This window comes from Ceratotherium simum, chromosome 8, assembly GCF_057802395.1.
Source record: "Ceratotherium simum simum isolate JZ-2026a chromosome 8, ASM5780239v1, whole genome shotgun sequence".
NCBI classification, from domain to species: Eukaryota; Metazoa; Chordata; class Mammalia; order Perissodactyla; family Rhinocerotidae; genus Ceratotherium; species Ceratotherium simum.
This window is the reverse complement of record NC_141907.1, coordinates 55,875,513-55,947,601: the sequence shown is the minus strand read 5'-3', so window position 1 is coordinate 55,947,601 and position 72,089 is coordinate 55,875,513. Positions and strand designations below refer to the sequence as shown.

The 72,089-nt window shown below is 35.8% G+C and overlaps 1 protein-coding gene and 1 pseudogene across 3 annotated transcripts; both read right to left on the bottom strand.

Moving 5' to 3' along the window:
* Window positions 1-12,478: 12,478 nt before the first annotated feature.
* On the bottom strand, window positions 12,479-43,967 carry LOC101406848 (UDP-glucuronosyltransferase 2C1-like). 3 transcript variants are annotated; one of them, XM_087434721.1, is made up of 7 exons: window positions 43,912-43,967; window positions 39,001-39,656; window positions 33,247-33,395; window positions 26,025-26,156; window positions 18,684-18,771; window positions 16,905-17,124; window positions 12,479-12,758 (listed from the first exon to the last, which is right to left on the bottom strand). In XM_087434721.1, exons 1-7 carry the CDS (start codon window positions 43,965-43,967, stop codon window positions 12,479-12,481), a joined length of 1,581 nt encoding a protein of 526 aa, XP_087290847.1. The 3 variants fall into 3 exon arrangements, with proteins under 3 accessions (XP_087290847.1, XP_087290848.1, XP_004419188.1); XM_087434722.1 differs by lacking the exon at window positions 26,025-26,156; XM_004419131.3 differs by lacking the exon at window positions 43,912-43,967 and having other exon boundaries at window positions 39,001-39,721.
* Window positions 43,968-58,644: 14,677 nt separating this feature from the next.
* LOC101406595 (UDP-glucuronosyltransferase 2B31-like) overlaps window positions 58,645-72,089 on the bottom strand; it is a 15,378-nt pseudogene continuing 1,933 nt past the window's right edge.

The following is a 72,089-nucleotide window of genomic DNA, read 5'->3' as shown; positions in this document are numbered from 1 at the left end:
TTCCTTGCCTTCAGGATTGGTTTCTGGGTGTCTTTTTCCTTCTGGTCTGGAGTATTAATAAATTTCTTTATACCATTTGATGGAGTGGATTTGTGCTGGTGCATAGCGATAGTTTCTGGATGCATGTTCCTTTTGCTGCCACTTGGGAGGGAAGCAGGAGCTGTGTAATCTGAGCCCACTGCCACAATCCCTGTCAGCTATGCCTGTCTAAGCCTGGATCACTACTTGGGATCGCAGTGGCCCTTTGGGGTTTCCCACCAAATGGGAATGCGGTCATGTGGGGGGATCAGGGCTACTGCTGCCTGCTCCTGGGGGTCGTGCTCCCTTCTTCTGGGCCACAGCAGTACTATGGGTGTTCACGGCAGCCAGGCACTTGTGTACCCAGATTGGGATCTCAGCCACCCTCCACTCCTAGGTCGCACCAGCCATTGTGCTTGGTGGTTGGGAGCTCCCCTCTGGGACTGACCTAGCCACTCCCTGGGACTGGGTAGGGTTGTGGATCCTTCCACCAGATGATAGAGTGATCACATGGGTGCTCAGGGTTACTGCCGCCAGCTCCCACGGTCCCATGGAGACATGCTTCCCCCTTTGGGGCTATAGTGGTACTATGTGTGTTTATCCCAGCCGGGAGCTTTTTTGACCAGACTGGGATCTCAGCTGCCCTCTGCTCCTAGGTCACACTAGCCATTGTGCTTGGTGGGAGGGACGTCCCCTCTGGGACCAAGCCAAAGCCACTCCCTAGGACCACGGTGGGGTTGTGGTTTCTCCCACCAGATGAAAGAGTGATCACAAGGGGACTCAGGGACAGTGCCACCCGCTCTCACAGTCCTGCCAAGATATGCTTTCCCCCTTTGGGGCCACAGCAGTACTATGAGTGTTCACAGCAGGCGGGAGCTTGTTCATCTGAGCGGCAGCTCAGCAGCCCTCTGTTCCTAGGTAGCACTGGCCTTTGTGCTTGGTGGGCAGGGCTTCCCCACTGGATCCAAGCCCGTGCTACTCTCTGTGGACTGTGTGGCTCTGAGGGCTCCCTACTAGATGGGGAAGTGCTCACACGGGGGGCTCAGGGCTTCCGTCACCTGTTTCCACAGTCGCACTGAGGCAATCTCCCACCCTTGGGGCCACAGCGGTGCTATGATCACTACCACTCTACGGAAAAGTAGTCACAGACATGTGCTAGGCTGCCTGGGGTCCAGAGTGTGCTCACTTATCTCCACCACCTCCTCGGGGTGGGTAGTCCATCCACCTTCAGATATACAGCTGCTCGGGTCTCTCAGGCACCATGATGTGCTGTGTGGGTATCCTCTGTTGATTGATGAATGTCCTTTTAGTTGTAGTTCGAAGTGGGAGAGACACAGGGAACAGCTCACTGCACTATGTTGCTGATGTCTCTACAACTTGAAATTTTTAATAAACATTGTAATATATTTATTCCTACATATTTTAAGTAAGAAATAGTTGTCCTACGAAAAGGCCCAATTCAATACAGTAGATACTATACCAAAGAAAAGTAGTGATGTTTTCCTATATCATCTTAGAAAAAATAATGAAGACAGAAGTGAGGAAGATAGTCTAATATAGGAGAGCATGGAGGTAAGAAGACTAATTAAGAAACTATTGGAAATTTGTAGATGAGGCATAATTAGCACCTGGTAAGTGTGGTGATTCATTTATCAGTTCTGAATAAGAGAAGACAGTAAAAAGAAAGACTTCATTGAATAACCTGTCACCATTGTGGCAACACAGGTTTAATTTTCCTAAATGAATGCTAAGAAGAGCACATAATCTATTCTATATGTCAAACAATACCAGGACCAGGAATTTTTTCCTAGTCCTGCAATTGATAATACTAGACCCAGCAAAAATACCTTAGTAATTTGTCCCAGGATGACAAGATGTGACCAACTATTTTGTAGTGTACTGATCAAAACACACAGCTTTCTCACTAAGACAAGATTCCAGACCATACCTGACTGTGTCCAGCAATCCAGAGTTATGTCATAAACTGTGCTCAGTTACAACCTGTTCTCTACTTTGCAAAGCTCTCCTTGATATCACCAATCCAGGCCCCAACACCTTAGAATTACCTTCCTCTTACTTCCCTTTTCTAGAACAGTAATAAAACACTGTCGAGGTGCTGTTCCTTCTTCCTGCAATAAGTCAAATAAACCTAGCTTTGTTTTAGCAACAGGTTTTTTTTCTTTTTTTGGTGTTCTTTTGAGAAATAAACAGAGGACTTAATTTAAAAGGGTCTAAACTCCTAACACAATTCCTTGAATAAAGTGAAAAGCTTTCTTGAATTTGAATATCACTCTATGACAATATATGTCTTACTGAATTGCTCTACTTTTCTTCTTGGCAGTTTTTCAGGAAGTCTCTTATGGCGTTTAGGCTTTCCTGATTATGAAGACTATACACAACATGACCTGATTATGAAGTTGCGTATAATTGCTTTTATAAAAGAAGGAAAGTGGTCCTGTTAAATCATCTATATGTACCTAAATAAGAACCCTCAATTTATTAGCCACAACTTTCCTGGTGTTTCAAATTCCTACTACCAAAAGGCTGACTAAATTAAACCTCAGATGAGACACTGATCTATTAACCATCTTTCTCATAATATTACATTAATTAACTGAAAGCAACAAAGAATTATGAATTTATGAAATAATTTTACTTTCCTTAAAGTCTCATATCCTTTTTCTTTCTGGCACATGCTCTGCTACTATTGGGTGTATTATACTAATCTCATCTCATATTAAGGAAACAGCTTTTCAAAACTTTCTGCAGTTTGTTTCTTCCTATTTCCATTCAAAGTCCCAATGAAAATGCAATGATATGTGTTAACATTATTTTTATAAAGAATGCTTCAATCTTGAGTGTAAATTTGATTCTATCTGATCCTGGCCCAGATATTTCAAGGGAACTAAAGCCATGGCTCATAATGAATGTGATAAATTTTGCATGTAAAATATTTATTTCAGGTGGAGTTGTTTACCCTTTGAGAATGTGATTTAATAAGTAAAACATCTAATCAGTGTGTATGAACTAATTGGAGACTACGACATAGTTATTGAAAACTTTCACTTATATTTCTAACTTTGTGATCTGTTGTGAAGGTTAATAGTTAACCAGGCATTTCCTCTCTGATATCTTACTTACTATATTTGTTTTCAAGCGAGCTAGTGAGATCAGGCAATTTGAAAGTTTGAAGTGGAATTATACCATATCTAATTTATACACTACTGAATGATTTTTAACATACCACTACAGCTAATTCCAGAGTGACCCTTATTTCTGACAACTGTGTTATCAGGCTACAATGATCTCTGCTCTGTTTTGTGCTGTGAAGTTTTTGATCTCATGTAAGATCAGATCAAATGCTAGAGTGCATTCAGAAATGTTTGTGGAAACAATATCAGGAGTTTACCAGTATACACTCAGATATATACACGTATAGAAGGAATCCCTCCAGTCTAGATACTGGTGAGACTGCTTCAAGTTTCAACTAGATTTTAACATTTTCATCTGCCTGCTTCGTCTTCCCAAATGAACTCCTTTTGTTAAAAGGGTCGCTGAAGCTGCCTGCAGTTTCTACACATTATGTAGAAAATCCATTGGAATTAAGCCTGGTTGATGAATGGATCTAGAAGTTCTTTTGTTCCTGGCCAAAATAATCCAAATCTCATCCTTAATTTATATTCATATAACTTTCTGAAAGCAACGCAAAATAAGATTTGCAGAATTTAAGTGGATGGGTAAAAATAATGAAAAGTTGAAAGAAGAAGATATTAGGATATACATGTATTTTGAAATTGTATCATCTCCTTTTGTTGAAAGTAACTTATAAATAGGATAAAGGGATTAAAGTTTATCTGACCGTCTGTGGGATCTGGGCAAGGGACACTGCGATCATGTTTGCATTTTCTTCTGAGAGATTTTTGATCTCTGATCCCAATGAAAACACCACAATAGTATATTCTCTAAAGCTCTGGACAAATTCTTCCATTTCCTGTATAGAAAGAATTTGCTCATCCATGAAAGAAATGCATTATAGGGATCTTTTTTAAATAAATGGTTACATACAGGTCTAAATAGAGATAGATTAATATACTGTTGCCTTCTAATATGCCAAACCATTAAATACCTTCAGTTGAAATGGCTGATATAAAATCTATACCTCTTAAACTCTAGATAAACAAGGCTAGTAGACATGTTATGGTAATGAACCATATTCAGCAGGAATTGATAAAGATGAGTTTTTTTCCTTCAAAGCAGGAGAAAGAGATTGTCCATAATCTGACCCTCAGGATCACGTGTATGCCCTTCTATATCTGATAAAATTGTTATTACACTGATTTATTTATCTTCTGGGTAGGCTTTCACCATTCCCTCTTAGTGAGTAGTTGTTACATATCTATCCAAATAACGAAACCGAGAGAATTGACTTCTCTTTTCTTTGTTTTAAGAAGAGAAGTAGCTTTGTTAAATCACTCTAATGTATATAAATAAAAACCCCATTCACAATGCTCTTCCTGATGTTTCAAATTTCCACATTGCTAGTGCATTAAACACCCTGAATTCTTGTCTATGTTAAGAGTTCAACTCACTAACTATTTTCCTATGATAATACATTAATTGCCCCAGGGAAATGTAATATTTTGACAATGATTTTTATGCAGGTAGAAGAGTTAAAAATGGGCCTGCCAGGGCCTGGCCCCATGGCCTAGTGGTTAAGTCCAGCACGCTCCACTTTGGTGGCCTAGGTTAGGTTCCCAGGCTTCGACCTACACCACACGTCAGCAGCCATGCTGTGGCAGTGGCCCACATACAAAAAATAGAGGAAGATTGGCACAGAGGTTAGCTCAGGGTGGATCTTTCTCAAGTAAAAAGAGAAAGATTGGCTACAGATGCTAGCTCAAGGAGAATCTTATTCAGCAAAAAAAAAAAAAAAAAGAAAAGAAAGAAAATGGGCCAGCTGTTTAATAACTGCTTCACACTTGACCAACATTTTTTAACAGCTCAGTAGTTTGTATCATCCAGATAACTAGAAAGATAATTTGGCCATTTATCTTATGGCTGACCTAATTATTTCATGAAACCCAAATGCTATGCTTTTGAATGATTGTGAAATTTTGTCCATACATCATCAGGATGGTGGATTTTAGTACTTTGGTAGGAATCATCTAGCCAACTTTATTTCTGTACTGATATGAGTTTACGTGACAAAGGTAAAGAAAACCTCACCTTATTTTTCACATAGGATCCACTTTTATAGGCATTTTTGTTAGTAATTAACTAGACATTTCCTCCACAAAGGCTATAAATATTATATGTTCCCCGTTTGGCATGTGAGATTGTGTATTTAAAAGATTAAAGTACTATGACGGGTTTTATAAAAGTAAACATGGTAATAATTTTTTAATGCATGAATTTTTCCTTTTTATATCTTTCTTAAGTTATAATTTACAAACAATAAAATGCACCCATTTTATGTGTACAGTTAATTGACTATTGACAAATGCATTCAGTGATCTTACCAACACCACAGATGTTCTAAGTACCTTAGTCTCCGGTAGTCAACTTTGAATGTGTGTTGGGGAGTGTGAGAAGCAGTTAAATCAGGACCAAAGGCACTCATCATTTTCCCAGAGAGCTATGCATTTGAGTTTATAAGTACAAACACAGCTAATGGTCTTTCTTTTTTATTTTAATATATTGTCTTGTTCATGTTGCCTTGATATTCCCTATTCTCACAAGGAGATATTTGTGGTTCATGGTAGGATTCGGGGCTTGTTGTATCCACTAGTCATAATTAAGTCCCATTGTCATTGAACAGACTCCTAGGCACATGATTATCTATAGTGGAGCCTTTAACTATAGATACACATTTTATGTAAAGGACACAACCCCACAAAATATTTTAATTGTCTTCTTCAGTATTTCCTTCTTTTCAGTAGTTTGATGGCAAATGTGTTTAATCAAAAATTTAAATATTTAATATGTAGCTATTTCTGGATGTGGGGTCAGAGTTTAGGGGAATCATTAAGAGATAATGCAGAATTTGGGGGCTAGCAACTGGGAGAGCTGATATCAACCCAAATCTAAAGTCAAGAAAACTTAATGGTTATTAGAACCGCATTCTTAGTGGTAGTGTCCGTATTGGGTGCTGCGGCATCCCGTTGTTAGGTACGATTGGGCATGGCAGTATTAAGAGACATCCCAGTGAATCTCCTGGATTCCCAAAACAGTGCTCTTTGTTCACTGCTTAGCAACATCCTAAATTCCTTTCTCTGTCTGTTGGCTCAGGCAGAGGTCAGAGTCCAGGTTCAGCTTCTAAAATCTCAGAACTGTTTCTTGATGAATACATTCCCTCTTCAAGCAATAGGACCTTCAAACCCACTGGGTCCTAATGTCATGGAGACTGGAACCAAAAATTGCTGAAAGATTTATTTCTTGTAATAAATAGGAGATACTTCCACCTCTTGGTCTCAAACTTATATTCTGGCTGTGGAGGCAATGGCATCCTGTACTGACCCCCACAGTAAGGTCTTCGCCACTTCCTGTATAACAGGCCTCCAGAAGCAGACATCTTTACACTTTTTTTTTTTTTTTTTTTTAGTGAGGAGGACTGTCCCTGAGCTAATATCTTTGCCAATCTTCCTCTATTTTGTTTGTGGGGTGCTGCTGCAGCATTATCTGAGCCGTTTGTAAGTCCACGCCTGGGATCCTATCCCACGAACCCCTGGCCACCAAAGCAGAGCACGAGAACTTAAACGTTATGCTGCCAGACCAGCCCTGATCTTTTCACTTTTAATTGACCAGTTTCCAATATATGGAGTTAATTGTTTTAAATGATTGGACATATTATGTTGAGCGTATTTCAAGATTTTGCAAAGGATGATTCATTCTGTTTACTTGTGTCATTTATTTATAATTGCCTTACATGGAATATTGCTTAGAAGTGAACTTAATTTAGCCCTAAGTTAATTTATTGATTTATATTACTCCAAGTGAATCTGACTATCCTGATAAATAAATGACCACCTCTCACTGGAAAGTTAAGAATATGGCAAGCACAGGTGTATTTAAGAATAATGATGCAACTCTAACAAAGTAACCCAACAAAAAAATTTTGAACCAAAAAATGTGAGATGTCAGAACAACATCCAGTGCCTAGCTAGTACAAAAGCCCAACCTGCGACAACATGATGAAGCTATTCTCTTTGAGGAATCCACATACTCAACTCTCTCTGCGTCTCTCTAAGAAACATCAGCAAGCAGAGGACACCTGCTCTCACCATGGCAGTGAGACCAATTAGGAGATTTGGGTCTTACATCCCAGTCCCCTCTTTTTTGTTTATTTAGCAACATAACATTCTAAGGAAATAAATTCTTAAACTGTAAGTAAGTGCTTACTATTTGGTTTCTGTGGTTTCTTAGATATACTGCTTTATGCTACATCTCAATTAATTGAGTTTTAATACAAGCCTAGTAAAACTAAAATCGAAAACTCAATGGAAAACAAATATTAAGACCAGTTAGTCTGTTTTCATGTTGCCTTTGTTGTAAAATGTGCTCCATTATCAGAGGTGATGTGTGGTACACCATCACAAGGGAAAAGGCAGTCACTAAATTCATGAACAGTGTTCCTGGAAGAAAAGCTGAAGGTAGGAAAGGACAAATATGTATCCTGAATATGTGTATTACCCTGTGAGGGCCAAAAATTGCCCCTTCCATGCTGGAAGGAGCCAAATGTATCATTTTAATACTCACTACATGGCTGGTCCCCTCAGGAAATGATGCTCAACATTGGGTGCTCAATATTGGCCTTAACTATTGTAATGGTAGACATATGCAATGGGAGCAGCTAGTTCAGTTCTAAAAAAGGGATGCACATGTTATTGTAGCCTAAGATCCCATGGCCATTTTGTAATTGGGCCTATTTGCAAGGAGCAAGGAGGCTGGAGAAAGAAGCTGACTGAAATCCCCAGGATAGGTCATCATGTCTGTCTAGTCACCATTTCTTTTGTAGTGAATGCCCTCTGATAAGAATTTACGTGGGTCACAAATATCTTCACTCTTTGAATACTGTATACTGGTGTATATTGCCACATTCAATCCAGACACTTATTATCTCAGTTGCTAGGGATAGGGGAGAAAAGCATTTTCCAGATTAATAGCTGAGTACCTGATGCCAGGGGCTGTGTTGATTTGCTTCAATAAAAATATCACATCTGAACTTGCACCTATGATTGGCATCACTAAGTAAACAGGTTTGTTATCAACTAGAGTCATTTCCACGTCCCATCTAACTTTTCATACTCCAAACAAGTGTGTTAAATGAGGTTGTGACAAGGATCATCACCTCTGTATCTTCCCTGTCTTTGACGGAAGCACGAATATCTGAAAACTCCCCAGAGTTATGGCAGTGCTTGTGATGTATTATCTTGATGGATGGTGAGGAGCAGGCAACTCCAGTGGCCTCCACATGGCCTTTCGTGACCATCTCTAGCTTAAGTAATTGGAAGGACTCACAGGACTCCACAGAGATTACTCATATAACGAATTGAATACAAGAAAATTAGAGCTCGTAGGGTTATAGTAGGAGAAAGAGAGTAGAGTGCTCCTAGTCCTTTTACCAAGCCAGCCTGACTCATGGGTTGCATCAGTTGCTGTAAGCCATCAATAAACAAAATGGCCTCAGGGGCTAATGGGAAAAAGAAGAGAAGACTTTCAAACTTAAACACCAAATCATAAATCATTAGTTAGTCATTCATCCTTATCTTGGCCCAAAGTTATTACTAGACTCTAGACCTCCATGAAGATAACCAGGGGACTGTCACCATCCAGGTGAGGTGACTCAAATGAAGAATCTGTCAGGTACCAAGTGTATCTACATTCTGAGATCAGAGAAATAACATAAGATGATTCCATGATACTACTGAATCCATTGTAAAAAGAAGTGCAGGCAAATCTTTACTTATCACTTGAACTTGATGAACTCTCAGTCTTCCTTTTTTACCATCGTGGTGTTTTGGGTCTCCAGAGATTACTGTCAATTCAAAGTGATTATCGAAAAACCTCTATGATCTAGATATTTCTCTTTCTCCAGAATGTAAGCACAATTGTAAATAGACTCTGTGCATTTTAATCTACTAAAGACATCTTATCTGGGATTATAATTGGAATCAACTTCTGATCTATGTTGAGATAAATTCTGCACCACAAAGCAGCTAAGCAATTAGAAGAAAGATGTCATGAAAAATGTTCAGAGGAATATCTTGGACATGTGGGTCATATTGCATTATATTTTCCAGTAAGAAGAAAAAAAATGAGTAATACCTCATAGCAATCTATTATGGACCCAAGAATGAGGGACAGGTCCATGATCAAGTCCACATTCACAATATTTCTGAGATGGGCATGATTGGGTAGTGGGACCATTGATCTGCAACAAACTGTAGCAGATAATGTACTCAACTTATGTCTTTGAGGCCTAAGAGTAGCAATTACTTGGGGACCAGCATCCTCATCATCTGTTCTTGTAAACATATAAAAGTAGTGGATGAATTCACATTTAAAATTTTAAGATTCTCCAGATGTTTGGCTGGGTTTTATGAACATCCAGAATGGAAATTCATGACTAACTGCAAAGGGATGGTGCAGGAGTAATACCAACAGAGGGGTTTCTTCTACTTCTCACACAAGTAATATGACACCATCATGACACCTGGAAAATGAATCCTTTGGTTCCTACTAGTTATTGATGAAATAGCCATTTTATATCAAGAAAGAAAGAAAGATCTAGTTTATTCCAAACTCTCTAGGAGTTTTAGGACCACCCACCCACTCCATCATTACGTGTGTGATGAGATCTTATGTCCATGTGTTCTGGGAAAAGAGGAACACAATGAGGCATGTTAATTAGCACAAAGGATCTATAGAACAGTGGCGTAGCTTTGCTTCATGGAATGATCGTGATTTTATAATCTGACAGTCACTTTAAGGGTGAAAGGTGCCTGCATTTCATGGTGTCATGTGGATTACTGATATCACATATGAGGGGATTTCATCTGAATGGATGAAAGGACCATCTCTGTGGGAAATTATTGGCAGGAACTGATAGTGAAAGATTAGGATCTCAGCCTCTTTGTTTAGGTTTGGATCCAAAATCCAGATCAATGGCAGAACTAAAGGGGGATTTAGAAGCCAAGAACCCAGGGAGAAAATGAAAGTGAGAAGTAGAAGGTAGGCAGTGATTTCCCTCATCACAAAAGGCAATGAAGTTCAAAAATCAAAACGTACAACATTATGAATCACTTTTTATTCATAACTTGTATAACATGACTTTTTGTTCACATGTATATGCACGTGAACGTGTACAAAATATTTGCATCTACCTATTAGATTTTCAATTAAGTTATGATACAGAAGAAACTTGAATAGAGTTTTATAATATAGTCACATATGAATTGTAAATAGTTCAAAAATAAAGTATTTTAAAATGTTATTTTAACTAACTAGGAATGCCAGAAGTCACTAAACGCCTAAAAAAACTGAAAAAAATGGAAAAAAAATATAACGTGTTACAAAGGTTTAGCCTCTGCATACCAAAAATTATTACCAGAATGATAATATATTTAACAAAATTATATAGAGATGATTTAAATAGTTAAATATTTGTTTTTAAGAAAAGCTTTTGTCTCTACAAGATAGAATATATTCATCTAATTGTCAGGGTAGTTCTTTTGAATAAACTCAGAAATTGCTAACAAAGTATCCAAATCTTGAGTTTCTTTTAATTCTTTTATGTTACATCATTTTATAGTAATGAAAATGTGAAGAGACGTCTAGACTTTGACATAGAATGCCTAAAGATTAAACGGTGATTTTAAAGACTAGTATATTAAAGAACATTATCTTATTGCCAGAATTAGTGATTCAGCACCACTGTAAATTATTGCTTTGATTATATTAAGGAGATATTAAACCAAATAACAATAGGGTTTAAACTTTTTAAACTCTATACTTGAAAACTTTATAATTATTTCAAAACCTCATAAAATTGAGAAAATATCTTTTTTCTTCTACATTTCTTTATAGTTAATTTCCCTCCTAAGAATAAATTATCTTTCTCTTATTTGTGTCACTATTTCTATAAAAAACAGATATTCCCCTAATGATTTATATTGTTCTGAGACAGAGCTTTAATTTTATGTCTATTAAGCTTGGGTTATAGATATCAAATCTGTGCTGAATCACTTACTGAACATGCTTCATAGACATTGTTATCACAGTTAGATTGAATGATTCTTTGACCCCAAGGACAAGGAATTGGCAAATATATTTGGAGAGACTTTTTACAAAGGAAAGGAAGAGAAAGCCTTACTTCTGGTAAAATTCAAATTATGTCTCCAACTTGACTTCAGATTTCTGGCTAATGCTAGTTAACAGGAAGCCTAAGTACTTGTGCCTGGTCTACTGGTCACAGTAGAGTTTATGAGAGGTGCAGGAGAAATGATGGGGGAAAGGAAGAGGAATAAATGTGTAAACTCACTGAGTTTCTGATTAGATGGAGAAATTATCGCCACAGCAAATAGCATTTCTGAGGAATGCATTTTACTCCCAAAGTTTCTGCAATGTAGCTAGGTAGTTTTGCCTTTTCTTCCAAAATATGATAAGTAAAATCAATGTAGGAAAGAATTTTTTTTAATTTTAAGTTACTCAAAAGGGTAGGTTTCGAATTCTAATCATTTATTTTTGCCTCACCATACCATCAATCATGCCATGTCATCAAAATCAACTAGTTCTCTGAAGCCACAAAGTGTTACAATATAAATCAAGTACTATCATTATTAGTTTCCAAATCAAAGGCAACCTTCAAATCAAAGACAAAAAATAGTGTTTTATATTACAAGGAGGACAAAGTCAGATGTGTCAGATGAAAGTAAATTGGTGGTGTAAAACGTGCTTCACAGCACGTAGAAATCCTGACAGTCTCCTGATATGTCTAATTGGAATGGAAGCCCTGGCTATCGCGTGCTCTTTCTTACTTCTTGTCTAGTTGATTTAGAGAATATGCGATAATTATAACATATGGGAAACAAAATGATGTTAAATATTTAGAAAATGTTCAATATGATTGATACTGAATATAAAATTTAACATTATGTTCCTAAGGCCTCAAACAGCATCTCAATTTGTTGAACTGAAACAAACGAATAAAGTAAAGCACTAAGATTTCAATGGTAGCAACTTCCAGGTGTTTACGCATTTATCTTCTCTCTTTAAAGACTAGATTACTTAAAACCTTAATTCTAAATCATGTGGCCAACTCCTTGGAAGAGTCTCTAATCTCTGACTGGATAAGCTGAGGAATGGACAAGAACTGGGAAGAGTAGGAGAGGAATCTGTTCAAACCAGTGTCTGAGTTAATTTGGATGGCCCTATCAAGATTTACAGCCAAACTTAAAGAAAACTACTCTCTCTTTCTCTTCTTTCCTGTCTTACCAAACTTCCAGCAACACAACAGGCAACATTTTGTGACCAGAAACATAATAGCTGCCACACATGCTAGCAGGAACCCAATCACATCCAAAGAATGGTACTGGTACCAGGTGAGATTGTGTGAGGCTGGCCGCAGGTGTTTGGCTCCTTTGTGGCGCATCACAAACTCAATCCAGAAGACTGCTCGGTCCAGGGGAGTCACAGGCTGATCGTGGTGAATTCTTGATAAACTCATAGCACTCTCTTTATAGCTAAAGATTGGATACACAGACAGTAACTTGAAAAGTTCATTAAGAATGTGTTCCTAAAATTATGTTATGTATTATTAAAAGTATATTACATAATTATGTAATAAATATTTCATAGATGATATCACCAAGAGCACAGAACGCCTATGACAGTTTATTTCCTCATAAGATATTTCCAGAGATGGTGGCCTATCAGCTGGAATTTGTTGGATATGTCTTAGTCTAAGTAATAATTGGAGGTGGGGACATATATTTTCTAATCAGAAACAACATTTAAAAAGTTCAGAAATAGAAATATAGATTACGTAGGTTGAGAATACAAATTTTTGATCCCATTTGCTAAGTGTGGTTTTAGGAAGAAGATAGTGACAGCAAGCCGCTTTGAGGAGCATGTCTATGATAAAGAAACCCCTCACTTTCCCCCAGATTTGGTCTGGAGTGTTCGAGTTCATAAGCTAGTCTTCAACAGTAGCAGGTAATGGTTTCTGTCTGTGGTCTTCATGGCTCTGACATTTCAAACCAAAACAAAAAGCTTAATGTGAGCCTAGAGGCAAAAAGTAGGGGCTGAGAAAGAGTAGATACTGGAATATTTGTTTCAAGCTACAGAGGGATGCAAGTGCCAGTGGTGAGAAGGGACAATGACAATAGCAAGATCCCTAACTCTTCTAACTTCATTCAAGGAACAAAAGCCCAGGCAGGGGTTTGGGTTTAAGGTTTTGCATGGCTGACCTAGAAGAAGGATTTCCTTGGATTTGGGAAGGAGGGAATTTTTTTCTTTTACACTAAAGTGCAATCATCACTTGAGGAGAATATAGAACATTAAATTGTAGACAATAGTGGAACAATCTATGGAAAGTTCTGAGGAAGAGAATTGTGTGTCAAAAAACATACAAATCGCTGTTGCCCTTTGCTTTTAAGAAAAAACAAGGCGGGCTTTACTTAACATGCAAGAATTTAAGGGATAAGTAGCTCTGGATATCTCAGGAAAACAAGGAAACAACAAAAACAAAAGCTCCAAGACACACAACAAAATATTTGTCAGAGAACAAATTAACAAAAACAAAATCCCTCAGGAATAGAAAGACTGAGGTAAAACACAAATGGCATCATTAAATCCGTATGAATACGGAACTAAGGTTAAACTGTACTGGAAATTGTGGTCATTGACAAGATGCGTATGTTATATGCCTTAACAATAATAATAATAATATGTCAAACAAAAATTAGATATGAGGTTTAAGAGACATGGATGGTAGTTTGAGAAATAACTTTATACTGAGAAGTCAATCTATATTGGCCAAAATTGTAAATGCTTAAGGAATAATTATTCTAATCTCTGTCAATATTTGTTCATGGATGTGTATGTAATTTTTGGTAAGTGATGTATCTATTAAAGAAATATGTATCCAAAGTCTGGCAATTCTTTTAATTCGACTATAGTTTCTTTCTTTCCCTGAATATGTTTATTTGATTGATTTGAAGTTAAATAACATAATTAAAGTTATCATTTATATTTCAGAATTTGTCATTTATTTATGATCAGTTATTTTTATTTGAAATGAAATAGTATTACCAAGTAACATCAAAATGAAAGAATTTTTTCCAGCTTTACTGAAATATAATTGAAATATAACACCGTGTATGTTTTAAGGTATACAATGTGTCGATTTGATACACATATGTATTGCAATGTGATTACCACTGTAACACTAGCTAATACTTCCAACATATCATGTAATTACCATTTCTTTCTTGTGGTGAGAACATTTAGGATCTACTCAATTAGCATCTTTCGAGTGTATAATAAAGCATTATTAACTATAATCACAATGCTGTACAAAGATCCCTAGAACTTACTTATCTTATACCTGTAAGTTTGCAGTCTTTGACCAATATCTCTCCATTCCCTGAACCCCTAGCTACTGGTAACCACCAGGGTCAACTTTCTGTTTCTGTGAGTTTGCCTTTTTAAATTACACATACAAGTGATATCATAAGGTATTTCTTTCTCTTTCTGACTTATTTCACTTAGCATAATGCCTTTAAGGTCATCCATGTTGTCTCAAATGCCAGGATTTCCTTTTTTCTCATGGTTGAATAATAATTCATTGCATACATACGCCGTATCTTCTTTATCCATTCATCCATTGATAGACACTTAGGTTGTATCCCTATCTTGGCTATTGTGAATAACGCTACAATGAACATGCAATTGCGGTTGTCTCTTCCATATCCTGTTTTCATTCTCTTTGGATATATACCCCAATGTGAGGTTGCTGAATCATATAAGTTTTATTTTTAATTTTTTTAGGAAACTCCTCAAATACGTTTTCCACAGTAATGTACCAATTTGCATTCTCAGCAAAGGTGAGAATGTGTTCCCGTTGTCAACATCCTCACCAGCACTTTTTACACCCTGTTTTTTCATGACAGCCTTTCTAACAGGTGAAAGTTGATATCTCATTGTGGTTTTGATTTGCATTTCCTGATAATTAGTGATGTTGAGGCCCCTTTCATGTACTTCTTGGCCATTTATATGTCTTCTTTCAAAAAATGTCTATTGAGTACTCCTGCTCATTTTTCTGTCTACTTGGTTTTTTGCTGATTTGCTTTGCTATTGAGTTATATGAATTATTGATATATTTGAATATTAACCCCTTATCAGATATATAATTTGCAAATATTTTCTCCCATTCCATAGGTTGCCTGTCATTTTGGTGATCATTTCTTTTGCTGTACAGAAGCCTTTATGTTTGATGTATTCCCACTTGTTGATTTTTGCTTTTGTTCCTTGTGCTGTTTGTGTCATATCCAAAACATCATTGCGAAGACTCATGTCACGGAGCTTTTCCTCTATATTTTCTTCTAGGCGTTTTATGGTTTTGGGTATTACATTTAAGTCTTTAATTCATTCTAATCAATGATTGTGAGTGTTGTAAGATAGGGGTACAGTTTCATTCTCCTGCATGTGATATCCAGTTTTCCAGCACCATTTAGTGAGGAGACTATTCTTCTGCCGTTGAATATTCTTGACTAGCTTGTAAAAATTAGTTGGCTGTTGTATACAAGGGTTTATTTCTGGGATCTCAATTCTGTTCATTGGTCTATGTGTCTTTTTTTGTCTTTACTATTACTTTTTTTATTACTATAATGTTGTAGTATAGTTTGAAGTCAGGAACTGTGATACCTCTAGCTTTGTTCTTTCTTGGAACTTTTTGGCTATTTGGGTCTTTTGTGGCTTCATAAATGTAAGATTGTTTTTTTCTGTTTCTGTGCACTAAAACGTTTGAGAAGCTGGTCACTCAATCTGCTCTTCCTTTCCTGATGAGGAACTCTTTCTAGCTGGGACCATCCCTCTTGGCACCAAACAATGCTGGCTTGAGGGTGGAAGGACTCAGGCGAAATGAAGCTGTCTTCCTTCTCAGGAGATTGCTCTCAGTTTTTCTTGTTTCACTGTGTTGCTAGAATTTCCTGAGTGGACTCTAGAGCTGTCCCGGAGCTGATTTTGTTCATGGATAGCTCTATAATTATTGATCTTTGTCGGGGGACAGAGAGGCTGGGACTTTTATATCACCATTTGGACCTCTCAATTTTACTTTTTTTTCTTTCTCTTGTTTTAAATTAAAATATATAGCAATATAGAATCTTTTTTTATTAAAAAGTAGCATGATCCAATTTTTATAAAATTATCTTTTTCTTTATTTATTTATAAAATAGCAAAAGGAAATATCTGAAGTAGTGTTTCTCTATTGGTAAATGGTTATAGCTGCATGAGGAGAGTTAAGTGATTTTTCATTTTTGTTTCTCTATTTTTTTGTTATATTGCCTAAATTCTTTATAATGGTAACATCTGCAAATTTTAAGAAATAAATAATTATTTTTAATAAAAGTTAAAGATTTGTGTCTCCTTAACAATAGCTTATTTTCTTTAAATAAATTTAGTGTTTCTATTGGGTTGTAATCTATTGCCAACTAACAGTAGGTGAATTAAAATGCTTCCATAGAATTAGAGAATTAAAAGAAAATTGTATTTGATATTAGTTACGTGTTGGTGATTATTTAAATGTAATCAATTTAGAATTTAATGAAACAATCTATTTCTTTTAAAATACTAGTTGTTTCTCAGTAAAGAATATATTCTATACTCACGAAGGGTTGTTTATAATCACCTTCAAAGCATCAAGCAGATCGGAACTCGTCATTGTACGCAAGTCTACTTCAACAGCTACCCCTTTGGCCTTCATACGAGCAATATTATCAGTCTGATCACCAAACATAGGAATTCCCACCATAGGGACCCCATGGTAAATAGCTTCATAGATCCCATTGGTTCCACAGTGAGTAATAAAAGCTCTGGTTTTGGGATGACCTAACAGGAAAAAAATATATGATTATTCGAAGTTGTGAGAGTTTCAGAAACAGAAAAGCATGACACCTCTACAAATCATTGATTCAATTAGGCAGCATCTTCTATACAATTCTGTGCCATGAGGGAATATGTAAAGTCCTATAAACTCTCAAGAAAGCAGCAATTAACTTATTCCAGCAATTACATCATTCCACAAACTTCTGAGAAGGTTTGTGTGGAGTTGAAATGATGGAGGGTGGTTGCCAGGTGGACAAGTTGTTGGGGTAAGGAATACATTAATAAAAAAGAATGGAGGGATTGAAGAAACGAAACTCTTGTGTGGATGGGGAAGGGAAGGTAGGATGCTCAGGGTTTCAGTGGGAGAATGTTGGCATAACAGGATAAAAAGGTAATCTAGGGCAAGTTCAGGAAGTACTCTGTTTAAGAAAATGGGATTCTTCACTTGATTGTATTGTAATAAGGAGCCATTTATAATATTAGAAATGATGAATAGAATTATCATATTTTTATTTTCAAGTAGTTGTAGTGGTGAAGAGAGAAGAGTTGAGGGAGAAAACGGATACAGAGCCTCAGGAGATGCTGCAATATTCTATGCCACAGTTAATGAGAGCCTGATCAAAAGGTACATTGATTAAGATTCTGAGGAGAGAGAGACTGTACCATAAATTGGAGTTTTATGGATTCCATATTAATCTTAGAGCTTGACAAAGATCCTCTCCTTGATCAAATTCTAGTCAGACTCCTCTGAACTTTGTTCTCAACTAGGCTTTGATTTTTAGGCTTCTGTGTTTGTCTCTGCATCATCTAATTTTAGCAAGAATCCTACTAAGTCAGTTTAGCTGGACTCTCCTCCCCTCCATATCTGCTCACCCTTTATATCTGATCAGTTTCCTCATCCTTCACCATCCTCCAGGTGATGCCTGATCACCCTGGCCTGCCTTCAGCAAGAATCTGATTAGATCAGTTTACCCAGAGTCTCCTCTTGCCCCTCAGGTTTCCTGTTAATAATTTTCCATCCAGTGACCCTGCATCCTCTGCTACTTCACTATAAAATCCATACTTTTATTTTGGTGAGGAGGATTAGCCCCGAGCTAACATCTGTGCCAAACTTCCTCTATTTTGTAAGTGGAACACCACAACATCGTGGTTTAGTGAGTCGTATGTTGGTCCACGCCCAGGATCCGGACCCACGAACCCCGGGCCACCAAAGAGGAGTGCAAGAACTTAATCACTACGCAGCTAGGCTGGCCCCAGAAAAATCCCTGCTTTTGCTTGTTGTATTCAGAGCTGAGTCCAATTTCTCTGCCTTACTGCAAAAGTCCATTGCACTAGTACCTGTAATTATCATGATGGTCTTGAATATAATGTGCCTTTTAGTCCTTAATAAGTGTCATGAATAATATTTTCTTTAACAAGCTCCAGAAAAAATGTGAAGAAGACATTAAGGGATTTTTTTGGCTTGTTTGGAATACAAATTTGTTGCATTTACTTGTGATTGAGTAATCATTCAGATTATCCCTCATTCAACTTTGTTTAGTTTTGCTTCTCTTTGGCCTTACCAAGAAGATCATTCTGTGGAATCCATTCATATAGCCGTGTATTCGGTCCTAATGTCTCTGGTTTCTTTCCTGTGTATCTCCACAGAACCTGTTAAGATAAACGCCTTTAATTTATTAGAATCACATGAATCAGTTACTTAGAATTAATCTAGCTCAAAGTCTCCCCGTAACAGAGGAGCAAACTGAGGCCCTAAGTGGTTAGGTAATGCGTGTTTTTAAAGCATTGAATCTACAACTATGTTTTTAAATGCTTCCAATAATCATAACAGGCTGTCATCATCAGGATAATTCTCATTTAGTAGATTAAAAAAAAGACATTATATATCTGAAATAACTAAATATGGGTGTTATTAGGCCATTCTCGTAAAGGGAATTTTTAAATGTAGTTTTCAGAAGCAAAGGGGAGGGAGGTTGCTTATATTCACTTTAAGAATTTGTTAGTGTTTTGAACTTTTGTTACATATTTGGCAGTAATGTAGAAGCAAGCATTCTCTTTTTTTAGTTATGGTGATCTATACATAATGATATCTATTATTTTAATCTATTGTAAATAAACCATTCGGTGGCATTAAATATATCCACAATGTTGTGTAAGAATCACCACTATTTACACCTCAAATATTTCATCATCCCAAACATAAATCCTCTATCATTAAACAATAACTCCCTATTCCCCTACTCCCCAGTCCCTGGCAATCTCTATTCTACTTTCTGTCTCTATGAAATTGACTAATCTAGTACCTCATATAAGTGAAATCATATAGTGTTTGTCTTGTCCTGACTGGCTTATTTCACTTCGCGTTGTGTCCTCAAGGTTCATCATGTTGAACATATTAGATTTTCCTTCCTTTTTAAGGTTAAATAATATTCCATTGTGTGTACATATTGCATTTTGTGTATCCATTCATTTGGCTATTGTGAATGATGCTGATATGACCATTGTGTACATAATCTGTTTAAGTTCCTACATCAATTCTTTTTAATACATGGCTGAGATAGGTGTTATTGGGTCGTATGGTAGTTCTATGTTTAACTTTTTGAGGAACCACAAAACTGTTTCCACAGAGGCTACATCATTTAGCACTCCTACCAGCAATGCACAAAAGTTCCAATTTCTCCAAATCCTACCAACACTTGTTGTTTTCCATGTTTTGATCACAATCATCATAATGAGTGTGGAGTGGTATCTCATAGTGCTTTTGAGTTGCATTTCCCTAATGATTAATGATGTTGAGTATCTTTTTATGTTTTTATTGGCTATTTGTATATCTTCTTTGGAGAAGTGTCTATTCAAGTCATTTCCCATTTTTGAATTGGGTTTTTGTTTTCTTTTTTGAGTTATAGGAATTCTTTATATATTATGGATATTAATCCCTTATCAGATACATGACTTCCGAATGTCTTTCCCAATCTGTAGACATTGTATTTTGCTTTCTTAATATAGTATCTGTCAATGCACAAAAGGTCTTCATTTGATGAAGTCCAATTTATCTGTTTTTTTCTTTTGTTGCCTGTGCTTTTGGTGTCATTATCTATGAAATCATGGCCAAATCCAATGTGAGAAAGATTTGCTTCAGTATTTTCTTTGAAAGTTTTATACTTTTACCTCTAAAATTTAGGCTTTTGACCCATTTTTAGTTAATTTTTGTGTATAGCGTAAGATAAGGGTCCAACTACATTCTTTTCCATGTGGCTATCAAGATTTTACCAGCACAGTTTGTTGAATAAACTGTCCTTTCTCCATTGAATGGTCTTAAACTTTTGTTGAAAATCAATTGACCATAGATGTGAGGGTTAATTTCTGACTCCGTCTTCTATTCCCCTTGTTTTTATGTCTGTTCTTCTGCCAGTACCACGCAGTTTAGTTTACTGTGGCTTTACAGCAAATTTCAAAGTTGGAAAATGTGAGTCCTCTTACTTTATTCTTTTTCAAGATTGTTTTGTCTATTTGTGGTTCTTGCAGCTCCATATGAAGTTGAGAACTGGATTTTCTATTTTTACAAAAACGGCTGTTAGAATTTTGATAGGCATTGCATTGAGTCTGTAGATTCCTTTGGATATTGTTGATAAGTTAATCGCGTTAAGTCATCTTATCCATGAATGTGGAATGACTTTTATTTAGGTCTTCTTTAATTTCTTGCAGTTATAGCGTTTTGTAGTTTCAACACACAAATGTTTCACCTCTTTGGTTAGATTTATTCTTAAGCTTTAAATTCAATTAGTTGCTCTTGTAAGTGGAATGGCTTTCTTTTTTTTGCTGAGGAACAGTGATCCTGGGCTGACATCCATGCCCACCTGCCTCTACTTTATATGGGATGCCACCACAGCTTGGCTTGACAAGCAGTGCATCGGTCCACACCTGGAATCCATACCTGCGAACCTCGGGCTGCCAAAGGGGAGCACGCGAACTTAACCCCTATGCCACTGGGCTGGGCCGTGGAATTACTTTCTTAATTTCATGTTCAGATGTTCATTGATGGTGTATATAAACACAACTGATTTTTGTGTGTTGATCTCATATCCTGCAAATTTGTTGAATTTGCTTATTAGTTCTAGCAGCTTTTTGTAGATTCTTAGAGATTTTCTATATATAGGATGATGTCATCTGTGAATAGAAATAGTTTTACATTTTCCTTTCCAATTTGGATGTTTTTTTTTCTTTTTGTTGTGTAACATCCTAGGCTAGAACTTCTGGTACAAAGTTAAACAGCAGCAGTAAAAGCAGGCGTCCTTGTGTTGTTCCTTATGTTAGGGGGAAAGCTTTCAGTTTCCACCATTGAATAAGATGCTAGCTGTGGGTTTTACAAAAACATCTTTTATGATATCGAGGAATTTTCCCTCTATTCTTAGTTTTCTGAGAGTTTCTATACTGAAAGAAAATTGGATTTTGTCAAATTCCTTTTTTTGTGTAAGTTGAAATGATTGTGCGTTTTTTTTCCTGCATTCTATTAATTTAATATATGACATTGATTTCTTATGTTGACCCATAAGAATTCTCGAATTCCTGGAGTGAATTCCATTTCATCATGGTGAATACTCCTTTCAGTACTCTGTTGAATTTGATTTTCTAATATTTGATGAGGATTTTTACATCCATATTTACAAGGGGTCTTGGTCTGTAATTTTATTTTCTTGTGATGTCCTCATCTGGCTTCAGTATCAGGGTATATTTTTGGCCTCACAGAACCATTTAGGAAGTGTGCCTTCATCTTCAAGTTTTTGGAAGACTTTGAAAAGGATTTGTTTAATTCTTTAATTGTTCTTTAAATGTTTGATACAATTTACGAGTGACATTTCCTTTTGTGAGGTTTTTGATTACTAATTCAATCTCTTAATTTGTTATAGGTCTGTTGAAATGTTCTATTTCCTCTTTGGTCAGTTTAAACAACTTGTATGTCTCAAGAAACTTATCTCTTTCTTCTAAGTTTTGTCTAATTTGTTGGAGCACAGTTCTTAATATCCTCCTTATAGTCCTTTTTATCTCTGTAAAGTCAGTGGTGTTTTCCCCATGTTCATTCTAATTTTGGTTATTTGTATTTTTTTCTTTTTTTCTGTTTACCAGTATAGCTAAAGTTTTGATAATTTTGTTGATCTTTTCAAAGAATCAACTTTTGGATTCATTAATTTTCTCTATTGTTTTCTATTCTCTGTTTACTTTATCTTTGCTCTAGTCTTCATTATTTCCTTTCTTCTGCTCACTTTGGGTATAGTTTGCCTTCATTTTCTAATTCTTTAAGATATAAAATTAGGTTATTGATTTTATATCTTTTTTCTTTTCAATATAGACATTTATGGCAATAAGTTTCCTTCTGAGAACTGCTTTCACTATATCACTTAAGTTTTGGTTTGCTGTGTTTTCATTCATTTTAAAGTTTTTTTTAAATTATCCCTGTGATTTATTCTTTGACTCTTTGGTTATTAACATCAATAGCATACAAAAACTCTACTCCTTTATACTTCCAACCCCTTTTGGTTAATGATGTCACAAATTACATATTTATACATTGTATTCCTAATAACAAAGACTAATAATGGTTTTTTATGCATTTTTCTTTTCTATCACTGAGAAAGTTAAAGTGGAGTTACATCCAAAAGTTCAATAATACTAGCTTTTATAATTGCCTTTGTAATTGTCTTTACTGCAGATCTTTGGTTCTTTAGATGGTTTTGTGTTATTTTCTAGCAACCTTTCATTTCAGCCTGAAAGACTCCCTTTTGCATTTCTTGCAGAGTAGGTCTAGTGGTAATGATCTCCCCAAACTTTTGTTTATCAGGGAATGTCTTATTTCTGCTTCATTTTTGAAGAAAATTTTGTCTGATATAGAATTTTTGGTTGACTATTATTTCTTTCAGCATTTTGAGGATATCAACCCACAGCCTTCTGGGCTTTGAGATTTCTTATGAGTAATTGGCTGATCATCTTATTGAAGATCATCTATGTGATGAGTTGTTTCTCTCTTGCTGCTTTCAAGATTATCTCATTGTCTTTGCCTTTCAAGGGCTTGATTATAATGTGTCTTTGTGTGGCTCTCTGAGTTTATCCTACTTGAAGTTTGTTAGTCTTGGATTTCTAGATTCATGTCTTTCTATATATTTGGGACATTTTTAGCCATTATTATTTCAAATATTGTTTTTGCACATTTCTCTGTTTCTGGGACTTCCACAACATGTATGTTCATCCACTTGATGGTGTCTCAGAAGTACCTTAGGCTTTGTTCACTTTTCTTTCTTTATTTTTCTTTCTGTTCCTCTGACAATAATTTCAATCATCCTTTCTTCAAGTTTTCCAATTCTTTCTTCCACCTGCTCATATCTGCTTTTCAATTCCTGACATGAATTTTTCATTTTAGTTATTGTACTTTTCAGCTCCAGCATTTCTTCTTGGATCTTTATGTAATTTCTTTCTCTTTATTGATATTATCATTTTGTTCTTATATTGTGTCTTCTCTTTTCAGTGTCTTCCTTCAGTTCTTTGAGCATCTTTAAGACAGTTGTTTTAAGGTTTTCCCTAGTAATTACAAAATCTAACCTTCCTCAGGGATACTTTCTCTCAATTCAGTTTGGTCATTTGAGTGAGTCATACTTTCATATGTCTTTGTATGCCTTGTGACTTCTATTGAGACGTGGACATTTCATTCTTATAATGTTTTCATTCTGGAAATCAGATTCTCCCTTTTTCTTATGGTTTCATTTTTCTTTTTTTGTTTTTGGTTATTGAAGGGTATCTCTTTGCCAGGATTCAGCCTGAGGTGAAAGCTCTACACCATCTCTGATCTTTTCTGAGCCTGTGTCTCTCCCTGAACAGGCGCATGGCTTTCTGAATTCCACCGTAGGTGTAGTTGTTTTAGAATGGCCTAATTCTTTAATGTCTGGGTCCCAAATAGAGAAAAATGGAGAAAAGAAAAAAAATAGTGCTGCTTTTTTAAATGTCCTGAAACCTGCTTCACCTAGTGGGGGTTCAAACAACCGTGGCTTACTTCCATGCCTCTACCTCGTTGAATAAAAGCAGCAATTAACAATCAAAATACAGAACCCCAATATTTGCAGGATACGATCCTTATTACCAACCAGGCTGCACCAAATCATACCAGAAATACAGGCATTTCCCTGCCCTGGGGCTGGGTCATGGAGGATTTGAAGATACCGCTATGCTAAAGGCTGAAATTGACCAAGTTTAGTTAATCACTGTTTACCAGCCACATTTTCCCCGGAAGTTGCAAGTGCTCAGATAGACTTCAGTGCTCGATCTAGTTACTTCAAACAGTTTCTGCCCACATAATTGTTGTTTATGTTAAGAGACAGCTCCTTGGTGCTTCTTACTCTGCACTGATGTCACCTCTAAGCATTGTATTTTAATGCAATAGAAAATTCACTATTTTTATGAAGATCCTTTTTAGATTAAATATTTAAATGAGTACTGCTTCCAATAACAACTTTTGAAAGAAATTTGGTTATAAGAACGAGTATTGTTATGATCCTTTAGAACTTAAAGTGACATTTATTTGTCTATTTTAACTAAATCTAGAAAGGAAAATTATCCCTGGTAGTATAAGAACAACATTACTCAGTCATAATCTAGAATGACGTCAATGAAAAAAATCATATTGTGTGGGAACACCATAGAGTGAACTGCACAAATCTTTTAGTATACTACTAAAAATTTTTAACTGATTAAATAAAAGAATCATTATTTAGGAGTACTCCAAGGATCTAAACTCTCAGTTCCAGGCTCAACCAGGGCCTGGTCCAAAACCATTAATTATAAAGAAATATAGTTCCAAGGAACCTTGTGAATTGAGGCCACGGTTTTGAATACCTTTTCCTTTTTTTTCTTTTTTTTTAGAAATGTTTTCATTTTTTTTTTGTTAGGAAGATCAGCCCTGAGCTAACATCCATGCTAATCCTCCTCTTTTTGCTGAGGAAGACCGGCTCTGAGCTAACCTCTATTGTCAATCCTCCTCCTTTTTGTCCCCCAAAGCCCCAGTAGATAGTTGTATGTCATAGTTGCACATCCTTCTAGTTGCTGTATGTGAGATGCGACCTCAGCCTGGCCGGAGAAGCGGTGCGTCGGTGTGCGCCCGGGATCCGAACCCCGGCCGCCACTAGCGGAGCACGTGCACTTAACTGCTAAGTCACGGGGCCAGCCCTGAATATCTTTTCCTTTACTCTCTGTTATGTTAGTTGTACTTTGTACGTATATCTCAGATTTGAAAAACAAACATTGGGACCAGCCCGGTGCCTTAGTGGTTAAGTTTTCATGCTCTGCTTTGGTGGCCCAGGGTTCGCCATTTCGGATCCTGTGCACGGACCTATGCAGCGCTCCTCAAGCCATGTTGTCGTGATGTCCCACATACAAAATAGAGGAAGATGGGCACAGATGTTAGCTCAGGAACAATCTTCCTCAGCAAAAGTTGGAGGATTGGCAACAGATTAGGTCAGGGTCAATCTTCCGCACCAAAAAATAAATGAGTAACTAAATAAAAATAAAAAACAAACATGAACAACAAAACAAGATTAGATTACAAGATAGATTACCTGGAAACCTTAAAATCTAGCCATAAAGCTGACATATTTTTAAGACTAGTCAACAATTGAGTTTTAGTCTATTATTTAAAGAAAATACTGCAATGTGTTTTCGTAATGGTAACACCACTTTTAAAGCAAGAGAGGAGTCAAATGTTTTTAGCAACTCTCTTCTAACATTTAATACTTTTTCTTTAAGGCTCAGTCAAATTAACATTAACATTTCCAATATCTTTTCCTGCATTTGTGAAGTACACTTTTAGGGAGAACTTCATGGATTTTAAAATAGCTACCCCTCAAAAAATAAGATTATCTGACCTTCTGTGGAATCTGGGCAAGGGCTGATGCAATCATGTTAGACTTTTCTTCTGTGAGGTTTTGGACCATTGACCCCAGAGTAAATACCACAACTCCATCTTCTCCAGAGCTCTGGACAAACTCTTCTAACTCCTGTAAAGAAAACAGCCTTTGTAATATAAAAGTCTATAGTTAATGAGAATAAAATAGTCACACACTTTTCTAAACCTGTCTGAACTATAAAAACAGTTCTGCCTTTTCAGATATTAACTATTTTAGAGTAGGAAAGATGACCTGAATCACTGGTTATTAGGCAAATAGAAAATGATGTAAATTGAATGTTTCCATCCAGCATGTTCTAAACATTTTTGAGGTATGTGTGTTTGCATTTACAAATTGTTGACTACTTGTTATATTCTGCCATGAGTTGAGCTCTTTACATGTCTCATTTAACTTAAATATATGGTGATCTTAATAGATATGTATACATATGCAGATGAGAAAGCTTTCTCAGAGAGATTAAGTACTTTGTACAAGGTTACGCAACAGTAGGTGACAGAGCCAAATTTCTAAGATAAGCTTGTTGATTGTAAAGCCAATGACAACATTCAACTCTCTACTGCCTTCCAACTCTCTCTACAATACTCCAAATGAAGACGCCTACTATAAGATAAATAGCTCTGGTAGTTCGCTTCATATTTAGCCTTGGAAACTGAGAAGATAATCATTAACTTTATGCTGAATCAGTCAATATAATGACATGCTAAGGGTATGTTTACTTTTTTCTGCATTTTTTTTTTTTTTTTTGTGAGGATACCAGCCCTGTGCTAACATCTGCAATCCTCCTCTTTTTCTGCTGAGGAATACTGGCCCTGGGCTAACATCCGTGTCCATCTTCCTCCACTTTATATGGGATGCCGCCATAGCATGGCTTGCCAAGCAGTGCGTTGGTGTGCGCCCGGGATCCAAACCAGCGAATTCTGGGCTGCCACAGAGGAGAGCGTGCACTTAACCGCCAGCCCCCTACTTTTTTAATTTAAATTTTCTGTTAATTTGATTCCATTTGTACTTTATATAAGCTTCCATAAACACATTTAGGAATGAGGTAGCCATATAATTTACTGACCAAGTAAGTAATGCAGAAATACCTACAATGAAAACTCTAGAGAGAACAGTAATACTATGGAAATGTATGACTTTCCATTCAAAATGAAAATAGCATACTTAATCATATTGAAGTAAAAAGAAATCTTTTTACCCCATGTTTAAGTACTAACCAAACTAAGCCAACCAAATAAGACAAGAAAAAATGTGTGGGGATTGAAGGGAGAAGACATAATTTATGTACATGACAATATTAGGGAAATAAAAGTAAACACTATGCAAGCTATTATAAATAATAGTTGGTCAGATTTATAATCAGTACACAAAAATCTATAACATTTTTTCATAACAGCAATAACCAACCCGAAAGTTTAAAATGAGTCATCATTCACTTTAGTAATTAAAAATATAAACTAGTTAAGAGTACAGATGTATGCATTTTATTGAAAAAAGTTTCAAATTCTAGTAAATGACATAAAAGACCCAAATAGATAGAGAGATATATTGTGTGTATTAGTCAGTGTTCTTGAAAGAAATAGAACAAGTAGGATCTGTGTATATCTGTCTATATCTCTCTATCCCTGTCTGTCTATCTATCTATCTATCTATCTATCTATCTATCTATCTATCTATCATCTATCTATTTATAGAGAGACATTTATTTAAGGACTTGTGTCATGTGATTATGAAGCCAGGCAAATCCAAAATCTACAGGGTAGTTCATCGGGCTGGAGATCCAGAGGCGAGCCGATGTACTTCAAGTCTGAAGGCCATCTGCCGGCAGACTTTTCTTTTTGCCTGGGAGAGTTCAGTCTTTTGTTCCATTCAGCCCTTCAACTAATTGAGTGAGGCTCACTCAATGGAAAGCAATTTGCTTTACTCAAAGTCTACTATTTAAATGTTAATCTCATCCAAAAATACCCTTGCCGAAACATCCAGAAAATGTTTGACTAAATATCTGGGTGCCCCGGGCCAGGCAAGTTGACACATAAAATTAACCATCACACTGTGATTCTAGATGGATTGACTTAATATGTAAATCTATCAATATTTTAAAATTAATTTTCAGTTATGGTATAATTTTCTTGAGAAATTAGCAAATATTTTTAAATTTATATGGAATACCTTTTTATAAATAGTGAACTCTGAAAAAGAAAAGGAAATACTGAGAACTTCTTAAACCAGATAATGATACATAATACAAAATGAGTGCTACTAACCTCCTAACAGACAAAATGAACAATAGAATGAAGTGGTGAGACCAGAGAAAGTATGATGAGTATGTAAAAGCCTGCTATATAGAAAGGTGATATCACAAGTCACTGAGACAACCAGTAAGAAAAATTCACATGAAGTAGACTATTTACCATTAGGTGGCACTATAAAAATATATTTACTACTTTGGACAAAAAAGGGAGTTGAATCTTTACCTCACATTACACATTATTTTAAAATCTAATTGGATTAAATGAATCTATAGGAAAGTAAAATGTTATATTTTTAAAAATAAAATATAAGAGAATATAATCTTAGAAATGAGAAAAATATTTTAAATGAAAATTTGAAAACTAGAAACCATAAGGTAAAAAAGGATGGATTTGATTACATCAAATTTAGTACTTTATGTTTAAACAAGGAAATACAAGGTAACATTAACAGAAATATGAATTCATAGAGGAAGATACTTGCAATGACTGAAACAGGGAATAATACCTAGATATGCTAGATAATGGAAAGAATTTGTATCACTTGTCAAAAAAAAAAAAAAAGATATATTCTCCAAAAGAAAAATGTCCCAACGATGTGAGTTTAACAGAGAGAAAGTCAGAATAACTGGTAGACTTCTGAAAAGATGTTCAACTTTGTTATTAATTGAGATTACCAATAAAATTCAACAGTGTGAAACCACTTTGCCTCTATGTAACTGACAAAGTTAGAAAATAGAATACTATCAAGGGCTTGACATGATGTAGAGGATGGTACCACTCAAGCACTCCTGATGAAACTCTACATTTGTACAGATATTCAGTGAAATTAAATGAACAGTGAAATTAAATGTGCATGTATCCCATGACCCTACAATCCCACTATTGGGTATGTTTCTCAAATATGTGCACAGATCTATAAAGGAATATGTTTGAAATTTTTCTTCACAATAGTCTTTGTTGTAGAATAGAGATGGAGACACCTGATTGTCCTGTATGGGAAACAAATAAATAAAATGTGGTAAATGCTTGTACCAAAATTCTCTGCAACTGTCAGAATGAATGAAATTACATATATTTACAAATAGAAACTTGGATACATATTAAATAAAGCATAGAGTAATAAAAGAAAGAAAATATGAATTACAGCATAACACCATTTACATAATTAAACTCAAATCAATGCTGTATATTGTTCAAAGATCCACAGTTATCTGTGTAAATTGCAATGAGAGAATAAAGGTTACACGCACTTGACTAGGTGCCTACTGGTTGTAGGGTAATGGAAGAGAAGAGGAAAAAGAAAAAAATGTAAGAAAATAAATCAAAAGAGGTAGGTATCTGCTGTGGGCTGATTAGGGAATTGCATGAGTTGAGAGCATAATTAACACAATCTGTGGACCTGAGATGCAAACAAAGCAAACAAAAATAAAACATGAATTCCATAATTCCACCAACGTATGTTTTAGCATTCAAATTCAAATTGACATTTTTTTACCATGTTGTAGTGTGAGGGAAATTTTTCCCTCCTCTTCCCCACCTTTTCCTATGTCTTCCTTAGAAGGAAGAGATGAAAATCTGTTTGAGTCTTACTTTGGAACCCTTATTGGATCACATATACTAGGAGAATATTTTATTGAGTGTGATAAGAACACCTAGACATGGGTGAGTGGGGATCTTTCTCTATTTCCTCTGCAGATGGAGTCAAAAGTTTAAGAAAACAACCTGTTCCAAAGAAAGGCTTTGGATATTGTTTTCTTTTCGTTTTTAAACTGATCTCATTACTTAGGGATAGCTGCCTGATCATTGATAATGTTTTGACTCAAGCATGAAGAAGCTATGTACAGTTGAGTCTATCCAAATGATCCAGACTAATTTACTGCATAGAGATTAAGGCATGAATGTAGTCAACAGAAGAGCTTACACTTATTTATAATATGCCATTGTGTATATTGTTTCTGGAAAGATTCAAGTTTTACCAGGTTCTCCCATCATGCTTGTGTCTCTTAGATCCTCAAACTTCATGATTACTTTACTTTTCACCCTCACTATGGATTATTTTGCACATTCTCGTTGGCTCTTGTGTTTGTCTGTAACATGTAGACTTAGTGTCCTTAATCTGCTTTTATAATTGGGAATATTATTGAAAATCCTGAAATATTCTAATACCAAAATCTAAAATGAATTATTCAAAAAATAAAATGTTATGAAAATACCTGCTGTATTAAAGAACCTTACTGCTGTCATAGACTTAGGAATCAATTTTTTCATGAGCATGAGAACATGTGCATGTGAACATGTGCATTATTTGAATGCAGAGATTGTGATTGTTCTTTTGTAGTGTCCCCAGGGCCCTACTGTGCTCTGCTGGGAGGAGACAGGGGAAATAAGATTCCACTGGAAATACTGTAAACCTCTGTTCCTTTCTGGGTATTCTTAAAGGTCATAGAAAAAACATCAGGTAGATCCTTAGTGCCACACTGTTGGTAAAATGAATAAATACATAAATACACACAAACATATATTATATATATGTATGTATGGGTTATTAGATCAATAATAAGGCAATAGGAGGGTTCTGAATATGTTTGAATTATTAAGATACAGCATATATGCATATAAGTCAGTCTCACACTATCCCAACAGATGACTTCTATGCTTTTAGACTTGAACCTTTACAGTAGATCATCTTTTATCTAAAAGTATGAAATAATGTGAAGAAGGCTCAGAGTATTTAAGTGACTACTTTCTGATAAGAAGCACTGGTTTAGAACAATATAGAATGGATATCCAGGATTATTTAACTTGTCAACATCAAATTAATGTATTCATGTAACAAGATAAAATTTCTGTTACATGATTTAAAAATTCTCAAGTATTTTCATCCTCTTCAATGAACATTTCATATACTTCCTGGTCTCACCTTAGACTTAGGTCTTGCCCTACATCCTTTGAGTACACTCTACTTATTTTACCCTACCTGCATCAGGGTCCAGATGGAAGCTTGATCTGTGTCCTCCCCTCCTCTGACTGCATTTCCAACCATTTCCTTTTCTATGCTTTTAAAAATATCTTCATCCTTATGTGTTTCATCTGTACTAGCAACTACCCATGCTCACTATGCCAATTTTCACACTTTTAGGAACACCCATGTTCCCAGACGCCTTGTCATCTGGCTCATAGGCCTCTGCCCCACCTCAAGTTCTGTTTTTACCCAGGATGACTTAACAAATACAAAATCAAGTCTTTTTATTCCTTGACATTCTTAATTTAAAACCACTGCTTATGGAAAAGGCGCAACTATAGATGGAGTAAAAAATCAGTGAATTCCAGGTATTCAGGAGTGGGGAGGGATGAATAAATGGAGTGCAGGTGATTTTTACTGCAGTGAAACTATTCTGTATGATACTATCAGTATGGTTACATGTTATTTTACATTTATCAAAACCTATAGAATGTACAACACAAAGACTTAACCTTAATGTAAGCTACGGACTTTGTTTGATATTGATGTGTAAATGTTGCTCCATTGATTGTAACAAATGTGTCACACAGATGTGGGATATTGATGGTGGGGGAAGCTGTGTGTGGGAGGAGGACAGGAGATAGGTGGAACTCTCTACACTTTCAGTTCAATTTTACTGTGAATGTAAATGGATCTAGGAAAAAGTCTATTAAAAAATCACAAATGCCATATAGACCTGTCTTCTGAAATTAAGACACTGTATTCGGTATCTGCCTACTGAACATTGCATTGGCACCTCAAATTCAGCATGCCCAAAAATGAACACATCATTTTCCATCACAACTGTTCAACTTCAGTTCCACACCTTGCTAAATGCCAATATTCTCTACTAAATTGCCCATACAAAGAAATAAATAAAGGAAAGATATACAAAGAAACAAAAAACCAAGGCTTCATTCTTGAACCCTGTCCCTTAACCTCCACCTCCAGCCAATCACCAAATCCTATTGACTTTCTTTGTAAATACTTCTTAAATCTATCCGTTCTACATAAGATCACTATCATATTGGAGTTTTTATCTCTATAATCTCTTGCACGAACCGTAATCGTATCTTAGCTCATTTTCCTTCCTTAAATATTGTTCCATTCCAAAAAATTTAATAGCCAATATTATGAAAGCCTAAGCTGTATCACACTACTGCTTAATTATGCATTGATCCTTCAATGACCTTAAATTCGAAGCAAAGAGAATTGAGTATTGCTCATTTGTTTTGTCATAACCTATCCCCCAATTATTTCTCCAGTCTAATTTCTCTCTTCTATTCAAACCAAACAGTTCATCTTTACTGTGCTTCTGCCAGATTTTTGGATAGACCATCATATCTCTATTTGATCTGTTCTCAAATTATTATAATTTCCTCACATTGTCCATTTCTAAGACAAGGTGATGCTAAATAACATGCAACTACAAAATCTCAGTGGCTTAAAACAACAGTCTATTTCTTTCTCATGCCATGTGTCCATCTAATGAGCTGCAGTTGGTACGCATATTCTTTAATCCAGAACTCAGATTGACAGAGTAGCCAATATTTGGAACACAGTCTATTGGCATAACAAAGGAAAAGAGAATTCTGGAGTATCTGGACCTGATAATTAGGTGTTGGGCCTGGAAGTGATCCATGACAGTTTAGCTCATAGTCATTGCCCAGAGAGTACTTCATGGTTCCACTAAACCCAGGGCTAGGAATTGAATTCCTGTCTAGTATCTAACATACTTGATGAACATCACTAATGATTGCCATCATAATGTTATAAGATACCTATGGCAGTATAATAGTCTAAGAGGATATTATCCATTAATTCCCATGTCCATGTTTTCACTTTGGTGGTAAAGTATTATGAATAATAAATCGGAAATCATTCCAAAAGACGCATACTCAAACAAGCAAAAATAAGGACAATTAATTACCTTAGGTAGAGGCTTTGCTGGCTTGCAGTGTAGTCCTCCAACAAATTCAAAATTAGGTAAATAAGGGTAAGGAAATTCAAAATCCCAGGAAGTTCGAATCAACCACATTTCAGCTTTCCCCATAATCTCACATAATGTGGTAGGTTTTCCTGAATAAAAATGAAGGGTGATAGTGGAAAAACAAACTGATATGTTATATGGGAAATGCTTTACCATCAGCTTTTCTAAGAAAAATCCTTAAAGAAGCAACATTGGGCCTATGTAACCCGTGTGAAATCAATTAGTCTCTCCCCCATGAAGAGTATACCATAGTGAGATTCTGAATAACCAACCAAAGATAGAAGTCTAGAACAAGGCCAAAGCCCCGCTGAAAATAGACTCTTTCTACTTGAGCTAAGCGTGAGCCCTAGTCCATGCTCAGAATTGGCAAGTGCTCCCAGCAGGAAGAAGAAACTCAGGCAGTGATCCTCAGCTCACGATGGTAGAGTGTCTCCTCCTCTTCTGGAATTCCAATTTATCTCAACATTGTTGCTCCAAAAGCCTTCTGATGTTTTTGAGAAATGACTTTTGTAATTTATCCATCTTTTTCTAGTGTTTGTTAGTGTGCTGCCACAACTAATTATATCCTACCAGGAACGGAAACCTTTTAATACAGTTTTGAAAGTGATTATCTCCTTTGCTATACAAAATGAAAGTTCCTGTTTCACAAGACTTTGTCCTCTTTGGTGAAGACATAGTACTGCATAATACTCTAGTGGCAAAATATTTGCTATTCTGACATATTTAGTTGGCAAGCAGTACAAAAGAATACTTTTCAACTGAAATGGTAGCCATTAAACATTAACAGAATAAGAACTCAAGTTAGTGACTTTGAATTAAATCTTTTTCCTTGGTTTGGAGCCAGAGCTCCATTTCTAAATTCCATTCAGTTATTGTGGTATAAGAAAACTTACCCAGCAGTTTGGTGTCATTTTGAATATATATTCAGTATTACTAACGTGAGGAAATCATAATCACTATATGGTTTCCCATCATATGGCTTTTTGAATATTCTCCTTGATGTTCTAAGTGCACTAAAGTTTTGATCAGAAAATATGAGGGATTTTGAACAATTTATCTGTATAAGAGATCACATGCAAATATCAATACTTTCTGAATTTGAGTCTGGTAACAACAATGGTATTCAAAATCCAGTTTTATATTTAGTATTTATCCCATTTTGGTGCCTTATTGGTGTTGGCCATGGGCATAATCTTGTTCTCTTTTTGTGTAATCCTTCACCCCTCACCCTTTTTATGACAACTTTATTGAGACATTATTTATATACCATACAAGTCTTCCTTTTAAGTACACAATTGATACGTTTTCAGTATATTCATAAAGTTGTGCAACCATCACCACTATTTACTGTTAGAATATTTTCATTACCCCCAGAAGAAATCCCATATCCATTGGCAGTCATTCTCCATTTCCCCCTCTTCCCAGCCCCTGACAACCACTATCTACTTTCTGTTTCTGTTTGCCTATTCCAGAATAATCTTACTTTGTTTCATATAAATGAAATCATACACTATGTAGCCTTATGTGCTACTCTCTTTCACTTAGCATAATATTTTCAAAGTTCATTCATGTCCTAGTATCTACCAGTACTTCATTACTTTTTGTTACTGAATAATATTTATTTGTATGGATATACTTCATTTTGTTTATCCATTCATCAGTTGATGAACTTTTGGTTTTCCATTTTTGGCTACTACGAATACCGCTCCTATGAGAATTCATGTATATATTTGTGTGGGCATATGTTTTCAGTTAACTTGGATATATACCTAGGAGTAGAATTGCAGAGTCATATGTTTGATTTGCTCTCTTTCATAACAAGATAATATCTTTTTCCTGTTAAATATTACTCCTTAGTTAATAATCTAGTGTGCTTAATGCATCTTATTGAAAGGAAGACAATATAGCACAAGAGGAGTAAAAAATAATGGGTTTAGATAAAGAGACTATGAGAGAATGTTCCAAATTTGGAAATCAAAAGAAACTACAGCATTTCATTTTGATACTATGCTGGGGCATAGTTGAACAATGGATGAAGATTTATTGAATTCTTTAGGGGAATGTGTCTACGTTTTACTTTGTTATTTATTATTGGTTTTCAGTGGACTTTTGAGTCCAGATACAGTGACATTAAATGTTAACTTACATATTTTTATCTGGTAGAGAAGATCACACCCAAAATTATGATTTTACTGCTTACAGGACATTAACCAGTTTTTTGTCTAACCTAGTAGTATTATCTTAGCATTCCTTATTTTTCCCCCAAATGTTTATAAATAGTTACTCAAAATATTTTTTGAACCAGACTGCCATCTTATTGATTTCCTCCTTGATTATTTGAATATATCTATGGCATGATTCATTTAATAATTCTATAAGAGTTATGAGTTATATTTTTAAAACTTTGAAAAATATACTTAACAATACATATAAAACGAAGATCCTAAATTCTGAATAGCCAAATGACAATCTATAAATAACAGAATTTTAAATTTATGAGAGTTAAAAAAATATATTCTTTCTGTTTATCAAGACTTCATTCTTCTTTCTCATATTATTGATATAGTCCCAAAATGAATATTCTAGAGGACCAGGAGTTAGGAAAGAATCAGAGACAGAGTCATATCCTATCACTAATGCTTCACTGTGTAAGAGGTTCCAAAACTGAGTATCAAACTGCTGGAATCAGAAGTACATAAATAATTTAGATCCAGCAGCAGATTAGTCACTGTCTAATCCATGACTCAGAGAATGTCTCCAGGATGAGATTGTAAGTTATATTTTCTCAGTTTTGTCTTTTGCTGCTTGAACTCTGACCATGGATAAGTGATGGGTGCAGCAGCCTCTGCCCACAATGTTTTTAGGGTCAAGTCTAGAAGAAATAAGCACCTGCTTCTGTCACAGAATTCCCAGAAAAAGTCTCAATGCAATGTGTTGGCCTTGATTAGGTCACATGCCTCCCTGAACATATGGCATATGAATGGGAAGTGTATTTCATTAGACACATGTTCATCTCTTTTGTGAGGTGCAGAGGAAATAATTTCTCAGGGAAAATTTAAAACAGATAGCAGAAGAAAGGAAAAGCGGTGCTGCGTTATAAAGTAAGAGATAGCAAGTGTAAAGGAATATTTTACTTCTTTTTAGGAATAAACTTAAACTTTGGTAATGATAAGTAATTAGAAATATTTCTGTTAAAATTAATAACAAGGAAAACAATCCTAAAATTCATATGGAAACACACAAAAGGCACTGAATAGCCAAAGCAAGCCTGAGAAAAAAAACAAAGCTGGGGAAATCACACTTCCTGATTTCAAACTGTATTATAAAACTATAGTAATCAAAACCATGTGAACTGGCATAAAAATAGACACATAGACCAATGAACAGCATCAAGAGCCCCTAAATAAATCCACACATATACAGTAAACTAATAATTCACAGGGGAACCAAGAATACTCACTAGAAAAAACACAGTCTCTTCAGTAAACAGTGGTAGGAAAATTGGATATTCACATGCAAAAGAATGAAACTAGACCCCATTCTTACTCCATTCACAAAAATTAGCTCAAAATAGATTAAAGACTTAAATGTATGACCTGAAAGTGTAAAACTCCTAGAAGAAAACATAGGGAAAAACCTTCTTCACATTGTCTTGACAATAACTTTTGGGAAACGATGCCTAAAGCAGAAACAACAAAATTAAAAAAGAAACAAGTGGGACTACATCAAACTAAAAAGCTTCCGCATAGGAAAAGAAACGATCAAGAGGAAAAGACAACCGACAAAATGGGAGAAAATATTTGCAAACCATATATCCAATAAGGGGTTAATATCCAAAATACATGAGAAACTCATACAACTCAATAGCAAAAAAACAAATAATCCAATAAAAAATGAACAAAAGACCTGAATGGATATTTATCCAAAGAAGATATTCAAATGACCGACAAGTATAAGAAAAGATGCTCAACATTACTAATCATCAGGGAAAAGCAAATCAAAACCACAGTGAGATATTATCTCTCACCTGTTAGGCTGGCTATCATCAAAAAGACAAGAGATAAATGATGGCAAGAATGTGGAGAAAAAGGAACTCTTGTGCACTGTTGGTGGGAATGTAAGTTGGTGTGATCACTGCGGAAAACAGTATGGAGGTTCCTCAAAAAATTAAGAAAGAACTACCTTATCATGCAGCGTTTCCACTTCTGGGTATATATACGAAGAAAAGGAAATCACTATCCCGAAGCAATGTTGGCACTCCCATGCTCCTTACAGCATTATTTACAATAGGCAAGACAAGGAAACAACCTAAGTGTATATTGATGGATGAATGGATAAAGAAAATGTGGTTATATACACAATGGAATATTATTCAGCCATGAGAAAAAAGGAAACCCTGCCGTTTGCCTCAATAAGGATGAACTTAGAGGGAATTTTGATAAGTGCAGTAAGTCAGACAGAGAAAGACAAATACTGTCCACATATATGTGGAATCTAAAAATAAAAAACAAAAAAAAATCCTTATAGATGCAGAGTATAGATTGGTGGTTGCCAGACGACGGGGTTGGAGGGTGGACACAATAGGTTAAGGTGTTCAAAAGGCACAAACTTTCAGTTCTAAAATAAGTAAGTCCTGGGGATATAACATACAGCATAGTGACTATAGTTATTAACGCTATATTTTATATTTGAAAGTTGCTAAGAAAATCGATCTTAAAATTTCTCATCTCAAGAAAAAATAGTTTTTAACTATGTGTGGTGATGAATGTTAACTAGATTTATAGTGGTGATCATTTCACAATATATACAAATATCAAATTATTATGTTGTACACCTGAAATTAATATAATGTTATATGTCAATTATATCTCAAGAAAAATACCCTAAATAATGTAAGCAGGGAACCGATTCCTCAAAGATAACTAATATCTTATGCAAAATCATTATTAGGACAATTATAGGAACAGATTTTTAAATTAAAAAATCAGTTATGCAAAAGGGAAAACGAAGGAGTAAGTGGACTTGCTGAAATAGAGAGAAATGTGCTCAGGGTCAAAGCTCACTAAGTTGACGTCTAGTGCATTTTTGAATAGAACAAGAACAAAAAAATAGTGAGATAAGTTAAAGAATCTGAATATATGGTCCTTCAGAGAAAAATCTTCCAGTTGTTCCCCTATGAGAGACAAGAGCAGATGAAACCAAGATACATATATTTATTTTCTAGTTTTGTGCTCACCACGTGACAAGCCCTGCAACCAAGCAACTAAGCCTAGATGGGATGCAAACAAAAAATTTAAGAAATAGCAAGTTAATCACAAAGAAAACAGGATGTATAAAGGAAGAAGTAAACAAGAGAGAAAGAGTCCAAGGTGTTGAAATTCAAGCACGGTGTTAGATGCGGATTTTCCAGATAGTCAAAAACATTAGTAGCAAGTAGGATTTTTGTATAAAGCATATTCCTTCTCTGATATGTTGTAAGTACTCAATCGTCTAAAACAAACAAACATACAAAGGAATCTTTTTTTTCGTTTAAAACAGCTTAGCCACTGTTTAGCCAGAGTTTTTCTACTCTAAGAGCCTCAGGAGCTTGGGTCTTGACTTAAAAACACCTTTTTAAAGTTTTCATACAGTTAGATAAATATTTACATTTTGCATATGAAAGAAGAATCCTTATCACATGCAAATTTCTCTTACCTAAAACCTTGCTGTAATACTCATCCCATTCTGGAAGTATGAAATATAAATACATAACACCACTCATTGCATACAATAACCAATTTTCCAGCCTCTGTACAAAAGTCATGTGGTCTGTCAGTCCTGATGTGCTGCCAGGAACATAAGAAGAAGAGGTGGGAAGCCCACCACACACTCTTTCAATGAAACTCCCGTAAGAAAACCGTAAAGAGTATATAAATGGAATATTGAGAAGCTCAGCCAACAGCTCCCCACAAAAGCTTAAAGGATCAGCAACGCAGATGTCAAACTTAGCTGCCTGTAGCCTGCCGAGTAACTCCTTATTTGTGATAGCACTGTCACATACTCTTCTAAATGTCCTCAAAAACCTCTTGATTATTTTTGACAGTTTTACTTGCGTGTCCCACCATGAAAGACTTGGCACTTCAAAAGTACTTGTATAGAGAATTGTATTGAGCTCTTCCATGAGAGTTTCTTTAGTTTCTGAAAGTTGAAGGATCTCTACATTAAAGGGAATCTTGGTATGATCAATCATAAGGCTAGGTGAAGGTACCAGGATGGTTATTTCATGCCCACGAAGATGGAGTTCTTCCAGAATAACTTTTAAATTAATCCAATGACTAAAATCCGTGGGCCATACAAGTACTTTCCCAGCCCTTCCAGAGTCGAAGAAGCACAGATGCAACATGAAAAGGACGCAGAAGGTTTTCACAGTCTTCATGATCAGCTCCTGCTCGAACAAAACCTGGGCTTAAACTAAGGGCATGAAGTTCACGATCCACAGAACTCTTCTCTGACCCTCTCAGCCAATTTATAGTAGGTCGCGGTGAACTTTATATTATTGATTAAAATTAAATGCAACTGCTTTGATAAAACAAAGTCATGTCAATAACACGAGTAAGGAAGAAAATACTCATAATCAGAGTTTCAAAACTTTTAGAGGACATGAAAAAAACAAGGCTTAAAGTTAAACACAAATCTAAAATAATTTCTAAATAATGTTAAGAAAATCTACTACCATGTGATGCATATTCAATAAAGATTGGATTTTTTTGTATCTTTTTCTCTGGTTTCATTTGATGTACATTTGAACAGAATCACCTCTCTAGTATTTCTCTTAGTGATAACTCTGCTAGATATTCTAGACAGGAAGAAGTCTATCATCTAATGCCAGAAGGAGAGAATATGTGCACTGTAAGAGGCATTAATGCAGAGAGAAGACTTAAATCCAAATATTCTAATGCTAAATTTAGTGCTGTTTCTGCTAAATCATGTTGAACTTTAAGAGAAAAACAATAATTTTTTTTTTTACTGTTACTGCAGATGTGAGTTTAAGTTCTGATTCTAGGTTAGATTAATGTTATATTGAGAAGAGATATCTTGGAGTTGAAAAGGCAAATCATGAAGAGGAGAACAATAATCTTATCCCTCCTTCCACTTCCAGCACATTCATTCTATTTGCTTTTTCAATCTAAGAGACATTTTATAATGTAAAATTCCATTTTTTTGCTTGGATCCTCACACCTGGAAGCCACTACACCAAGTAGAAATTGGTCCAATGATATTTAGGACAATAACTTCATCTATAATTTTTTGCTTAAAAAGTTGATTTTTCCTCAAGCAATTAATCAATAGGAATATGTAATGATAATAACACTATCATTTTTATTATTATAAGAATAATTGGCTAATAAGAAATAAGATTCAGTAATTATTCAATTGATCATAATATCTATAAATTCTACCCCAAATTATATATCCTCTATTCTCCTTTATCAGTCTTCACTATCATCAATCTAATCCTGGCCGTTTTCATATCTAACCTAGACTAATGGCAATAGTTTTCTGATATTCTTGCTTTCACTTTTGCACACCTGAAACCCACTTTCTACCCTGAAACTTTTCTGATTTTCAAAAAATTCTGTTTCAGATAATGTCATTTTTGAGCAAAATATTTTAATAATTTTCTTTTTTGTATATGTTAAAATCTACATTGTCGGGCCGGACCCGTGGCTTAGCGGTTAAGTATGCGTGCTCCCCTGTTGGCAGCCCAGGTTCGGATCCCGGGCACGCACCAAAGCACTGCTTCTCCAGCCATGCTGAGGCCGCGTCCCACGTACAGCAACTAGAAGGATGTGCAGCTATGACATACAACTATCTACTGGGGCTTTGGAGGAAAAAAATTAAATTAAATTAAAAAAAAAACTACATTGTCTGAAATAACCCCCAAGATTCTGACTAGTTTTCTAATCAAATGTTGTTCCACTTTCCTCCTGTAAACCATATCAACTTCCTTTGAGCTTTTCGATTATAAGAAGTTCTTTTCTGGAGTGACATCAAAAGATTGGAGAATAGGAGTTCTCTACTGTCATCCCCACAACAGAAAAGTGATTTTGACAGCCACCCAGGGATGAGAGTACCCGTTGGAATCCAGGAGTCCAATGGGGAAGTTTCAACTCACCATGGAACAAAACATTCCAAGAATAGATGAAGATGGTAAAAAGAACAGTTGCACTTTGTCTGTATTCCTCCTCCCCAAAGGCAGCATGACTCAGTGCCAAGAGAGAACAGTGTGACCTTTGATTTCTACTACGGCAGAAAATGTGATCATGTGAGTGAGTACTTAGCTTCCCTAGTCATTCACGATGCTTTGCAAGAGCCCCACTTCTTTCTTGCCTTACTCAGATTACTGAGGAAATCTGCAAGGCTGAGGGGTTGAAAGAGGCTGGGATCAAAGCCAGAGCTCAGAACTCATCAAAGGGATGCTACAAACCACTTTGTGGTCCTTTCTACTAAAGAATTTGCTGACTCCATTAGAAAGTCTGCCCACAAGCCACTGGGGACACCTCACCTGCAGACCACCCCTAACTGGCCCCCCACATTCCATGCACTTCACTCCCATTACCCCGATGTCTCCAGGTGTGTGCATCCATTGATGGTGAGAGTGAGCCTTTGTAGACAGCTAGTAAGCAAGTGCAGAAGGCCAGCCCAAATATGTGAGCTGAGGAGTGTTCTCATAACCTTGAGTATATCAAGCTTCTGCCCTAGGGAAATCAAATGGGAGGCTCTCAAAACTTGTTCTGGCTCTGTGGGATCGAGAAAAGTCATATCATCTGAATAAATCACCCTCAGGTTAGAACAAGAAGTATAGAGCAAGGGTATCCATAGAAAAGTTCTGAGAACACCTCAGAATTTCTAGTCAGACTCATAGGGAAAGGCATCTCTCTCCTGAAGCCAGTCCATAAAGACTGGAGGAAGCAACTCCTTCATCAAATGTGAACACCAATGTAAGACTTCAAGAGACATGAAAAATCGAGGAAATATGACACCTCCAAAGGAACACAATAATTTCCCAGTGACATACAGCAAAAATATGAAAATCTATGAATTGCTTCAGATGAATTTAAATTAAATTGCTTAAGGAAGCTGAGTGAGCTATAAAAGAGCACAGAGAGACGACTCAATGAAATCAGGAAAACACTATACATACAAAATAGGAGGTTCAACACACACAGAAATCATAAAATGAATCAAACATAAAGCTGAAAAACATTAAAGAGATTATTTGTTTAGATGAGGACAAACAAAAAAACACAGACATCTTGGAGCTAAAGAGTACAATGAATGGAATAGAAAATGAATACAGATCATCAACAGCAGACTCAATCAAGCAGGAGAAAGAATCTGGGAACTCAAAGGATAGTCATTTGAAATTATCTTGTCAGTGGAGAAAAGAATACTTCAGACCAATACCCCTGATGTATTTAGAAGCAAAATTCTCAACAAAATATTAGCAAACCAAATTTAACAGCATATTAAAAGGATCATACACTATGATCAGGGAGATTTGTTCCTGGGATACAAAGATGGTTTAACATAAGCAAATCAATAAATTTGATACTCTACATTATTAGAATGAAAGTCAAGAATCGTATGATCATCTCTATACATGCAGAAAAAACAATTGAAAAATAAAACATCCTTTCATGATAAAAATGCTCAACAAACTGGGTATTAACAGAACATACTCAACATAATAAAGGTCATCTATGACAAGCCCACAGCTAACATCACACTCAATGGTGAAAAGCTGAAAGCTTTTTCTCTAAAATCAAGAACAAGTCTGCTGCCCACTCTTGCCACTTTATTCAACATAGTGTAGGAAGACCTAGTCAGGGCTAACAGGCAAGGGAAAGAAATAATAGACATCCAAATTGGAAAGGAAGAAGTAAAATTATTTTTGTTTGCAAATGATGTGTGTTACATTCAGAAAATCCTAAAGTCTCCACCAAAAAACTTGTTAGAACTAATCAGTGAATTCAGTAACTTTTCAAGATACAAAAATCAACATACAGAAATGAGTTGTGCTTCTGTACACTAAAAATGAAACATCTACAAAAGAAGTAAGGAAAACATTCCCATTCACAATAGCGTCAAAAACAATAAAATGCTTAGGGGTAAATTTGACAAGGGATATGAAATATCTGTATACAGTCATGCACCATATAACAACATTTTGATGGTACATCAATGATGGACCACATATACAACAATGATCCCATAAGATTAGTACCATATAGCCTAGGTGTGTAGTTCGCTATACCATCTAGGTTTGTGCAAGTACACTCTACGATGTTTGTACAATGACAAAATCATCCCATTATGCATTTCTCTGAACTAATCCCCATCCTTAAGCAATGCAAACTACACTGAAAAATAGAAAACTTTGATGAAAGAGATGGCAGAAGATACAAAAGATGAAATGATATTCTGTATACACGGATCAGTAGAATTAATATTGTTAGAATGTCCATGCTCCCCAAAGTCCTCTATATTAAATACAATCCCAATAAAAATTCCAAGGAGTTTTCATAGAAATAGAAAAAACAGTGCTGAAATTGTTATAGGGACAAAACACCTCCAATAGGCATAGAAATCCTGAGAAACAAGAACAAAGTTGAAAACATCACACTTCCTGATTTCAAACTATACTACAAAACTATAGTGATCAAAAAGTATGGAACTGGCATAAAAATATGCACATAAATCAATGGAACAGAACATAGAGCCCAGAAAAAAATCTTCGAAAGTACGATCAACTAATATTTGACAAGGGAACAAAGAATATTCAATCAGGATAGAATAGTATCTTTAATAAATGGGGTTGGAATACTGGATAACCACATGCTGAAGAAAGAAACTGGACCCTAAACTGCACCACTTGCAAAAATTAACACAAAATGAATAAAGACTTAAATGTAACATCAAAAACTGTAAACCTCCTAGAGAAAACATAGAAAAAAAGCTTTTTGACATTTATCTTGCCAATGATTTTTTGAATATGACACTAAAAGCACAAGCGACAGAAGCAAAAAGAAACAAGTGGAAATACATCAAACTAATAAGTTCTGCTCAGCAAAAGAAATAATCAACAAAATGAAAAGACAACCTATGGAGTGGAGGAAATTTTTGCAAATCATATATCTGATAAGGTATTAATACTCAAAATACATAAGAATCTCATACAACTCAATAGCAAAAATAAAAATCTGATTAAAAAATGGTCTGAGGAATTGAATAGACGTTTTTCAAAGAATATGTAAAAATGGCCAACAGATGCATGAAAAAGTGGTTGAAATCACTAATCACTGCAGAAATGTTAAGTCAAAATCACAATGATATGTTACCTCACACCTGTTAACATTGCTATCATCAGAAACAGGATATGACAAGTGTTAGTGTGGATGTGGAGAAAAGGGAACACTTATGAACTGTTGTTGGGAATATAAATTGGTTCAATATGGAGTTTCCTCAAAAAATTAGAAATAGAACGACTATCCAGCAATGCCATGTCTGAGTATTTATCCAAAGGAAATTAAAACAGGACATAGAAGAGATAACTGCACTCCCATGTTCACTGCAGTATTATTCTCTATGGCCAAGATACGGAACCAACATAAGTGTCCATCAACACATGAATGGGTAAAGTTGGTGTGGTATATGTGTACAATAGAATAGTAATCAGCGATGAGAAAGATGAAAATTTTGCCATTTGCCACAACATAGATGGACCTTGAGGGCATTATGGTAAGTGAAATAAATAAGAGAAAGAAAGACAAATACTGTATGATCTCACATATACGTGGAATTTAAAAAAGCCAAACTCATAGAAACAGAGAATACAGTAGTGGTTTCCAGTTACTGGGGTTTGGTGGAAATGAGATGTTGGTCAAAGGGTACAAACTTTCAGTTATAAAATGAATAAATTCTGGGGATCTAATGTACAGCATAATGATTATTGTTAACAATACTGTATTATACTTGAAAGTTGTTAAGTGAATAGATTTTAGATTTTCTTGCTTCTCTTTCTCAAAAAAGAAATGTTATTTATGTGACATAATAGAGATGTTAACTAATGATAAGGTGGTAATGATTTGCAATATATAAGTGTATCAAATAACCTCAAAATAAAAAACAATGCTATTTGTAATTATATTTCAATAAAGCTGGAAAAAATTTGAGATTTTAAAATAATGCTAGATTATATAAAAAATTCCCCAAATCAAGCATTTTTCTGAATTATATTTGTTATACACCACAGAAGGGCTAAAGACTTTTGACCCACAACAGTGAATTCATCCATTGTCAGTATTACTCTTTCTTTTACTGGTTATATTCTGGCCTGGGTGTTAACCATTGGTTCTTTATCAGAAAAAAAAAAGAGTGCTTATTTTTGTTCTCATAATTTTAGCAAGTCTGGAAATATAAGAGGATTTACAGTCTCTTAGATATGAGTTTAATAGTCACTACAGGTCTACCTTATGAAAATTCCTTTCTTTTTACAAAGCTTCTTCAGTTTCTGCTTTTCTTTTTTTTTTGATGAAGATTCACCCTGAGCTAACATCTGTCGCCAATCTTCCTCTTTTTTCACTTGAGGAAGACAAGCCCAGAGGAAATATCTGTGCCAAACTTCCCCTATTTTGTATGTTGGTCGCTGCCACAGCATGGCTGATGAGTGGTGTATTACCATGTCTGGGATCTGAACCTGTGAACCTGGGCTGCCAAAGCGGAGCGCACGGAACTTAACGACTATGCCGTCAGGCCGGCCCCAGGTTCCTCTTTAATTTGTCTACTCAAAGAATGTTTCAAGTTGTTTGGAGTGCTTAAGAATTAAGGTTTTGACTTCCATTTCTGGCCATGATCATGTAACTAGAGACAGACTAATCCTCTGCCATAAACAACTAGAAAACTGGAAAGATATATATAACAATTATTTTCACATAATGAACACTAGACATCACAGAAATACGACAACTAAGAGAAGGGAACTAATGAGGTGAAGCCTAACATCACTCCAGCTTTCTCACCAGAGCCACTTTTCAGATTTTATTGCAAGGAATAGGCTCTCCATCAGAAGCTGGGGGTATCACTGCATGAGGCAAATGAAATGGAGTTTGAGGAGACTAGGAATCTGTAATAAGATCTGCATAATTTAGAAATTCAAAATAGCCTATTTTCTAATGAAAAATTAGCTACTCAGAAAGGGCTTTGTTTTGACATGCTAAAGTCAATTTTCACACATGGCCTTAAAGTATCTTCTCTTTAATATTGTTTTTATGTCTTTCAGCCTTGTCAACTGCTAAAATTCCAGTAATGTGACCTTTTCACAGAAGCCACGCAGATAAGATAAAGTTATTCCCAGTAAAAGCGGTTATTCCAATCAGGGGAAATAACCAGAGTGAAAGGGATCCAATTTAGAAATCTTGCCTCCAAGTGTCTAGTTGGTCTACCCGAACAATGGTGTCATATCAAGGACTCAGTGTGTGATTCTATTGCTAGCAGATTTGATACTCTGGATACTTGGGGTTGGGAGTAATTAGATCAGCTTTGGTAAATGGGAGTCTGTTCACCTAGGCCCTGTGAAGCCTCACTCTCTGCAACCATGGCCACTTTGCAAATTTGCTCTTGGGGCCAGAACTGGGATGGTTGATGATAGAGGCTGGCTAATGTAAACTGGCTGAGTCAGATTATTGTTATTTTCTACTTTATTGTTTATCTCCTATTCTGTGATGGATGTTCTCTTGTGAACATTAACATGGTGCCCCATGACTATTTCATATCTAACAGGACCCCATAGCATGCCAGAATTTGTTTTCCAAATACGTGTAATTATTCAGTCCAGATGCCATTGTCTCATTGAGTTGTGATTCTCTTATTATGCTTGTCATAAATTCCACACAGAATCTTCTCTCACCACTGACATTTTTAATACCGTTAAGGCCCTCCTAGTCATACAGTCCTTCACAGGCTAAAATACTGCAGAGTCCTTTCTTGCTCTAGGACCATTCAAGGCTGGTAGTCTTTTGTGTTACCTGGTATATGAGACAGAGTATGGAACACACTTCTTTCAATTCCAGAAAAGGCCTACAGTTCACTGTCTTCTTTCTTTGTGGAGAGAAAGGAAAACGTTAAAATCTATTCTTTATTTGGAATTGATGACCTCAAATGTCCCTGACGTCTGGATCACAATTTTATTAATGTGGCAGATACTTTAACATTCATAGAGTTTATCTCTCACTTTCTGGTACTAATGTATCTTCACAGACCTCCGAAATACTAGCCACTTCTTGCCCATCTTTTCTTATTTGCATAATATCATCAACATGGTGTGCTAGGGCAGTTTTCTGAAGGATGTCCAGAGAATCTATATGTCTTTGGGATATCTTATGAGGGAAGTTTATTTTATGTAGTCCTGAGGCAAAACTCTGTAAATATATGTCAACGTTTGTTCCAAGAGAATGAGAACTCTTTTTGATTCTCCTTTAAGATAGTGATGGAGGAGAACACATTTACCAAAGCAATGGCCTCGTACCATGTATGTACATCAAACTGAGTTAATCTGTTCTAGCAGAGATACCACATCTGGCACAGAGGCAGAGAGGGATGTGACTGCTTAGTAGTTTTCAGTAGTCTATTATCAGTCTCCAGGATCTGTCAGTTTTGCAGTGGCCAGACTATTAATTATTGGAGATATAATAAAGTCTATCCTCCTGTATCCTTTAAATATTTAAGATCTTTAAATGAAGCTATTGGAAGGATATAGTGGCTTGAATAGTGCCCCCTCCATAATATGTCCAAGTGCTATCCCCCAAAATCTATCAAGATGATTTTATATGGAGAAAGGCCCTTTGCAATATAATTCAGTTAGGGGTATTAAAGAGATGCAAATTGATGCAGCCATTCTGGAAAACAGCATGGAGATTCCTCAAAAAAGTAAAAGTAGAAATACCATATGATCCAGCTATCCCACTACTGGATATTTACCTAAAGAACATGAAATCAATAATTCAAAAAGATTTATGCATCACTCTGTTCATTGCAAAATTATTCACAATAGCCAAGGTGTGTAAGCAACCCAAGTGCCCATCATTAGATGAATGGATAAAGTAAATGTTGTATATGTATACAATGAAATACTACTCAGCTTTAAAAAAAAAGACAAAATTGTGCCATTTGCAACAACACAGGTGGACCTCGAGGGTATTATGCTAAGCGAAATAAGCCAGACTGAGAAAGACAAATACCATATGATTTCACTCATATGGGGAAGACAAACAAATACCTGGATAAGGAGAACTGATTAGCAGTCACCAGAGGGGAAGGGAATGAGGGGAAGGAAAAGGAGGTAAAGAGGCACATATGGGGCCGGCCCTGTGGCTTAGAGGTTAAGTGCGCGCTCCGCTACTGGCGGCCTGGGTTTGGATCCCGGGCGCGCACCGAGGCACTGCTTCTCAGGCCATGCTGAGTCCGTGTCCCACATACAGCAACTAGAAGGATGTGCAGCTATGACGTACAACTATCTACTGGGGCTTTGGGGCGGGGAGGGAAAGGAGGAGAATTGGCAATAGATGTTAGCTCAGAGCCGGTCTTCCTCAGCAAAAAGAGGAGGATTAGCAGGGATGTTAGCTCAGGGCTGATCTTCCTCACAAAAAAAAAAAAAAAAAGAGTTAAAAAAGAAAAAAAAAGAGGCACATATGTATGGTGACAGACATAAATCAGACTAGTGATGGTGAACGTGATACAGTCTATACAAAAACTGATATATGGTAATGTACACCTGAAATTTACACAATGTTATAAGCCAGTATGACCTCAGTAAAATAATTTAAAAAAAAGAGAAGGAAATCATGTCACTTCACATAACATGGATGACCCTGGAAGACATTATACTCAGTGAAATAAGCCTGTCCTAAAAAGACAAAGAAAAATAATTCCACTTATATGAGGTACCTAGATTAGTCAAATTCATAGAAACATCAAATATAATGATGGTTTCCAGGGCTGGGGAGATGGGGGAAATGGGAAGTTGTTCAATGGTATAGTTTCAGTTATCTAAGATGAAAAAGTTCTAGAACTTTTTTGCACAATAATGTGAATATAATTAATACTGCTGAAATGTAAACTGAAAAATGTTTAAGATGGTAAATTTTATGTTGTGTTTTTCACCACAATCAATAAATAAACAAATAAATAAATAAGCACCGAAAAAATGGAAATATTCTTGCTATATTATCTTGTTTAAATTCCACTAAAACTTCAAAAATAACCGTTTCCTTCAAGTTGGTGTGTATGGTATAAAGATGTAAAAACATCTAACCTGTTTTTATTCCTTAATTAACTCTAGATATATTTGCCTTCTCTCCTAATTACTCACCCACTCTGAACTTTGATGTTTGTTCTAGCAAAAGATGATGATCCTAATCTTAATCATCTGTATCTATATTCCCAAATACACAATGTCTTGTTCTTATTATTGAGAAACTAATATATTTATAAATTTGAAGTTCTTGGTTATTACTACTATAAATTTATGAAAGCTAAGCAAGAATCTGGGATGCAACAACTCGATATAGAGATGATTTCTCAGAAAATAAAGATTGAGTATGCCAGAGATTATTGATGGTCTTTTTTCAAATGACAAGTTTGATAAACATTATCTAGCTTGTTACATCTGAATCATCTTCTAAATGGTGCATAATCCACCTTTCATATGTTAATACAAACCTGACACTCTCAAAATTCATTGCATATACCACATCAACATTCAAGATTCAAATTTATTCGTATATACCACTGTATAAGTGTGCTAGGGCTGCAATAACAAAGTACCACAAGCAGGGTAGCTTAAACAACAGGAATTTATTTTCTCACAATTCTGGAGGCTAGAAGTCCAAGATCAAGGTGTCAACAAAGTTGGTTTCTTCTAAGACCTCTCTTTTGGGCTACAGATGGTTATCTTCCACTGATGTCTTCACATGGTCTCCAGGAATGTGTCTATGTCCTAATCTCCACATAAGGTGGGCCATATATGACCTCGTTTTATCTTAATTTCCTCTTTAAATGCCCTATCTCCCAATAAATTTACATTCTGAAGTACTGGCGGTTAGGACATTTTGGAGGGGAACATACTTCAGCCTATAACAACCACATTTAAAATTTCAAAATAAATTAAACATTTTGACCAAAAAACAGTAGTAAATTAAAGTATGAGTCCTCAAAGTATACACCTAGCATCTCCCCAATATTAAGAAAATACAAGAGATGGATAAAATATTCTGCTCAAATGAACATTCAAATGAATCTTAAGAAAAAAACCCAAACCATCATATTTTAACAGGCAAGGCATGATGGTGGACTTTTTTCAGATTCAATTAGAAATTAGAAATGACTTTGATTTGTGTTCAATTTTAAGCCCTTGAATTCCTCCCCTCTAAATGTAGCTTTTAGGAAGCTTTTGGTAGTTTGAGCTATGTTGCTCAATTTTATTGGCCTTTTGCATCAGAGCAGCTACATTCAATTTCACCTATTGTTATGGGCAGGCTGTCCAAAGTTCAGCCCCATTCACCATCAACTGGATGAGAAGTTGATGGTGACTCTGCACTGTGATATTCCTATGTTTGGTTTCAGCCCAGGTTTAGTAAGAGCAAGAGTTTCTTTAGGAATTTCCCCTGGGATGTAAGTAATCTAATTAGGGCATGCCATATGTTAGATAACTCCTGCTAGAGTGTCCATTAAAGGAAACACACACATATATACTCACACACACACTCATATACACTTATATAGTCATTATGACAGGATGTATATACATAAGTGTTTTAAAATAATTATAATAATATAAGTATAATATGTTACATTATATCAATATCAAACCACAGGAGAAAGATCCAAAAACCTCAATTTTTATAATTACTTTCACATTGTTGGTTATTACTGGATCACAAATATTTCTCATTCATTAAAGTCCAGAGAAATGAATAGATTTATACTGTAGCAATAATTTTACTCTTCAAAAGAAAAATAAAACAATAAAATTGTCTTCCCTGACAAGTCTTAAACAGAGATCTGTTTGCAAACCATATTTCCATACCCAGTGACTACTACTGCCATCAAATTCTCAAAGATTAATTTTATTTTTTCCAACTGCAAATATCACAAACATTGCTTGAGAATAAAGTACACCTACGCTGGTTGGCAACTTTTCTCTAAATACGTTCTATAACATATCCTCATGACAGATAAGTGTCAAACTTCAAACACCAACACTTATTTTCTTCATGATAAAGTCTCATATAGCTCCACCAATATTTTTCATCTGAGGTAAATTCTCAGTCCCACTATTCTTTGCTGCCAGAAATTCTGGTCTGCAAAGAATTCTGTTTTTATTTATTTATTTATTTGTTTTTTGTGTGTGTGAGAAAGATCAGCCCTGAGCTAACATCTGTGCTAATCCTCCTCTTTTTGCTGAGGAAGATCGGCTCTGAGCTAACACCTATTGCCAATCCTCCTCCTTTTTTTCCCCAAAGCCCCAATAGATAGTTGTATGTCATAGTTGCATACTTCTAGTTACCGTATGTGGGACGCGGCCTCAGCATGGCCGGAGAAGTGGTGCGTCGGTGTGCCCCCGGGGTCCGAAGCCGGGCCGCCAGTAGCGGAGCACGAGCACTTAACCACTAAGCCACGGGGCCGGCCCCAAGAATTCTGTTTTTAAATGTAATTCTTGATTGCAGCATTTAGAATGTGAACGTGATTCTGGAAATGTAGTTTGCTCAATACAGAATAGGATGGGTTATTGTTTGCTATATTAGGGAGTGATCTAAGAGCCTTGATTCAAATTTTATAATTATCAAAATGTGCATAGCTAGGCAAGACATGTCGGCAAGATTGCAGAATAGGAGGTCTCTCACTCAAGTCCACCCATAGTAACAATAATTTGGCAGCCATCCACAGACAAAAGTGGTTTTGTGGGAGCTATAGGATCCAGCTAGGAGTTTATGAAAACCTGATGGACCCCAAGACTAAGGATGGCCATTTTATTTTATTTTTTATTATTTTTTTAAATGACATGCTTTATTTGGAAGACAGTCCCAAGAAACAGAAATGAGAAAGTGGGGAAATGAAACAAGGAAGTTAGGAAAGCCACACACAGTGACATTAATGAGCAAGTTTATGCTCACTTCCCCTGGGGGAATCTCTGAGAAGCTGTGTGGAACACTCAGAATCAGCCCAGTTGAGTATGTGAGAAAGCCCATTTACCCACCAACTCCCATGCCCTATTATTTTAGGGATACCCTCAGAAACTTTCATTTCCATAACCTTGGTAACTCTCTATGTGCAGTCATGCAGGTTCATGTGGATCCAAGAAAGCCTCAGGCAGAGAAGAGACACCCATACCTGGGGTGTGTATAGATGCCAGTACACTGGAAAGTCTTCTTGCTTTACAGATGCAAGTGAACTTGAGTGGACCAAGGAGGTGTGGGGGTGCATCGGCAGTGTGTGATATGCATCTTGATGCAATCGAGTGAATGAATCAGAGATTTCCATCTCCAAAAGGACAGTCAATGGAACCACTCTATTCCTCTTAACTGGGGACCTGAGAAACTTGCCATATTGCTTATAAATTTGTTCAAAGCACAGAGCAAGTTCAGAGAATCATACTTTCTCCAAATCTTTATTAATTTCAGGGAATCATAGTTCTCATTGGAACATGTTTAACAGGATCCTTCAAGATTATGAGATTGTATATGTTCACCACGGGTATCACATTCACATGGTATGAGAGTTGCTGATTTACTTTCACTAGGATGATGAAGCCAACCACATTGAGATAGACTGAAAAGTCTAATTATGGAGATAAATTATGAGTTTTCCTAACTTATTTTTCTTTATGAGAGAAAGCATATAGGTCATAAAGTAGCATTATAGTTTTTAAAAGGCTGATATTAAGAAAAAAGATCTTGGAAAAGCATAAGTAGCTCCAAAAGACAACTTAAATACAAACTTGCTATGAATGGGCAGGATTTTCCACCAGAAAAACAGTGAAATTGAATTTCAACAGATGAGTAGATGCTATACGGAGGAATGTGGCAAAATCATCTTTACTTTGCATACTATAAAGTTATCTATTTCTTTTGCATCTAGATGGGGTCATATGAATACCCATGAGCTGCCACACACTCCAAGTCCTATGTGTGACTGCTAGCCAAAGAAAGTCACAAAGCCTAGAGAAATAGGCCTCATCTGGATGGGAGGAGCTACAAAGTCTCATTGTAAAGGAACACAATGAGAAGAAGTCACAGATAACTGTATACATTTTGGCAATCTATTTCAACTCTAGATTTTTCTTTCTCTCTCCAGAAACAACTACCCATGAGCATTCAAATTTTTATCAATTGTCTATAATTAAGCACTATCCTAATTTGCATATCTTCCCTTAGAACAGAAGTTCTATTTTCCTTTTTTTTTGCAGTAGCTGTTATTTTATTTATTTATTTATTCATTTATTTACTGCAGTAACATTGGTTTATAACATTATATAAATTTTGGGTTTACATCATTATACTTCAATTTCTGTGTAGATTACATCATGTTCACCACTCAAATACTAATAACGGTACATCACCATACACATGTGCCTAATCACCCGTTTTGCCCTGTCTCTCCCCTTTCCCCTCTGGTAACCACCAATCCAATCTCTGTCTCTATGGGTTTGTTTTTTGTTGTTTTTATCTTCTATTTATGAGTGAAATCATATGGTATTTGACCTTCTCCCTCTGACTTATTTTGCTTAGCATAATACCCTCAAGGTCCATCCATGTGATCACAAATGACAAGATATCATCCTTTTTTATGGCTGAGTAGTATTCCATTGTGAGTATATACCACATCTTCTTTATCAATTTGTCCTTTGATGGGCACTTAGGTTGCTTCCAAGTATTGACTATTGTGAATCATGCTACAATGCATGCTACAATGAACATAGGGGTGCATGTATCTTTACACTTTTGTGTTTTCCTGTTCTTTGGATAAATATCCAGTAGTGGAATAGCTGGATTGAATGGCAGTTCTATACATAATTTTTTGAGGAATCTCCATACTGTTTTCCAGTTTGCACTCCCACCAATAGTCTATGAGAGTTCCCTTTTCTCCATATCCTCTCCAACACTTGTTATTTCCTGTGTTGTCATTTATAGCCTTTCTGACAGGTATGAGGTGATATTCCATTGCAGTTTTGTTTTCATTTCCCGGATAATTAGTGATATTGAACATCTTTTCATCATTCATTGTATTCTTCAGTTCTAGAATTTCTGTTTGGTTCTTTTTTACAATTTCTATCTCTTTTTTGTACTTCTCCTTTTGTTCATGTATTGTTTTCCTGATTTCGTTAAATTGTTAGTCTGTGTTCTCTTAAATCTCACTAAGCTTCCTTAAAATAATTATTTTGAATTCTTTTTCTGGTGACTTACAGATCTGCACTTCTTTGGGATCAATTACTGGAAAATTATTGTGTTCCTTTGATGGTGTCCTGTTTCCTTGTTTTCTTTTATGTTTCTGATGGCATTGCATTGATTTCTGTGCATTTGAAAGAGTAGTCACCTTTTCCAACTTTTTCAGACTGGCTTCAGTGTGGGAAGACTTTCACCTGAAGGTGGCTGTGAGGGTGCTGGCAGTGTGGGGTGCAGTGTTTTGGCTCCTGGGAGGGAACACCAGCATAGTCTCTGTGAAACTCTGTCAGCTGAGGCCAACATTGATGCAGACTGCAGGGGTCTTCTGTGGCCAAAGATGTGGATGTCCTGGAGGTGGTAGTGATAACTAGGGCTATTGAGATCCTTAGAGATGAAGGCTGCTGGAGTCATCCTATTCTCTTTTTTTGCCTGTGGTAGGAAGTTCTAGTCTAGGGGATCCTTCTTGTCACCTGCTCTGGGGCACTGGTACTCAGAGCAGTAGCAGAGCCAGGGTCCTGGGATCAGGTGCGAGCAGAACCACCACTGCACCTGGGTCCTGAGGCACAGGTGCACTTTCTGTAGTGGTGACACTGGTGTCTAAAGGTGCTGGCATGTGCAGATCTCTTGTGGAACCACCGCCTGGGTCTGGGGCTCATCACAGTAACTTGTGCCGGTGGTGAGAAGATGGAATGCAGAGGCAGCACAAGTTCTGGAATGACATGGTGCAGCAGTAGCTTGGGCCCGTGGGTAGGGTGCAGTAACAGTACAGCCTGGGGGTTGCGGGTCAAAGTCGCAACTCTGGCTCCAGCAGGCAGTTCAGAATAGCAGCATCATATCCCCAGTAGTGGCCAGTTAAAGTCATCTGTTGGGATCCAGGGGCAAGTTTCAGATCAGTGGCAGCATAGCCCCAGCAAGGATGGGCCGGAGCTGTGACCTGGGAACCACAGGGTGGGGCTCAGAGCAGTGGCACTGTGGCCTCAGTAATGGCACTCAAAGCATGACTTGGAACCTAGAGGCTCAGAGCAGCAGTGTCCATCCCAGTAATGGTAATGGTGGGACAAAGCCATCACCTGGGACTGGGAGTGGAGCTTAGAGAAGCAGCAGATCTGGTCCTTTATATAGCAAGGCATTGTGTTCCAATCCCAGAGAGTGGGCGACATCAGTGACGGGCACCCCTGGGGGCCGGTCTCACTGCAGTGTCAGCTCTGGGAGGAGATGCAGTGACGGGGACTTTGAGTAGCTCTGTCAGCTAGGATAAGCACTGGTAAACACTGTGGGAGTCCTAGGCAGCAGAAGCTGCAACAGTGAGGCTTGCTGATGTTCTCCTGATCTCTTTTCTCCCATGGGGTGAGATTCCTCTCAGGGGATCCCTCCTGGTGTAGAGATTCTCTGGACTGGGATGTGGGGTGATGCAGGAAAATGCTTCCTACGTTTTTCTATGCAGTCATCCTTATTTTCTGAGCTCTGCAGGGCTTGTGCTGCTTACATATTGTAGTTCAGAGCTTTGCCTGAGCTGTTTTTGCCAGTTAGTAGTTTTTTAGTGATTATTTTTTTTGTTTTTGTGGGGGAGATGAATGGTGGCACCTCCTAGCTCTCCATCCCACCCTCCAGTCAACTAAAAAATTTTTAAATCACACAATTAATACACAAAAACAGTATTGTTAAAGGTCAAACAATGAACACAGAGTAAAAATTTAAATTCCTATCATTGGAAATGCAGTGTTTTCTTCCAGAAGATTTCCTCTGTATTTATACAAATTTACACACATTTTGTTTTATTTCAAAAGAAGAGTATTTTTTCCTGGAACTTATTGTTTATTTAGCATTGTGACACAAGGAGCATTCAACAATATTGCCCATAATCTACCTGTTTTCTGTGATTGCTGTATATCTTATGACTTTCATTGGAAGTAAATGTGTTCATTTACTGACAGCCATTTAAGTGCCGCACATAAATATGTACATGTATAAGTATTTCTGCATGACAAATTTCTACTTGTAGAATTGCAGCATTAAGTAGTGTGTTTAAATTTTATTTGAAAGTGTTATTCCCACGATACTCCCTCGAAAATAGTTTTCTCAGATTCTTGTTTGACAAATCTTCCATGGGAAAATAATTAATTGATTTAATTTTCATTTCCCTAACCATCAGTGATTTGTCATCTTTTATATGTTATAGGCCATTTTTACTTCTGTGAATTTCCTCTTCACATCCTTCATCTCTTTTCATTTTGGACTATCTTTTTGTTTGTGATGTGTAGGATTTCTCACTATGCAGTGAATACCAATCCTTTTTCTGTTACATGTGTTGCAGGATAGATTTGAAGAAAATTAATTCAAGCCTATATGCATGTTTTAACATTATTATATACTGTAGCACAATATTGGTTGTATATTTCTTTAAAAATATGTCAGTTATCTAGATGAATTCTGTGGAAAATTCTGCTGTAAACTTTTCCTATAATTCCCTTAACATCAAAGTTTTAATTCTTTCTAAAAATAAATTCAGGTATTTTAGGCTGTTTGTTATGATACTTTGATGATGGTCTTCTTGGTCAATAAAGACAGATATGTTTTTCTCAAACTGGATCACTTCGATCATAAAGTGATTCTCTGACGTGCTGGTTTTGGGAGGGCCTTGAGAATCCTTCTGGTTTGTTTACCTATTTCCTCCCCAAATTGCAGAATTTTGTATTCTTTGCATTGCTATCAATTATGGTCAGTCATATCATGCCTAGGTTTAAAAGAAAATCATAATTGTATTATTTTTTGTCATACCAAATGATTTAATGTTTTTATATTATGGTAATGGGAGGGATAGGATAACAGGCTTCTGAGAAAAGAGGGAAAGAAATGAGACATGCTGATCTAGTATGGTTTTATAGTACAACAATCATTAATTGTCTTCAGCAAACGCAATGAATTTACACAATGAATTTGTAACATCTGTAAGTAACTAAGTGATTCTGTGTCTTTTATTGAAAGCAGTGGATATATGTATGTACACGCACATTTGAAGAGAATGAAAATTTAATAAATCCCTTTAGAGTACAGTCTCTATATTATCAAACCTTCAACTGGGACCTTATGTCCATTATCCAAGGTCGAAAATGAGAGTAAAAGCAACCAGATGAATGCTTTTAAAGGGCTGTGAGGTAAGGAGAATAAACTAGTGAAACCAAAGACTTTCCCAAACAGCTCAAATTTATAGTAGGAAGCAGTCGGCAGTGGATATATTTCTATATCCACAACATTCTACTGGGAAATGATTTAAGCTGAATGAAAGCAATGCCTTGGGGCCGGTCAGGTAGCATAGCAGTTAAGTGCGTGCGCTCCACTGCTGGCGGCCCGGGTTCAGATCCCGGGTGCGCACCGATGCACCGCTTGTCAGGCCATGCTGTGGCGGTGTCCCACATAAAGTGGAGGAAGATTGGCACGGATGTTAGCCCAGGGCCAGTCTTCCTCAGCAAAAAGAGGAGGATTGGCATGGATGTTAGCTCAGGGTTGATCTTCCTCACAAAAAAAAAAAATAAATAAGTAAAGAAAAGAAACAATGCCTTGCCATGTCTTTAGGTAAGGAGTGATGCTGAGGCTGGACGCACAGTAAAAGCCAAGCAGCATTAGTGGTCTCCCAAAAGGAAATGAAAGAGTGAGTCTTTCTACAGAATTGTAATTATTGAATCATTTCTTGAGCAAAAGACAAAGCTACAAATTTCTGCACCAACATGAAGTTAAAATATTCTGAGAATTCGCAAATGTTCTTGTGTCCATGCACAATGTTAGAAACATAGTTAAGTTCAATACATATTTTTTAGTATAAATTGTGAATTAGAACTGTAAATTCCAATATAAGCCCATATGGTTGTATTTTGATTTTTTTTTTCCCCAGTTTTCTTTCTTTTGTTATGAAATATTTCTAACTCTTAAATGAGTATTAAATCCCTTGAAAACAAATTTCTATCTGAGAAGCTAAATTGTGAAAAGTCATTTTGTTACCTGAGGAAGGGAGATTTACATCACAACTTCTTGCTGGAATAAACTGGAGGAACCTTATCTATGACGCACACCAGCTTCAGGCCTCAGATACAACTATTCCCTTTTTTCCTTCTTTCCTGTTTTACTAAACTTCTGGCAACAAAACAGACAGCATTTTGCGATGACAAATATAGCAGTTGCTACACAGGCCATTAGGAACCCAACCACATCCAAAGAGTGGTACTGGAACCAGGTGAGGTCATGGGCTGCAACTCGAAGGTGTTTGGCTCCTTTGTGGCGCATGACAAACTATCCAGAAGACAGCTTGATCTAGAGGCTTCGTTGGCTGATCATGGTGAATTCTTGATAATTTCATAGCATTTTCTTTATATCTAAAGGAGAAACACAGAGATAGCAACATTGAAAGGAAGTTAACTTGTCTAAGCATATCAATTCCATTAATGGTTTTTTGAAAAGTATCATACAAATAATTCAAATGTCATAGAATTGCAGAAGCAATAGTATATTTTTATTTGGGTCTCATAGAGGGTTTGGCTGTTAAATTGGAATTTTCTGATTGACAAACGTTAAAAAACGAAAAAGAAGGCCAGGTTAGGAAAGTTAAATCTTTTCTAGCAGAGGGAATGATACAAGCCGTTATAAGCACTGTAGGTCAGATGGTGGAAATGCAATTTTAGCATGATGCTTTTGAAGTTTTTAATGGGGAATAGCGTCCTGGAGGATGAAATGCCTCCTCACTGGTCCCTGTGCTTTTTACTCTTCTACCTTCTACTGTCTTTTTTCCACTGGTAGCCAGAAGGATTTTTTTCAAACATATATCAGATTATTACATCTCTTTGCTCAAGATTTCCATCTGGCTTCTCATTCCATTTAGAATAAATTCCAAACCTATTGAAATTCAAAATTAGCTAGAAAATTATCACAAGGTAAAACACTAATCGAACTACTATCCAGATCACGATATACAGAATCAGAAGCTCCCCAGAAGCACTCTTTCTTTGTGGACACTTCCAGCCACTACTCTCTTCCCCAAATTAAATACTAGCCTTTTTCTAATATCATAGAGTAGTTTTGCTTGTATATATACTGGAATCATATAGGGTGTACTTATTTGTGTCTGTCTTTTGTGTAGCAGATGTTCGTTAATTCCATTGTTGTATAGTATTCTTTTGTATGACAATACCACAAATTATTTATTCATTCTTTAATCCATGGAAATTTGGGATGTTAACAGTTTTCTGGCCATTACTAGTAATGTGGTTATAATTCTTGCATATGTCTTTTGGTTTACATATTTGTACATTTTTGTTAGTCGTATATTTAGGAGTGGAATTGCTGAGAGAAAAGTCCATGTATGTTTGGGTCTCATTGATGTTACTAAACAGTTTTCTAAAGTGGTTTATTAATTTGTGTTCCCACCAGAAGTGTGTGAGAGTCTTTGTTTCTCCACATCCTTGTCAAGACTTGGTTGTGTTAGTCTTTTTAAATTTTAGCTCTTCTGATGAATTAATAGTGAGGTTTTAATTTACATATCCTGATGACTGAGGAAGAGGATAAAGCTGTATATTTTTTGCCAGTAAGTGTAATATTTTGCATAGTTTTTTTTGTTGTTGCTGTTGATAATCATTATCAGATTAAGGAAGTTTCTTTCTATTTCTAGTTTGCAAAAGGTTTTTGGGTTTTTTTGAATATAATGAACAGATATTGACTTTTACCAAATTTTTCTTTAACCATTGAAATGGTCATAATATTTTTCTCTTTCATGTTGACAATTTATTGCATTATATTAATTGATTTTCAAACATTTAAGCAAACTTTCAATCCTGGAATAAACCTATTTTGGTAATGATGTTTTATTCTTTTTTAAAGGTACTCTATTTAGTGACCTAATATTTGATTTAGAAAAGGAATTGTTTTCAAATTTTCTTTTCCTGTGATGTCCGTGTCTTATTTTGATATTATGGCCATAAGGATATTATGGCCTCATAAAATGACTTGAAAAGTGTTAATATGTTTGACGTTATCTAGAAGAGTTTGTGTAAAATTGATGGTATTTCATTCTTAAATATTTGGAAATAGTCACTGGTGAAGGGATCTGGGATAGGAGTTTCCTTTGTTGGAAGTTCTAACAAAGACTCACTTGCAAGTGTTCATAGTTTTAACAAAGATTCAATTTCTTTAATGGATATTAGGCAAATCAAATTTTCGATTTCTCCTGGGATCACTTTTTATACTACTGTGTTTTATACTATTTTTTTTCATCATATAGAATATTGTTTATATAGCTGCACCTAATACACTGTTATGAAAAATTTTAATGTCTGATGGCTCTGTATTAATGTCATTTCTTTATTCCTGATATTGGTAATTTGTACTTGCTTTATTTCATTCTTGATTCAACTTGCCAGGAGTTTATAAATTTTGTTGGTCTCTTTAAAGAGCCAATTTTTGTACTCATTGATCATCGTCATTGTATGTTTGTGTTATATTAATTAATTTTCCTATTGTGTTCATTTCTTCCCTCTACATTGGTTTAATTTGCTGTTGTTTTTCTCAGATTTTGAAATGTAAGCTTAGATCATTGCTTATTAGACTTTTTACTTTTGTAATACATGTGCATTTTAGGATCTAAATTTCTATTTAAGTACAGCTTTTGCAGCATTCCACAAACCTTGGTATGTTTAATTTTCATTATCATTTAGTTAGATATATTAAAATTTCCATTATGATTCTTTCATTGACTTTGAATTATTAGAAGAAAATTTCTTAATTTCAAAAATTTAGATGAAAAAAATTTTTTTGGTGATCTCTAACTAAATTCCAGTATGACCTGGGGAACACACTGTATGAATTGAATCTTTTCAGATTTGCTGAGTCTCGGTTTATGGACAAATATATGGTCAATTCTGGTATTTTATTACATATGCTTTTGAAAAATGTGTATTCGCAGTTATCTATCTATCTATCTATCTCTATCTGTCTATCTGTCTATCCATCTATCAATCATCTGTCTATCTTGCTTAGGTGTATGAAGCTATGGAGAGTGATTAAGGGGTATAAGTTTTCTTTTTGGGGTAATTAAAATGTTCTAAAATTAGATTCTGATGATGTGGTGAAGGTTTCATAACTCTCTAAACCGAATATATTTGAATTTTACACTTTAAAGAGGTAAACGTTATGGTAAGTAAATTTTATCTCACTACATAATCTATTAAAATAATGATATTAGTAAAAAATAATTTTTTTAGCAAAAATATTTTTATAGTTTTAGAAATTTTAAGTAACGAATTGAAATATTTTCTGATATTTCTTTCACATTCATCAGTTTTATTTCTGTGAATTGAGTCACATTTTTAAAATTTGTGCTTCTTACAGTAAACTACATAACTTTTAAAATTTTTTGCATAGAAGATTGTTGCACTAATTGGTTACCCATGACATCTATAGGATTAAAATGCATCTTTGAAACAACGGTCTGGTTGGATGTAAAAGTGAATTTTCGATTGGTTATACCATTTTAATGATTTCAAAATTAGCTTCTTAATAAGACAACACTTACACTCACTACTGAAAAGAGAACCTATCTATAAACACTACCTAGTTAAAAAAAAATGCTGCACTCACGAGGGGTCATTAATGACAGTCTTCAGTGCATTGAGAAAATCTATACTTGACATTGTGTTAAAGTCCAATCTAATAGCTGCTCCCTTGGCCTCCATGTGAGCAATGTTATGAGGTTGATCAACAAACATGGGGAGTCCCACCATGGGAATCCCATGGTAAATGGCTTCATAGATGCCATTGCCACCACCATGAGTGATAAAAACTTTGGTTTTTGGATGACCTAAGAAAGAGATCAATAAAAACAATAAATTTTGAGTCCCATAGTTAAAAATAGAAATTGTCAGCATAAGCTAGTAAAGAAGGCAATATTTTCTGCACAGGATTACTATGCTCATGGGGTCATATAAACATTTGTGGATTTCCAAAAGAAGTTTGTCTGAGGAAATGAGAGAAAGCTTTACATTAAAGGAGATGTTAGTATAAAGTTTTTTGTCTAGTAAACAAGTGTGGAAATGAATCCAGATTCAAAGAACATCACATTTGAAATCACGGAGGTGAAGAAACATTGTCTCTTAAGAGTATAGGGAGTGATTCACTATGGTAATGTGTGGAGAATCTCAGGAGGTGTTTGGAAATAAAGGGAAAATGATAGATGTGTTGAACACCAAGTGTTTCATATCCTATTGGGTGTACTTTATTTTGTAGGCAGTGTGAGTCCCTGAAAGTTCATAGAAAAGTAGGGGTGTTTTCCTATATATTTTTGGAATAAAGCATTATAACAGCAGTAAGAAAGATAGATCTGAGGTAGAAGAGCATGGAGGTGAGAAGACTAATCAAGAAACTATTGAAAATTTATGGGTGAGAGATAATTACCACCCAATTGTCGATGTTTTCAAAAGCAAATGTTGCATTACGTTGCTGTTCTACTATTTTTCCTCAGATTTTCTCTTAATTAGAATTTTATTTGTTTGCCACAATCTTACCAAGAAGATCATTCTGTAGGATCCACTTAAAGGGTTTAGTATTGGGTCCTAATGTATCTGGTTTCTTTCCACTGAATCTCCACACAACCTATCAAGATGAAGAAAATGCTCCACTCCATGAATAAGATCACACAGGTTTAGAGTATTTTTGAATAAAAGTCTACTAAGAAGTCTTGCCCAGCTTCCTCCAATTAACAGATGTGGATATTTTTTCCCAGAAATGTTAAAATGTGCTGTTAAAAAAAATCAAAATGCCAAAAATCTGGGTAACTATTTATCAGCTATCTTTTTGTAGAGTTTACTACAAATTATTAGTTTATTATTTGCTATCGTTAGTTCTAAAGAGCTGAGGGACATTAGTTTGTAAATGAAATATTTTAATATTAAAAGCATTCAGGAATCGATCAGAACTGTAGTATAAACACAACCTTAACTGGAATTTTATTTCATGTGACAATTTCATATAACAAACTTGTGGTTTTAATCTAGAAAAGGCTTTGCTTGCTTAGCATTTTCTGAGGGGAATAGGTGAGGATTTGCTTATGTTCACTTTCTCCGTAAAGCATTTTGATGGGAAGTTATATCTGTCTATTTTATATTGCAGCAAAACTATATTTTCTTCTACTTAGGACAAAGGGATAAATTTCTTTCTTCTTATAAAGGAAATATAAAATATTTTAGATTACATATGGGAGGAACACTGCTTCCTGTAATCTTTAAGTAGAAATCTTCCAGGGCATTATCTCAGTTTTTCCCCCCCGAAGGCATTAATAGTGGAAATATCCATCTACAGTTTTACATATTTTTAATACAAAGCTAGGATTGCAGAATTAATAATAGGACAAATGATAAAATAAAGAAAAATAACATCACACTAATTTTCATTGACCATAATAAGCTAGAATAGGCAAATTAGCAGCTTGTGCTGTTAAGAGACCTAATTGTATTTTATGCAATAGAAAACACGGATTCAGAATGCCTCACGCATCGAAGATGTGACATCCAGCCCTAAGTAGTGACTGATGCTGAAATTCTCACTTCTAAATGGGATGAAATCCCAAGGAATCCTAGGTTAGTGGGGCAAATTTTTAAGAAAATGGCAGGTGGCTATCTATTACCTCTAAAGGCAGTCTGCCTGATTTCAGGCTCTCAGAAATAAAAATATTTTGGGTTGTTTGGGGGCAGTTTAGATCATGCCTGAAGGTGGCAAGTAGTTCACTAGTGAGAGAGCTCACATGGATCACACAATTTCATTAAAATAACTATAGGATGTCACAGGAAGGAGAACCTCTGTACTTTTCTCTATGCTAAACCTGACTTTACCCACGCTTTCCCAGTTTTTGCCTCTCCCCTTCCCCCACCTCTGAGAAAGTCCTTGTTAATCCAATTGGACAGAACAGTGTATTGATTAGGCCAAGTTACTGATGGCCAGGACTAAGAGCACTTCAAGTCAGAGACCATGTCCCTTCCTTCCTATTGCCTTTTCTGCTTTAACAGGAAACAAAGCCTGGCCCCTTTGGGCCTGCTCTTTAGTCCCTCCCCACTATTCCACATCAAGGGGAATCAGGAGGCCCAGGCCTCCCTCTTGGTCTCTTCATGGAAGGGTAGTTTTAAGATATGTATTGTTTTCATCTTGGGAGAAGAGGGAGCAAGAACAGGAGGAAGGGTCTGAATCTTTACTCTCCTACTCAGCCTTTTCGAAAATTCTGTTTTGAATATTGAGTGTTTATGCAGCTACCAACTGAAATATAACTTGATGCCTCTCGGCTGTTCATAACTTCACAGTTCCCCAGGAACCCCTTTTGGAAAAGCTTTGATTTGTGTGGTAAGATTTGGGCATTCTTGCTGTGTCACTGGCATACTGTTATCATAATAGCAACGAAACCTCACACATAGTCTCTAATATATAAATGTCTCTGAGAGCAAAATAAAAGTTAAACTGGAATATTTAAGGAAATGTGTCTCCCTTGCACTATTTTAGAATTTGACTTAAAAAGAAAAACAGACATATGAGTTCATTTTGATCTAATTGTATCATGAAATTTTCACTCCTTTGTAGAAACCGTTTTAATGGATCCACTCTACAGATTGCAAAGAGACTCATTCAAGTAGTTGTTCAGCATAAAAGCAATTTATCAGAACTTCTGTGGAATCTGAGCAAGGACTGATGCAATCATGTTAGCCTTTTCTTCTGGAAGGTTTTGAACCATTGACCCCAAACTAAATACTGCAACGCCATCTTCTCCAGAGCTCTGGACAAACTCTTCGATTTCCTGAAAATAGATAGTTCTTTGCACTATGAAAGGACATTAGCACAGAGATATTTTTTTTTTATTTCATTTCTTCTTTTTAAGTTTGTTTGGAGGAAATGAATACATACATTTCTAAAGACAGAATTGTTAGAATAGTCTTATCTTCTAATATACCAAACCATTAAATCCCTTTAGAAGGAGATGTGTGATAACAAAATACATTTTTTTCTTTAAACAATGTATATCATAGATTACTAGGCAAATATGGTTCTTTATCAGTTCTCAACAAGAGATTACAATAAAGAGGAAGTGTCCTTTGAGAATCTTTCACACTATAGCACCATAGGTTTAATTTTTTTCAATGTGTACTAAAAGTAGTATAATTTTTATTCCATGTGTTAAACAATACCAGGGCATAGATCTTTTTTTTTTTTCTTTTCAGTTCTCTGTTAAACAATACTGAGATCTAGAAGGAATAGCTTAGTTGTTTGTCCCGGTATCACAGGACTGTGACCAACTAAAATGGTTTACTCATTAAAACACATAGCTTGCATACCAAGACAAGATTCAAGGCCTCGCCTCACTGTGTCCAGCAATCCAAATTTATATTGCAAACTTGACTCAGTTACAACAAGTTCCCTGCATTACGTAGCCCTCCTTGATATCACCAACCCAGGCCCCAACACCTTAGAATTATATTCCCCTGACTTCCCTCTTCTGAGACAGTAATGAAACCTTGTCAAGAAGCTGTTCTCCTTTCCTTTAATAAGTCAAATAAACCTAGCTTTGTTTGATCAACAGGTTTGTTTTTGTTTGTTTGTTTTTTGGTGTTCTCTTGAGGAAGTAACAGATAACTAAAGAATTAAAAGGATGTAAACTCCCAAGAGAATTCCTTGAATAACGAGAAAGAGCATCTGCAACTAGGCTTCCTGAATTTGTATGTCACTCTGTGTCCAATATAATTGCTACTGAACTGTTACACTTTTCTTCTTGGCAATTTTTCAGGAAGTCTTTTTTTGGGGGTAAGCTTTCCTGATTATGAAGGCTACATGTAATACGACTTGCTTATGTGGTTACATATAATTACTTTGGTAAAAGAAGGAAAGGGCTCTTGTTAAATCACCTTTATGTACATAAATAAGAACCCTCGATTTATTAGCCACAACCTTTCCTAGTGTTTCAGATACCACTGCAAAAAGACTCCCTGAATTTGAGCCTCAGCTAAGACTCTGATCTATTAACTTTTTTTCTGGTGATATTTTATTAATTGACAGGAATATTTATGAATTTATGAAATAATTTTCCTTTTCTTAAAGTGTCACCCTTTTTCTTTCTGGCACATGCTTTGGTAATATTGGGTGGGTAATACTAATCTCAATTCATATTAAGGAAATACATTTTCAAAATTTCCTGCAGTTTGTTTCTTCCTATTTTCATTTAAAGTCCTAATGAAAGCACAATGACATGTATTAACATTATTTTTATATAGAATGCTTCAATTTTGAGTACAAATTTGATTGTACCTGATCCTGGTCCAGATATTTCAAGGGAACTAAAGCCATGACTGATAATACATGTGACAAATTTTGCTTGTAAACTATTTATTTTGGGTGCTTTTACTCCTTGAGGGTGTGATTTAATGGGTAAAATACCTAATCAGTGTGTATATAAAACAATTGGGATCCACGACATGAAATTATTGAAAACTTTCATTTATATTTCTAACTCTGTGATCTGTTGTGCAGGTTAACATTAAACAGGGCATTTCCTCCCTGATGTCTTACTTACCATATTTGTTTTCAAGCCAGCTAGTGAGAGCAAGCAATTTAAAAGTTTGGAACAGAATTGTAACTTATTGATGCACTACTGAATGATTTTTAATGCCCCACTACAGCTAACTCCTGAGAGATGCTGATTTCTACAAGTTATGTTCTCAGACTACAATGATCTCTGCTCTGTTTTGTGCTGTGAATTTCTTTGATCTCATGTAAGACCAGATCAAAAGCTGGAGTGCATTCAGAAATGTTTCTGGAAACAATATCAGGAGTTTACCAGTACACAGTCAGATATATACATACATCTGAGGAATCCCTCCAGTCTAGACACTGGTGAAACTGCTTAAAGTTTCAAATAGATTTTAACATTTTCATCTCCTTATTTGTTTTCTAAAATGAATTCCTTTTGTTATTAAGGTCACTAGTCAAATTGAAATCACAATAGCTAATACTTATTAAATACTATGTTCCTGTGTAAGAGGTTTGCATATTTAGTCGATTCTTATTATTCGTAGTAATTATGTTTTATGAACTTGCCACAAACACTTCATTAGCAAATACTGAATCATTGCTCCCAGCGGAAATAGAAGGTTAGGTTCCTGCAAGCTTCTCATTACAGCATTTTTATCAACTGATCAACACATAACCTTTTTTGCATGTGTGCTTCTGTTTAAAGACACCTTGTTTAATATATATTGTCAATTCATTAGCATTGAACTAATAGCCAACAGTGCTAGAACTCATGGAAATGAATGAAGCTTATCTAACAAATGTATTTTCTCCCTAAGGCATGTCACAGCCTTCTTGCTTCCTCTGAGGAACACTAGAAATCACTTCAGCACCATCCTTGGGGGCCATTCTAAACAGTGCAATCACCAACAAAAGGCAAAAAATGTAAAAAATGTGACATTAAATAGCCTGGGAAAGGGACACGTTTACAGTGTGAGAGCCGTACAACAAGGCAGAGCATCACTTTGTTTGACCTCAACTGGGAACATGCCCGTCAGGTGAATAGAATTTTTGCTGCTCTGTGAACATCCATGAATAATTATGAAAGCACCGCAAGGATTGATTTTGGGGTTACAAATAAATCTTAGTGACTAGGAAAATTTAAAAATACGGAAGCAGCAAACAATAAAGAATGACTGTATTAGAACTTTTTATTCTCACACAATTCAATAAGATAGGTAAGTAAAACCTTTTTTCCCCTCAATTTTTCTCCTTTTTTCTTGTACATCAATATTTTATTGGAAAGGTATTCCTGGCAGGATTGGGACCTTTGTATATTTGCTGGCTACCAGAATACCATGTATTAAAGCACCAGATCCCATAGCCTTTGAATACTGGCATGTGTTTGCACTTTGAATATGACATTATCAGAATTTGATTCTTTTAAATACCTGATTGTAATTTACCTGAATAAAATACTACAAGAGCTCCCATACTACCTCAATCTTAGTTATAATATGATTTGTACTTTATTGTAAATAATTGCATATTATTAACATTTATAGTTTTTATGACAAACAAGTCTATAAGCTCCCCATGGGCAGTAACTGTGTCTATCTCATTGACTTCTTCTTCTTCAGTGCAGAGTGTAGAATCTGGCACCTAGTGGACACTGAATATATATTTTTTGAAAAAATTATCCATTTTCATGTGTTGGACACTGAAAGACTGTTTTATAGTGGTTATATCCACATAATCCTGCATTTCTCTTGTCCTTTTAACAATTGTTATGTATCCCAGATTCTTCAGTGATAATGAAACTTGAAACACATAATATGCGAGGAAATGATGTGAAGAAATTTTATGTATTGCCTCATGTCTTTTATATAAGACAATATCAGGATTGGGAAAGAAAAACTCTTTCAAGACACCAAAGTTTTACCTTAGGCAAGGGTTTGGCAGGTTTGCACTGGAGACCTCCAACAAATTCAAAATTAGGTAAGAGTGGATGAGGAAATTCAAAATCCCAATAGGTTTGTATCAGCCATATATCAGCTTTCCCCATCAATTCACACAATGTAGTGGGTCTTCCTGAGAGAGAAAAATATGTATATCTGTGAATTTATATCCATTTCTTCTTAGAAAATATAGGAATAATATTTGAGGTCTCTGTAAGTAAGATGTTCAAATTATGCCAGTGTTTTATAATTTAAGTGAACAGTTAAACACCACTACCAAAAAAAAAAAAAAAATAGAAAAGAAAATCATGTAAGTGAGAGACGTAATAGTTAAAAAGATGCTCTCACTTCTGCAGGTTTTCTAAGTTCAAAGATTCTTTCTTTTTTCATGTATTACAAATTCAAGATAACTGATACATTATATTTCTAAGTCAATATTTCTCTGTAATTGTTTAAGTATTTAGGATGAATATTACATTGCAAATGACCATCTTCTCATTTTCCATCTTCATAATATGAAGTTTGAATCTCTTTTGGGATATTTGTGACTTTTGACTAATCCTATGGCATTTAAATATATTTTATTTTCTTTGCTACTTGATGATCCTCAGTCTCTGGGGAAGGCTCATGTGACAGGATTTCACATGGTACATGGGCCCAGCTCAGAACCCAATTTGCTACTCATTGAAGTGAAGAAAACCCCCCAAATTGATGTAAGTTGGTTGAATACGAGGTTGTTTTCTAAATATCATAATGATTTCCCACATTAAATATGGATCTGCAGCATGAAGATTTGCATTGTTCACATTTGTCTCAATCTGGTCTCCAGTTGCACCAGAGAATAAACAAGTTACACATGGGAAGCTAAATATCCCTTAGGGGTATAGGGATGGGCAAGCAGAGAAACCCCAGTGGCTCAACAGTCCTCCCTAATGACACAGATCTCACCAGGAAACAACAAACCTTCCCTTCCATAGCTTCAAGATGCATTCTTCCTGGTGCATTTTATAGAAGAAAGCTTATTGCAGGACCATAGTCCTGGACCATCTGTGATCAGGAAAGTACATGATGAACGAGATGCACTAAAAGAAATCATATCTTTCACCTCCATCTCTGTATCATTTAATTTTTATTTCTGAAGAGACTTGAACCATTCTGACATGGATATGATTTAACGTAAAGCGAAGGCTGCTTGATAACTGCCTGTAAAGAATGGAAGCCTGAGGCACTATCCCATCATTCATTCTATCAAGTATTTTCCCATACCTAATTGGTGTCTCTAGTCTACAGAAAAGTTATATATATGTAAAAATTAAAATAAGTATTACCAAGCATGTGGGAAGGGGTGGGAAGGGAGATTCACCTGCAAAAAAGTTGAAAATTCTCTCTTTTAAGTATTCATGATTTGGCAAAGGGTTCTCCTTTGTCACTTTCTATCCCTAGAATAAATCAGCAGTTCTGTGATGGGTGCTTGTTCAAGGAATGACATAAAACTTCTGGAAAGTCAAGATGGAAAAGTGACTTTGTTGTAATAGTCTATTTGCATCAATCTCTTGCACCAGTGTCCCCTTATTTACCTAAAATGTCCCCTAAGCTTCTTTGTGGTTTTGGATTATTTGCTTAGTCTTAAGTTCCCACAGACCCTCCAACACACTCACCCACCCTATTCACCGTCCAGCTCTCTGCTTTGATTGTTTGCCATTTGATCCCTGTTTTCCTTCACGTTACTGTGCATGCCCTGACTGTGGAATCTCACTTAAGAGCTTATCTTCTATGACCTATGATTCTTGATTAATTTTTAGCAGATTAACCTTAGAAACTTTGGTCTTTGGATTATTTGTTTAGTCTTTTATTGTGGGCCAACTAACTATCCTCCCACCCCACTTACCAACCAGCTTTCTACTTTGATTGTTTGTCATTTCATGCCTTGTTTTCCTTCACATTACCTTGCATACCCTTGCTCTGGAATCTCACCTAAGGCTTTGTTTTCTGTGACCTGTGATTCTTGAGTAATTTTTAGCAGATTTGCTTTTGAAACTTTGGTCTTTGGTTTTATTCTCTAGGCCACTGCCTCCTATGCCCTCATACAACATTATATATAGTCAAAGATTAATGTGTTTGTAACTCAGATCTTTATTTCCTCTGTAATCTTAAATTAACCTTACATACCTTCTTATCCATTGATAATAATTATTACATTTATGCTAAGGATGGTTAAGTTCCATTTGAAAGTGATATTTTTTCTAGATTTTCAAAATTTTTACCATAGAGCTCAACAAAAAGATGCTTTATATATATGAGTAAATGGTGATGAGGGAGCACTTTTCTTAGCAACACAAAGTTTGGTTAGTTGAAAGATATATACTGGCAATGGATAGTGTCTGTTAAAAAGATCTCCCAGATCAAGAAAAACTAAGTTTCTTGATCTTCTATATTGTCTTATACTTGGTGCTTTGCACAAGTCTCTACAAGTAATATGTGGAGTTTTGAAGTCAGAGTCTCTCTCTTTTCTATCAGTTAATGCAATATGCAAAGGGATTAGGTTCAGGGGCCAGACTGCTATATTTCAATCCCATTCCCAACACTTCTTCCCCATGAGAACTTGGGTAAGTTACCTGAGCTTTCTGTACTTCAGTTTCCACATCCGTAAAATGAGGAGAATAATAGTACCTATAAAAAGGATTTCTATACATATTGTCTATGAATTAATAAATATGAAGGACTTAGAAGATGTTCTGGAAGAGAGTAAATTCTCAATAAATGTTTATTAATTTCCTTCTGACTCCTGGAAACAAAAATCATAGCAGAAATCAGTAAATGTTTGTTA

Bases quoted from the DNA above. Each gene is read 5' to 3' on its own strand.
- LOC101406848 (XM_004419131.3), bottom strand. From the start codon at position 39,721: ATGAAGACTGTGAAAACCTTCTGCGTCCTTTTCATGTTGCATCTGTGC. The intron at 33,396-39,000 runs GTAAGAGAAATT...ATTTTTATTCAG, and splicing joins GTATTACAGCAAGGTTTTAG to GAAAACCTACCACATTATGT. The intron at 17,125-18,683 runs GTAAGGCCAAAG...TTTTCCTGTTAG, and splicing joins TCCACAGAATGATCTTCTTG to GTCATCCCAAAACCAGAGCT.